Source organism: Triticum urartu, chromosome 1 (assembly GCF_003073215.2).
Source record: "Triticum urartu cultivar G1812 chromosome 1, Tu2.1, whole genome shotgun sequence".
In the NCBI taxonomy this organism is placed as follows: domain Eukaryota; kingdom Viridiplantae; phylum Streptophyta; class Magnoliopsida; order Poales; family Poaceae; genus Triticum; species Triticum urartu.
The window spans coordinates 565,306,500-565,378,079 of record NC_053022.1 but is presented as its reverse complement, the minus strand read 5'-3'; the positions used below and the strand labels follow the sequence as shown (position 1 = coordinate 565,378,079).

At 47.5% G+C, this 71,580-nt stretch overlaps 3 protein-coding genes, 1 long non-coding RNA gene and 1 pseudogene across 4 annotated transcripts; 3 read left to right on the top strand and 2 right to left on the bottom strand.

The window, feature by feature from the left end:
* The first annotated feature begins 4,727 nt into the window (after window positions 1-4,727).
* LOC125533181 lies at window positions 4,728-5,884 on the top strand (annotated as a pseudogene).
* A 10,284-nt stretch (window positions 5,885-16,168) lies between these two features.
* On the top strand, window positions 16,169-16,908 carry LOC125539715 (YTH domain-containing protein 1-like). Its single transcript, XM_048703228.1, has 2 exons — window positions 16,169-16,448; window positions 16,538-16,908. The coding sequence occupies exons 1-2, from the start codon at window positions 16,245-16,247 to the stop codon at window positions 16,730-16,732; spliced, it is 399 nt and encodes a 132-aa protein (XP_048559185.1). The 5' UTR covers window positions 16,169-16,244; the 3' UTR covers window positions 16,733-16,908.
* Window positions 16,909-20,174: 3,266 nt separating this feature from the next.
* Window positions 20,175-31,287, top strand: LOC125530952. Its single transcript, XR_007293023.1, has 3 exons — window positions 20,175-20,314; window positions 28,019-28,235; window positions 28,340-31,287. It is a non-coding gene; the product is annotated as an uncharacterized LOC125530952 (long non-coding RNA).
* Window positions 20,325-38,997, bottom strand: LOC125530940. Its single transcript, XM_048695359.1, has 3 exons — window positions 38,496-38,997; window positions 22,765-24,535; window positions 20,325-22,613 (listed from the first exon to the last, which is right to left on the bottom strand). Exons 1-3 carry the CDS (start codon window positions 38,798-38,800, stop codon window positions 22,005-22,007), a joined length of 2,685 nt encoding a protein of 894 aa, XP_048551316.1. The 5' UTR covers window positions 38,801-38,997; the 3' UTR covers window positions 20,325-22,004.
* Window positions 38,998-45,465: 6,468 nt separating this feature from the next.
* Window positions 45,466-67,027, bottom strand: LOC125539707. The gene is made up of 3 exons (XM_048703218.1): window positions 66,753-67,027; window positions 46,469-48,173; window positions 45,466-46,330 (listed from the first exon to the last, which is right to left on the bottom strand). Exons 1-3 carry the CDS (start codon window positions 66,845-66,847, stop codon window positions 45,719-45,721), a joined length of 2,412 nt encoding a protein of 803 aa, XP_048559175.1. The 5' UTR covers window positions 66,848-67,027; the 3' UTR covers window positions 45,466-45,718.
* Between the last annotated feature and the right edge of the window lie 4,553 nt (window positions 67,028-71,580).

Here is a 71,580-nt window from a genome sequence, read left to right as displayed (position 1 = left end):
TAGAAATTAATTGTAATAAGATCTTAAATTATACTAGGAGGGAGGCAGTAATTACATAGAATAGTGACCTAAAACCTCTTGCATTTTGTTTACAGAGGTAGCTTGCAGCATTTTATTGTGCATACCCTGGCTTTTGACTCATAGTAACTGGATAACGGATCATATTAGAGGCCAAAAGTAGACCTTCTATTCCTGCAAAATAAAATAAATATTAGAATCTTGTAAACATGGGAAGTAGAGGATTCGGGCCATAAAGAAACGTTTTCTCCCCACCCATGAGCGACTCCCGCAAAGGTAGGGTTTCACCGCCTCCTGCCGGTGCCGTCATCGATCTATCTCGTCTCCTATGGCCTTATGGCCATGGAGGCATGATGGATCCCGACACTTGTCGGTGGGAGGGTTTGTGCTTCGCTTTTAGGCATTTTTTTAGTCTGTTTAGTGTTTGTGTTTTGTTTGGGAACACAAGACGGCGGCGGCAACTCCTTGAAGATGAAATAAGGTTCTCCCCGTCTAGCCCATCCTGGCTATGTGTCTCGGATCGTCGGAGTGCATGTGGAGGTGTGTCTCTGGCAGATCTCGTGGGATTCGGTGTTTGTCTTCGGTGGATCCGTCTGGATTCGGTCTTTGGTTGTCTGTGTTCATGTGCCTATGGATTTGATCCTTTTGATCTACGCTTCTCTTCATCACGACGGGTGTTGTTCTGGTCCTCTTGGGCCTTAGCACGACGACTTCCCGACTATCTAATACAACAAGGTTTGCCTGGCTCCTGTGGTGAACCATTGTGGCGCGAATTTAAGTTCTGAAATATGCAGTATCATTTAGAGGATCTATTCTGCCATGCCATGCGCGGTACCGCCAATTCATTTTAGAGGATCCCTCAAACGAAATTTGCGGTACAGATTTTTAGCAGATCTGCTAGAGTTTCTCTGATGTTGGCCATGGTGCTGACGGGCCCCTACTCTGAAAGTGGTATGGCCTCCCGTGCGCTACTAGCAACAGTGCTAGGGTATGGGCGTGGTGGCCTCGGGCCCAGTCGTGGCATTTTTCTCATTGTCACAATCGCAATGTTGTCTTTGAGGAAACAAGGGGACATATGTAACTTTGTGAGGAGATGTAATGAATCAGGAATATGCTGCATTGCTAATATCCGGCCATGTGAAGCTTTCCTTGTGCTATTCAAATATGTAATACTAATTAGTTGAGGCCACTCTATTATGGTTCCAAGTTGTTGCCTTCTAAGGGAGTTTGTTTGGTTGAATTTAGCTTATACCGATAATTTCAAGGTTCCTGGGTCTCAATTTATGGTTGAAGTCTGAAATGGTAATAAAAGAAAATCTATTATAGTCATCAAAAGTACAACCTCCGTAATTATTTTGGAGTGCATTTCAAAAAAATATGGATGCTCGAAAGGCAACAACCAAGCTCAGAGTCTATATTTGTTGTATCCATAATCAAGGGACCCACTCGATAATAACTCATTCTTTTTTCCCCAACCTCCCTGTCATCCCAAGTGAGGTGGGAGCAGTGGCGGAGCTACCACAAAAAAACTGGGCGGGCCAGATAATATAAATTGTGCTACCATATTAAAAATCAATACATCATTGCAAGTTGGACTTCATCTAAAACATTTTTCACTTTAACCCTGGGCGGTCCATGACCCTTTTGGCCTTGTTGTGGCTCTGCTAGTGGGTGGGAGGGCATCTGAAGTTTTCTTCACGCAACACGGAACTAGAAGTAACTGTCATATGAAGTGCGCTCCAAAAGGTAACCCAGAGATACCATAATGAAAACTGTGAGGGCATGGGGCCAAATATTGAGGACGCTCCATAAATTATGGTGATCGCTGACAAGATGGCGATCAGGCTTTTTTTAGGCCAAGACATAATAGCAATTATTATGGCGATCAGGTAGATATGGTAACTTTGCTAGAGTTGCTCTAACACCATCATAGTACGATCGCAGTACCGGAAACAAAGTCATATATTCATTGTTGAAGAAGCACATGCCAAAGTAAGCACTTTGGTAAGGAGCATGGCGATTTGGATCGAGGGCTCCTCGGTGGCTGGTATTTCTGAAAATATAATAAGACCATAGTTGAAAATAAGATACCTTTTTTACCAGCAAAATGAAGAGAAAAAAAATACATTTTCAGTTTTTTTTAGTCTAAGAAAATGTTTTGGAGACCTCCGACAAATATGTCCAGAACAACAACGAAACTTTGTAGCCCATCGGGCCATCGGCCCATCTGTGAAAGCATGATCAGTTCTAAAATACCTAGGTCGAGTTCCTTAAAAAAACAGAGTTATTTGCCCAAAACCACCACATTATGAGCTAGGGCAACAAATTAGTACCACATTTGAGGCAGGGCACAAAAAACCACCAACAATGGGGCTAATCTATAACGCGGAGCACTGACGCTGCGTTTTAGCCCAGAAAACAGCGAATCCGACAGGTGGGTCCCGCCTGTCGGGCTGACGTGGCAAATACCAAGCACATAAAAAAATTTGACTAGTTGAGGTGGCAGATGAGCTGCGGGCCCCGCCTGTCATTGACTACATGGTCATCTTCATCCCATCTCTATTTCTATGGAGCATTCTGTCGAGCAGCTTGTGCGTGGCGAGCCATCTCTGCCGATGCAAGTTGAGAGCTCCATGGGCAAGGCGAAGGGGAAGCAGCGGCAGGACGAGTACTACCACCTCGCCAAGGAGCAGGGCTACCGAAGCCGCGCGGCCTTCAAGCTGCAGCAGCTCGACGACCGCTTCCGGTTCCTCCCGCCGGCACGCGCCGTGCTCGACCTCTGCACGCTGCCGGGGGGCTAGATGCAGGTGGCCGTCGCCCGTGCCCCCGTCGGCGCCTTCGTCGTCAGCGTCAACCTCGTGCTCATTCGCCCCGTCCGCGGCGCGCGCCGTGCTCGACCTCTGCGCAGCGCCGGGGGGCTGGATGCAGGTGGCCGTCACCCGTGCCCCCGCCGGCGCCTTCGTCATCGGCGTCGACCTCGTGCCCATCCGCCCCGTCCGCGGCGTGCGCCGTGCTCGACCTCTGCGCGGCGCCGGGGGCTGGATGCAGGTGGCCGTCGCCCGTGCCCCCGTCGGCGCCTTCATCGTCGGCGTCGACCTCGTGCCCATCCGCCCCGTCCGCGGCGCGCACTCCCTCACGGAAGACATCACCACCACCAAGTGCCGCTCCGCCGTGCGGAGGCTCATGGACTCCAAGGGGGTCACCGCCTTCGACGTCGTGCTTCACAAAGGCTCGCCCAACGTCGGCGGTGCGTGGGCGACGGCCACCTGCATCCAGCCCCCCGGCGCGAGAAGAGAGGAGAGAGAGGAGAAAGAGACTAGTCAACCTGCCCACGTGGAATTTTTTTTTGCCACATCATCCCGACAGGCAGGCCCCACCTGTCGGTTTCGCTGTTTTCTGGGCTAAAACGCAGCGTCAGTGCTCCGTGTTACAGATTAGCCCCATTGTTGGTGGTTTTTTGTGCCCTGACTCAAATATGGTACTGATCTGTTACCGTAGCCCATAATGCGGTGGTTTTGGGTAAATAACTCAAAAAAACACCTAGGTCGACGACGGCACAACAACATCGACCAGCCGCAGCCGCCGCCTGCTCCGCCATCAATCCTACCCCGGCGTCGGCGCGGGCATCTCCAACTGCGCTGCCAGTTCGATCGATGTACGACGACCGCAGCACAAGCGCAGGTATGTCTACTCTGCCAGTTCAATCGACGACGACCGCGTCCTCTCTACGTCTCGGCATAACTCAAATGTGCAGGCCTGGCCTTATCCATCAGAATTCGTGGTTAGATATTGCATACAGGACATTTTTCACTTGCTGCCTCAATGGTTACTTGGTTAGCATAGTACCCATACATCGATCACCAGTAAATCACAAAGACAGGCACGGAAAGCTAAGCGCTTTGATTTTGGCCTCAATTTCCTATGATCTTTAAACATTAGATTTGCCTGCTATACCCCATGTAATATGCACACCATCACGTGGCTGCTCTTTATCTTGTTTAAGCACTTTTGTTTTATCTTCTTTGTCCAGGCAAGATGTGGACTTTTTTTTTGCTATTTACCTTCTATGACCGTGTTAATGTTATACTGATGTGTGTCATGTACTCATATCACTCGGTACCATTTTGATTTCTTTATGTTGTACTAGAAGTTTGCGATATCGTAATATAACTCATGAATACCAGGGAAAGTGACCTAATTTCTTGTTTCCTAATCCATAGTCCACAGACGGTTTTTTCAACTGTTCCGATAAATACTTCCATTCCGTTTCCACTTCGTATTCGTCCGTGTTCGTAACCGGCACTATTTTGGTACTTGTGTCAGTACCGGAATTTCCTATTCTCTTTCCTCGATTCAAAAACAAAAAACTTTATAGCCCATTCTCACAAATTCTGCTCCATTTTCAACCCTAGCTAGTAGCCACCCTCGGTTGTTCATGCATGGGAAATCACATTGTTTTTCAACGCACACAGTTCAACTATATACAAGCGGAGGTAGATTGATAGGACATCATGAGCATTTTTTCTTTAGTACAACTGCATGTTTTGAACCAGTATATAAACTGCATCTCAGTTTTTGCTAGCAGTCCCTTTGTTCTAAATAAAATGGATCAATTGATTGAGTTCCAACCAACAGAACTTATTACCTACCATGTCTAAAAAAATATGTTGATCTTGTAAATTTTTCCTTCCAGGAATCGACCATAAAATATGGAGTCGAAGAAGGCGATCACTGTTGATTGTCTAACTGACGATCTAGTGGTGGAAATCCTCTCTCGGGTGCCTCCCAAGTCCTTTTGCCGCTTCAAATGTGTGTGCAAGGCTTGGCTTGCCTTCTCCTCTGATCCTCACTACCGTCAGAAGCTGCCAAAAATTTCCACTGGTCTTTTGTACCAAGCTCAATATAGTTCTGATATCCATCTTGTTGGCATGTCCCCAAATGATGAGGAAACTGATGGAGCTCTTACGTTCATGCCTCAGTACAAGCAATTAGAACTTGTGGACTGTTGCAATGGCCTGGTACTTTGCCGGTACAAGAGCAGCTATACTTCTGCAGATACTTGCCGCTTCACTGTTTGCAACCCAGCAACACGAGAATGGAGGACGCTTCCTATTCTAAATACTCCACATGGCTCAAATGTCTCCCGCTATACAGCTTTTTTGGCCTTCGATCCATCATGGTCGGGACAGTTCTATGTCTTCAACTTTCAGGAGAAGTTAAAAACACCTTGCCACTTGTTATCTGCAAACTTGAGGTGTTCTCGTCTGACCTATGTGAGTGGCTTGTGGATGATGCATGGAGTGGGAACCATAGGATAATGGTCAATAAACCACACAACTTTATAGGTGGGGTGTTCCATGTGCATAGCAACACTAGTGAGATTCTTGTGGTTAGAGGCTTGGAGGCAATGAGTTCTGGCATGATGCCATATCATTATACTATCAAGCTGCCGGGTGACTGTTGGAATGGTTGCTTTAGCCAATCAATGGGGCTTTTGCAGTGCGCATTTCCAGAGGAGGGCGGCCTTACAATTGCAGCTTTCACTCTTGATGATTATCGTCCTTGCAAGTGGTCTCTAAAGCATCGTTTTTGTATGGGAGATGCGTTTGGAAGGAACAACTTCCTTCGCAACCGAGATTATCAGTCCTGGTTGTGTTTTTATCGGATTGTTGCTCTTGACTTGGAAAGAGGGGTCCTCTTTCTCGTTGATGAGGAGTCAAATCAGATTTTCTCATACAACACTAGCACAAGGCATCTTAGTGAGATTAAAGATGGTCGCCTCAGTTGGACCCGGGACTGCTTTTATTACGTGGCATGCTACTCAAAGCTCCCAGTGCTGAGTCGTTTATGTGATGTAATTGAGTAGTAGCATGTCTTATGCGCATCTTCTTTTTTCCTATCATTACCGAAAAAGGCTTTCGTCCCACTTTATATATAAAGTACAGCGGATGCATTCCTCTGTTTCTCCTCTGTCAGATGTACGCCCGAAAATTGGCTAATGATATTTAATTGTGACACCTATCTCCAATTTTGGGGCATGTTTGAGTTTGTTTTCCACAGTGCAGAATTAGGACCATCACACTGAAATATAATTGGAAGGATGGCCCATTAGTCCATCACCAGTATATATAGCTGTCCAAGGCTCCAAGCTCCAAACCATTCCGTGAAACCACACTCAGTTTTGATTCTGTTTGCAAATGGGATTAACTTCCTGACGAACTCTCATCAAGCAAACCAGTTGCGGTTGCTATGGGTAATTACATCTCATGTTCTTGTCAGTGTATTTTAAGAGAGGGAGAGAGAGAGAGAGGGTTTTACCGGGGTGTTAACATTAACAACAAAAAATTTCTCCAAGTGGAACAGTGCGTAAGGTGGAATTTTCCTGCAGCAGCAAAGTCAGCAAGTGCATTGCAATTCCAAGAGTAAGATATGATACTCCATACACCAGCTGTTCAATCGACGACCAAAATTATCAATTGGTAATAGATATGAATTCTGGATATTGTAGAAAAAATATATTTGGATACTGAAGTATGCCGTCTATTGTGTGGACACTGAAGATACATTCGAGTATAAGCATTAGTGGTCGAGCTATAAGATCTTAAGTGAAAAAACCGCTCGGTAATTGGGAGCCTGAACTCTTACGTGGTGTATTGGGAACAAAACTTACTTGATTTTCGTTGATGACATTGGTTTTCTGCATTCCTTCATCACCAACACCAAAATTCAGATTACGATCCTAAAATGCATCAGACACTGAAAAAGTCAGCAATCAAATAAGTATAACTCAAGAATCTACGGGTCATCTAACTGGGTAGCATTTTGCATAGATTAGTACGATATATCTTGCAGGGCGAGCTCGGGAATTGGGAGTGATTAGATCACGATTTGAAACAGGCTAGTTCTTGGACTAAAAAATATTAATGAAGCATCACAATCGGGAGGAAACCCATTACAAAGATGAGCAGTTCGGCCATGGCTTGCTTCTGGACAAGCATTTTGGCCATCACCTGGAGACCATACCGCTAAGGAGAGATGGTGTGGCTGTGACGCAGAGAATACATACTCGATGTCATCGGTGTCGCTTCAGAGATGAACTACATGACTGCGCCACAAGGAGACACTACCAGAAATTATCTAGTTGCCGACGGCCTCATCTATGCCGACGGCGCCCGTCGGCATAAATGGACATATGCCGACGGCCAAGGGCAGGCCGTAGGCGTAGAATAGCCGTCGGCATATGTGTATCTATGCCGACGGGGCCGTCGGCATATTACGGCCGTCGGTACAGCTCGCGGTATGCCTACGGGGACCGTCGGCATAGAAGAGGCCGTCAGCATAGAAAGGGCCCACCTACCCGATTAGCGGCGACCGTTTGACGGCGTCAAAACTACGCCGACGGAGGATAACGGCGGCCGTCGGCATAACTATGCCGACGGCTTGGCCGTCGGCATAGAATTGCTAACATCACCGATTCGCGCCGTCGACACGTCATCGATCCGAGGGAGTGAGGGCCTGTGGTGTGGCAGAGTTATAGCCGTCGGCATAGTCCTAGCCCATGCTATCTGCCATGTCATCAATCCGCGTGCAATGCCATGTCATCGATCTGTGGGATCATAGCTCCGTGTGCGCAGCTATGCCGACGGCCTACCTTTATTTTTTTATTTTTAGTTTATATATTTATTATTTTGTATTTTTCACAACATAAATGTGCCTTATCTAAACAAAAAACATGCCCCGATGGTATATCGATTGCCCCCCTCACGGACGTCACTGCCGCCGTGTCACGGAGGGGGGAAACGGTCGACATGGAGGGAATCTGGTTAGAGGGGGGATTCGGGGTGGCCTTCGGGGTGTAGCTATGCTACCGAAACATCGCATGGGTCCCGATGCATGTGTGAAAGTGTTCTGGCATGCGTAGACGCCCGTCTTGGGGCTCCATGGTGTGGCCCCCTCCACGGAAGGCAGAGCCGCCGTCACTTGGAGGGGGGAAGGTGCGGGTGCGGTGGAACCGGAGGGAATCTAGTGTTGGGTTGGGTCCAAACCGTGTTCGGGGATGTTGATATGGGCTGACCTATCGCAACCAGGTGGAAGAGTCCACCGGTCAAAGCCCGCCCGGTGAAAGTCAAAGGGCTAGATCTACTCGTCGACTAGGATTCGGGGTGGCCTTCGGGGTGTAGCTATGCCACCGACACATCGCACGGGTCCTGATGCATGTGTGAAAGTGTTCTGGCATGCGTAGACGCCCGTCTTGGGGCTCCATGGTGTGGCCCCCTCCACGGAAGGCAGAGCCGCCGTCACTTGGAGGGGGGATGGTGCGGGTGCGGTGGAACCGGAGGGAATCTAGTGTTGGGTTGGGTCCAAACTGTTGGGGAACGTTGCAGAAAACAAAAATTTTCCTACGGTTTCACCAAGATCCATCTATGAGTTCATCTAGCAACGAGTGATCGGATGCATCTACATACCTTTGTAGATCGCGAGCGGAAGCGTTCAAAGAACGGGGATGAGGTAGTCGTACACGACGTGATCCAAATCACCGGAGATCCTAGCACCGAACGGACGGCACCTCCGCGTTCAACACACGTACGGTCAGCGTGACGTCTCCTCCTTCTTGATCCAGCAAGGGGAGAGGAGAGGTTGAGGAAGATGGCTCCAGCAGCAGCACGACGGCGTGGTGGTGGTGGAGCTGCAGTACTCCGGCAGGGCTTCGCTAAGCTCTATGGAGGAGGAGGAGGTGTTGGAGAGGGAGAGGGAGGCACCAAAGGCGTAGTTTGAGAGGCCCTCCTTCCCTCACTATATATAGGGAGACAAGGGGGGGCGCCGGCCCTAGGAGATCCAATCTCCTAGGGGGGCGGCAGCCAAGGGAGGAATCCCTCCCCCCCAAGGCACCTAGGGGGTGCCTTCCCCTTGTGGGACTCTTCCCTTTTGAAACCCTATGCGCATGGGCCTCTTGGGGCTGGTGCCCTTGGCCCATGTAGGCCAAGGCGCACCCCCTACAGCCCATGTGGCCCCCCGGGGCAGGTGGCCCCACCCGGTGGACCCCCGGGACTCTTCCGGTGGTCCCGGTACAATACCGGTGACCCCGAAACTTGTCCCGATGCCCGAAATAGCACTTCCTATATATAATTCTTTACCTCCGGACCATTCCGGAACTCCTCGTGACGTCCGGGATCTCATCCGGGACTCCGAACAACATTCGGGTTACTGCATATACATATCCCTACAACCCTAGCGTCACCGAACCTTAAGTGTGTAGACCCTACGGGTTCGGGAGACATGTAGACATGACCAAGACGACTCTCCGGTCAATAACCAACAGCGGGATCTGGATACCCATGTTGGGTCCCACACGCTCCTCGATGATCTCATCGGATGAACCACGATGTCGAGGATTCAAGCAACCCCGTATGCAATTCCCTTTGTCAATCGATATGTTACTTGCCCGAGATTCGATCGTCGGTATCCCAATACCTCGTTCAATCTCGTTACCGGCAAGTCACTTTACTCGTACCGTAATGCATGATCCTGTGACCAGACACTTGGTCACTTTGAGCTCATAATGATGATGCATTACCGAGTGGGCCCAGTGATACCTCTCCGTCATACGGAGTGACAAATCCCAGTCTTGATCCGTGTCAACCCAACAGACACTTTCGGAGATACCCGTAGCATACCTTTATAGTCACCCAGTTACGTTGTGACGTTTGGTACACCCAAAGTACTCCTACGGTATCCGGGAGTTACACGATCTCATGGTCTACGGAAAGGATACTTGACATTGGAAAAAACTCTAGCAAACGAACTACACGATCTTGTGCTATGTTTAGGATTGGGTCTTGTCCATCACGTCATTCTCCTAATGATGTGATCTCGTTATCAATGACATCCAATGTCCATAGTCAGGAAACCATGACTATCTGTTGATCAACGAGCTAGTCAACTAGAGGCTTACTAGGGACATGTTGGTGTCTATTATTCACACATGTATTACGATTTCCGGATAACACAATTATAGCATGAATAAAGACAATTATCATGAACAAGGAAATATAATAATAATGCTTTTATTATTGCCTCTAGGGCATATTTCCAACACAAACCGTGTTCGGGGATGTTGCTATGGGCTGACCTATCGCAACCAGGTGGAAGAGTCCACCGGTCAAAGCCCGTCCGGCGAAAGTCAAAGGGCTAGATCTACTAGTCATCTGGGATTCGGGATGGCCTTCGGGGTGTAGCTATGCCACCGAAACATCGCATGGGTCGCGATGCATGTGTGAAAGTGTTCTGGCATGTGTAGACGCCCGTCTTGGGGCTCCGTGGTGTGGCCCCCCTCCACGGAAGGCAGAGCAGCCGTCACTTCGCGCGTCTACGGCTGTGGCCGGCGGCCTCTGGGGGCTAGCATGCCGCCAAATCTTGCGCCGACGGCCTCTCACAAGTCTGGAAGTGTTGTGGCGGTTGCAAACGCCCGGCACGCGTGTCCGGGGTGTGCCCCCTCACGGACAGCGCTGCCGCCGGCACCTGGAGGGGGGAAACGGACGTGTGGGGTCTACACGGAGGGGATCTTGCTATGGGTCTGGCCCGGATGTTGCTCCAAAGTGTTCCTATGGGCTGACCTAACACAACCGGGTGGGGAGGTCCACTGGTCAAAGCCCGTCCGTGCAAAGTCAAAGGGCTAGATCCCGTGGTCAAACGCTACAGGGTTAGGCGGGACGGGGGCACTGGGGGTAGCAATGCCACCGGAGCATCGCACCGGGCCCTCATACATGCGGGGTGGTGTGGTGGCATGTCCGAAGAGGCGGGACGCGTCTCCGGGGCGTGGCCCCCCTCACGGACGGCGATGACACGGTAGTAGACGTTCTGCGGTAACGATGCGGCGTCAATATTATTAAATACTCGGAGCGTGATAAAATCATGATTTTTTTTTGCACGACGTGGGCACATGTGCTATAGGAACGATGGTATTTTTTCATAATTTTTGGTGATGGAGAAGTATCCAAAAAATTCCCTCTACGCGGATTGCCCTTCGCGCGTCTATGGCTGTGGCCGGCGGCCTCCGGGGGCTAGCATGCCGCCAAATCTTGCGCCGGCTGCCTCTCACAAGTCTGGAAGTGTTGTGGCGGTTGCAAACGCCCGGCACGCGTGTCCGGGGTGTGCCCCCCTCACGGACGGCGCTGCCGCCGGCACCTGGAGGGGGGAAACGGACGCGTGGGGTCTACACGGAGGGGATCTTGCTGTGGGTCTGGCCCGGATGTTGCTCCAAAGTGTTCCTATGGGCTGACCTAACACAACCGGGTGGGGAGGTCCACTGGTCAAAGCCCGTCCGTGCAAAGTCAAAGGGCTAGATCCCGTGGTCAAACGCTACAGGGTTAGGCGAGACGGGGGCACTGGGGGGGGGGGTAGCAATGCCACCGGAGCGTCACACCGGGCCCTCATACATGCGGGGTGGTGTGGTGGCATGTCCGAAGAGGTGGGACGCGTCTCCGGGGCGTGCCCCCCCCCCTCACGGGCGTCGCTGCCGCCATGTCTCGGGGGGGGGAACGGCCACCACAGCTTACACACGACAAACTGAGAAGGTGGAGAAGTATGTGAACATAGATTGGTGGCGAGGTGGAACTATTTTTTACAGTGTGCTGAGAGCCAGACATTAATAATTACATTTTGTTAGGACATTTTTTAAATAACTTGAATTTAATGTAAACAAAAAACAAAAAAGCAGGTATGCCGACGGCATAACGGTCGGCATAGGTGGAAAGAACCTATGCCGACGACTATACCGTCGGCATACCTCACAGCTTATCCAACCGGGCACCCCACGCCCCGACCACTCATTCGACCTAACCCCCTCATCCACCCTCCTCGCTCGATCCAGCCCCACCGCCGCTCGATCCCCGCCCTCCGCCACTCGATCCCCCCGCCACCGGCCATCCCTGCCCCGCACCGCCGACGCCCCATCTGCACCGCTGCCGCCCCCGTCCTGACCACGTCGCACCGACCCCTCCCCACGCTCCTCGCCCCCCATCCCTGCCCCGCATCACGCGTCCTCCCTCTGCACTGCCGCCGGCTGTTCTCTCCCCGCACCGCCGCCAACCGTCCCCGGCCGCCCCGCAACGCCGCTGGTCGTTCCCGGTCGCCCCGCACCGCGCGGCCCCGTCCCTCCTGCTCGTGGTGAGCTGGCTGCGGCCACGACTCCGGCGGTCCGACGCCCCCTTCCCGACCCTCCTCTGCTGCTGGTGAGCACCGGGGAGCCCCCAGCCGCCCACGCTCCGCCACCCGTTGCCGGCCCCTCCGACACCACCTCCGCCACCACGTCCCCTGCCCCCTCGGTGAGCTCCCCCGTCATCCTGCCGCTCCCCCCGCTGCTGCCGTTGCTCCCCTGCCGCTGCTGTGCTGCTAGATGAATGGATGGATAGATAGTTAGATAAATAGATTTTTTGTATGTTTTTTCTTCTTCTTGCTACTGTTTTTAGGTGGATGGATGTATGGATAAATTTTTCTTAGATGGATTCATGGATGTTGTTAGAATCATAGATGGTGGATGGATGGAATGTCGGTGAATTTTTTTAGAAACTTTGTTTGTCATATATTTAATGTTAGGTCATGTTGACGAATGTATGTTGGTAAAGTTAATGATAGATGAATGGATGGATGGATGTTGGACAAAATTTGACACTTGACTGAGATGTGATGATCTTGTTATTTTTTTGATACTCATAATGATCTTGATAAAATAATTGAAGACAAAATTTTGAGACTTACTAAGATGTGATGATCTTGCTAAAAAAATGATACTCATGATGATCTTGCTAAAAAAATAGAAGACAAAAGTTTGACACTTTACTGAGATGTGATGATCTAAGTTGTTCTTTCGGTGGAATTTGCAGGCGTTGTGGTGTCGCATTTCATCAGAGTGACCGTTGTCTGACGCGTTGGTCCCCCTGAGCATCCCTCTGCTGTTCGACTACTTCCTCTACAGCCGAGGGTGAGCTACAAGTCCATCTCCTCCATTTTTTCATATCACTAGATTTCATTCTCAAGTCAACTGACGTAACCTAGGCGTCTCCCGTCCGAAAGGGTTGCATGGATAAATATGCATTCAATTGCATATTTATCACCGCAGCTCTTTCGGATTGTCCAGCATTTTCCCCGGACAGCCCGAGGATGTGTAGATTGGGTATGTTCTCCATGTTCTACCCCGTTCTGAGACAGGATTTCGGCGGCGCCTCCCCATTGTTCTCCGGAGCACATTCTCTCGGCTATTTGCCGAGACGTGTATCTGGAGAACAGCGGGGAGGTGCTGCCGAGATTTTGTCTCGGAACGGGGTAGAATGGAGAACGTACTCAATCTACACATCCTCGGGTGGGATTAGGACCCATCTTTACCTATTAGAGATGTAGCTGGATTAAACGCGGTAGAAACTAAAAATTTGATGTGATTAATTTAAGTGAATCCTTAATTATGTTGTGTGGGTTGCAAAAAAGTAGAGGATGGTAGATAATCAGTGGATGTACAATGGTTTTATCCGTCGGAATCGAGTAACATCAGAGTGGGTCGCGAAAACCGATGTGTATTTGAAGGAGATATTCCGTCGTCCAATGAGAATTATCCCACCATGCCCCTGTGCAAGATGTGCCAGACGTCACCGTAGAAATCAGACGGACATGAGTGAGCACCTTCGCACGCACGGATATATGCCAAACTTTGACATGCCACCGATAAACATAGCCGAGCAGGACCGTGGTAGAGAGGAGGTGATGCGACAACGTATCGCTGGATATGAGGACGACGGGGTCAGGGACATGCTAGATGATGTCGTTGTTGCAGAAACGGCAAATGCGACACCTTCAGAGAATGAACCGGAGGAGCCGAAGGCAACCGCAAAGGCCTTCTTGGAGGTCTTGGCCTCGTCGAAGAAACCTCTTTATGCGGGTGCGAAAATATCTCAGCTAGATGCCATCTCGCAACTGATTGCAGTGAAGGCTGAGTACGGCTGTAGCCAGAAATGCTTCGAAGCATTCCTGGGAGTATGGGCTAACAGCCTCCCTGAGGGTCATGAACTGCCGAAAAGCATGTACGATACAAAGAAAATCATGAAGGCACTCTCTATGGATTATGAGAAAATAGATGTTTGCCCGAAGAATTGCCTTTTGTTTAGGCACGAGTATGCGGATGACAAGTACTGTAGGAAGTGCGGTTCGTCTCGGTACATTGAGGTGGTCGGTGAGGATGGTGAGAAAAAGCAGCTAACCATCCCCGTTAAGGTTCTTCGGTATCTTGATTTTATAAAAAGACTGCAGCGCCTTTTCATCACGAAGGAGTCTGCCAAAATGATGAAGTGGCACAAGGAAGGTATAAGGTACAATCCAAAAAAATCATACATCCATCAGGAGGGGAAGCATGGAAGTCATTCGATGAAGAATACCCCGAGGAACAAGCCGAGGCTGGGAATGTCAGAATAGCCATATCAGGTGATGGGTTGAATCCATATGGTATGTCGTCCAATCCATACAGCTGCTGGCCTGTGTTTGTAATTCCGCTCAATCTTCCTCCCGGTGCCCTAATGCAACGGAAGACCATGTTCTTGCCGCTCATCATTCCGGGGCCTGACTACCCGGGGAAGCAATTGGGTGTGTTTATGCAGCCGCTTGTGGATGCTTTGCACCATTCTTGGTACTTTCCGAGGTTGACATACGACCGGGATCTGCAGAGAAATTTCTTGATGAAAGTTTGGTTGCACTATTGCATGCATGACTTTCCCGGCTATGCTCTATTTTGCGGATGGTGTACAAGTGGTAAGATGCCATGCCCAGTGTGCATGCAGGCTCTGCGAATGATTTGGCTGAGTAAGGGTGGCAAGTATGTAGCCTTTGACCTGCATCGACAGTTCCTCCCTCCAGACCATCCAGACAGGGAAGACAAGAAGAACTTCACGAAAGGCCGGGTTGTTCATGAAGTAACCGAGATTCCAACATTTTCGGGGGCAGATGTTCTTGCTCAGCTAAAAGCTCTCAAGCCTAAAGTCAAAGGCAAAGGCAAAGTCAAAGGCTTCGAGGGATATGGTGAGACGCACAACTGGACGCACATTACCCCCTTCTCGCAGCTTCCCTATTTCAAGGACCTCAAACTTCCTTACAATATTGATGTGATGCACACCGAAAAGAATGTGGCAGAGTCCCTTTTCCACACGATCCTCAACATTCCTGATAAGACGAAGGATAACGTAAAAGCTAGAGCCGATCAACAGAGAATTTGTGATAGACCATGCCTGAACATACTACCACGACTATCTTGGTGTGAAGATGACCAAGGAAGAAGCGCGGAGGATGGGCATTACCTTGGAGAGGCCCGAGTTCTTGGCGGTAAGTATAAAAGATTTTTCATTATGCTTTCATATATTATGCTTTCATTACCTTGTGGTACATTATGCTTTATGCTTTATGCTTCCATAACACCAATTCGGACACACCTACATGCCACCAATTTGGACACACCTACATGCCATTATGCTTTTATTATGTAGGTGTGTCCAAATTGGTGTTATGGAAAAGACGAGTCCTGGGCGGCATTGGTGGATCTTTGGTGTGATGAGGCTGGAGCCTGGGCGGCTATGAGAACCAAAAATAAGGCTAACCGAGGGACGGAGGGAGTACATGCTCAGGGAAACCGAAACCACTATCTCCACAAGGCAGTTAATGTATGACTAACCCCATTAAACATTCTTCTTCTTCTATTTACCATCACTTTCCTATGTATGACTAACCTCTGTTTGGTGGTGCAGGAGGAGAAACTGAAGCGGCCGCTCTCACACATGCAGGCGTGGGAGATCGCCCATACGCGGAAGGACCCCAAGCCTGGCGAGCCCAAGTACTATGGCAAGAAGACCGCAGGGAGGAAGAAGGCCTACTCCAAAGTGTATCTGGAGTTACATCCTGACACACCTGACCCCATTGCGGCGCCTCTGGACGACATGGCGGTGGTGAGGATGGGGCCCAAGGAGCACGGTCGGGAGGCGGTTCTCGATGCTGTGATCACTCCTAGTATCTCCTACACACAGCTTCGTCGGATCGACCCGAGCCTGAGCCAGCGCACGAGCCAGCCAGTGACTAGTACACAGTCCCTCTTTTAGGAGCAACAATCTGTAAGTATTTTCCCTCTTATCTTCATTTCTCACTTCATTTTCCGCATTTAGTAGTTTTATGAGTTCCATCATGTCATACCGTAGGCCTACATGGAGTACACACGCCAGGAGACCATGGCGTGGCATCAGAGGCTTTATGAACACCAAGTGCAGAGGGATAGCCAGATGCAGCAGGCTTTTCAGGATATGGCGGCAGGCAGGTGTCCTCAGTTCCCTCCAGCACAATGCCCTCCAGCACAACCAGTGCTGATGAGCTTTGAGGAGTTTGTGGCACAGAACGCTGGCCCCTCGCCGGTTAGTTCATCCCCAATCTATTCACCCAAAGCATGTCATGCCTTTCAACACAGTCATATATCCCGTGCATATGTCTTTTCAACATCCAGGGAACAGGTGGATCTACCGTTGGCGGTGGTCTTCGCAGCACTCCGGAGACACGGAGCCCGACCACTCCGATCCACGGAGGCGGAGGCGGAGGAGGAGGCGGTCTTGGCGGTAGCGCTGCCGCTAGCAGTGACGACCTGGGCTTCGGCGGTCTTGGCGGTGACGACCTCCGTGGTGCTCGACGTCCTGGCGCTTAAGCCTTTGGGTCACATTGTGGCGGTCTTGGTGGTGATGATACTTATATGCTTGTGATGTTTCTTATTGTTGTTTGTGAGATTCTTATGCTTGGTGGTGATGATACTTATATGTTTATGCTTTGCGATGCTTCTTATGATGTGTGATGATGAATTTGTTGTGTGATGCTGCTGGGCCAGCTGTTATGTGATGCATATATTTGTTGTGTACTGTATATATTCAAATGAATTAAGCTGAAACAAAACAAAAAAAAGAAGAAAAAACAGACAAAAACTATGCCGACGGCTAGGCCGTCGGCATAGAGCTGCCGTGAGCTCCCAGTGGCTGCCACATGGCAGGTCTATGCCGACGGCTTAGCCGTCGGCATAGTTTCACACTAAGCTGACGGCTAAGCAGTCGGCATAGGCCTGCTCCAGGAGCTCCCAGTGGCTGCCACGTGGCAGGTCTATGCCGACGGTCTAGCCATCAGCATAGTTTCAACCTAAGCCGACAGCTAGGCCGTCGGCATAGACCCGCCCTAGGGGTGACGCCTGCTCGCCACGTGGCACGTCTATGCCGACGGCCTAGCTGTCGGCTTAGGTTGAAACTATGCCGACGGCTAGACCGTCGGCATAGACCTGCCACGTGGCGAGCAAGCATTGGTCAGCACTTGACGGCGGCCGCCGTTAGGCGATAACGTTGCCGACGGCCGGGGCCGTCAGCATAGATGTACGGACACCGTCGGGATAGGGCCTATGCCGACGGCCTTTCTATGCCGACGGCATTCCTGGCTACGCCGACGGATATGTTGCCGACGGCCCTATGCCGACGAGGGCCGTCGGCATAGGCCTGTCCCGACGGCCATTCAGGGCTATGCCGATGGCCAAGGCCGTCGGCATAGGGTGCGGTTCCGGTAGTGAGAGGCGGCCAGCACAAGGGGCAACCGCCGTCGGCCATCGACGTGGCCTTGACCATGATGATTCGCACCACCTTCTCCGCTGATAGCCATCACCGCTTGCCTGCCTCCACCACTCTGCTCCTCTGAGCGAGGCGGCGTGAGAAAGGAGAGAGGGATCCTTCCTGAGGCGGCGTCGAAAACCTAACGGGTTTGGAACCCGAATCAACCACGATGCTTTGTACTCGTCCTTCGGAGCAGCGGCCCGGTCCACCGAGCTGCGACGTACCCGGTGCGCTTAGCACATGTCGTAAATCTGAACCGTCAGCGGTTATATCGGACGGCTGATGACATGAAATCGCTGTGGGAGGCCGTAGCTAGCTCAGTTTTACTGTTTTGTAATGGAGCTTGGAGCACTGATAATAAGTCTGTTTGATTTTCAAGGAGTTTATGAACAATAGTAGATAACACGTTTTAAATCAGAATGGACTGAACGAAGAAAGATCTTTCCACACAAGAGTGAAAGGGATCCTTTAGAAATAGTTCTTAACTCCAATCAAGCTTTCTCTGCTGTCTAGGATCGTTAGTGCTATAGTGGAGTCACTTTTCTCAAATAAGAATGGTGGTCACATTCCCTTTCTGGTGGTAGTCATTGAGGATCTAAAAAAGAGGGATCGCAAAAACGTGTCAATAATGACAACGCTGGGCGAAAAGGCTAAAGAAGAAAAACCTGTAGATTTCAATGCCACTTCCTTTGCTAAGATAGCTAGATTTGGTTGTTCATTCCATAAGGTATAGCTGCACACTGAGTAGAAGTTACTAGCAGGATAGGCAGGAAGCTCTGAAGGATGTACAATGCTTGGAGGGACAGAAGTTTCAAGAGAAATGGTCTCTTTCTTTGCCGACCCGAGCAACCACAAAATGAATGAGAGAGAGGAGAGTGGGTGAGGAGCAGCCGTAGAAAATGGATAAGCCCGTAGGTGGGATGAGGTTGTTCGCGCGACTGCTCGCCTGGTCTCATCACTAAAGATATCTTTCCGAAGATACGCGTTCGGTCCACTGAAAACTATCAAAGTGTTGCCATCCACTCAGACGGACGCACAAAATGCCGATTGAAGTTATCTTCAGGGCTACTATATATAGGATGAGATCGACGCTGCTCTACGGATTAGCTTGGCCCTTCTGCTAGGCTCCAAAGCATAAATTTCATGAACTTGGACTTGTAGTCAGTCTGTGCCGGCATTCCTCGGGGATAATTTGTGGCATTTTTCCGAAGAGTCAGACCACGCGGTAGCATTGCTGCTCAGGTTTTCATGGCACGTCCACACTCAGACCACTAGTCGGTCTCCTCAGGGAGATGTACGAATGACACCAAGTTTACCTTCACGGCCAACTTGCCTCGATTATTCGGGAAGCACCTAGTCCAGAATCCGTTGTAGTTTTGCTCAGATCATGGGTGACTAAAACTAGATGACAGAGCCTGAATACCTCTACGGTACTCAGGACAAGTCGAGTCTTTAGTGAATTCGTTCCATAAAATTTTAACCGATTCGGGGGCTAATGTTGGGGCCATCCACTATGGGTAGGGTCACGAGGCACGCATCTTGAGTCCTACCTAGGGCCCTGCATCAACAAACATTGATGCCTCTAGGCCATAAGTACATTCAAATGGTCATCAAGCCTTATTCCATTTAGACGTCAATCATCCACTCGGATGACGTCCATCCACTCGGACATTGCCTATTCACTCGGTCGCCTACGATCCACTCGGCTGCTCCGCCAACACTCGAACTAGCGAGGCGAACAACCAACGTGGAAGCTAGAACACCTAAGGGCACACACTCTCAGGCGTTACTAGCAATCAATGCTTTATTTAGTCGTAGTAACGCCTATATTAAACTTAGCCCATCAATCTCCATGTAACATAGCTAGACAAAGGGTTGACGCACTCTATATAAGCCACCCCGTAGCACTAGAATAAGGGTTCGCATTCCTATGTAATCCCAGACACAAGAGAAAAACATAGTTGTAAAGCTTGAGACGTAGGGTTGTTACCTCTTCGGAGAGGGACCCGAACTCGTAAAACCCATATGTCACACATGCGCCGTAGTTAGGATCAGCCCTTGTTTGTACCCCTACTTCTCACTGTCAGGATCGTTCCCACGACGGTGCGTGTTGTGTGTTTACACGTGTGCTGTTTTTGTGGTTCTACTTGTTCCCTTGTAATCCAGTGGCGTTACTTTGTTTTATGCTTTTTTCCTTCCTCCGAGGGTTTGCAGAGGACACTCCCCTAGTCCCCGAGCCTCGTCGCAGGCGATCCTACCCCTCTTCCCCTCCTCTCCATCTTCGCCGACCCAAGTAGCCGCAAAGCGAGAGAGAGAGAGAGGAGTGTGTGAGGAGCAAGCAGCCGTAGAAAATGGTAAGACGTGGCAAGCTCCCTGCTTCATGATCGGCGCGCTCCGATCCAACGGCTCTAGAGGAGTTAGCTGGGAATTGCTTAATAGCCGACGTTCACTACTTAACGTTTCCCTATGTTTGTTTTTTTTGTTTCTTGCTCCTTCCTCCGAAGGGTTTGCCAAAAAATCACGAGTCCTGCACGTGGGCGAGGGTGGTTTCCGGTCCCGACCCCGCGGCGGCAGTGCGCGTTCTTCCGGGGAGTGTTGCCGTGGATCTCGTCCTGGCCGGCTGCTGCCGCTCTTCTTCGGTTGCGGTTGGTCTCTCTTTCCCTCCCTTCCTGCTGTGTCTCGTTTTGATTTGGGGGCATTGCCGGTCGGCGGCCGATTGGATTGGTGTTCATGTGACGGGAGGTAGAGAAAGGGGAACCGGGAGGAGGATTTTGGGCTCTCGGACGCGCTTGGTCGGTCGTTTCGTGATCCGTTCCTCTCTCGGATTGGATTCAGCAGGTTGTATTGAGAGTAGAGGAGATTCAGTTACAATCTGGCCAAAAGACAGCAGCCTATCTCTCTCGCCACGGAGCCTGACAACCCACCACGCCAACATCCAGCCTAACACACACACACACACACACACACACACACACACACACACACACACACACACAATGCCTTATCTGAAGCCAAGTCCATGACAGATACGCAGTAAACTAACGTTAATCCTCGAACCTGCCTAATTCACGCGGCAGCTTCACCTATAAGCTGGCGAGAAATTCGGAGCCACGACAGCTTCACCTACAATCCCGAAAAAAAAAAGACAGCTTCACCTACAAAGCATACACACAGAATTTGTTGCCCAGTCAGACCATTCGACTCAACTGAGAAATGCAAAACCCACTCATCTCTGCTTGAGGAAACCAATCCTTAGACTAATGGCGATGCAAATCAGATTAAGCAAATCGGCTGCTGTTGTCATGTTGAGCAGGACTCGTGTTGTTACCCGTGGAAGTACATCAGGAAATCAGATTAACCAATAACATTTTCTGCGGTATCAGGAAATCAGTGTGAGTACATGCATGCTCGGTCACTTTGAGTTTGACTTAATAGATGGACAACAACCGCTCTATCCCTCACCTGCAACTACTTGCACCATTTTTCTGTTTGGGAAGCGTGCCTTGTCTGACTGAAAAACTGTCTATCAGTTAAAAATTCAGACATAGAAGAAACAGAGGAGCATGTTTAGTAGAAGACATCTCCCCCCGTGCTGTGCTCCACGGGGCACGTTAATCACTAGTCACCCTCCGGTAACCTGCTGCAGGCGTGTCCGTCAATTGCTCCAGTTTCTACTGACAATGGTGGAGGAAGGAACGGTGAAGAATCTAACTTTAACCAGGTGAAGAATCTAACTTTAACTTCAACCATCGCTCTGCCCTTGCTTTTCTAACTGGCAAGCCTAAATATAAACTAATTACTAATTAGCTGACTTCATTTTATTGTGCATGCCCTAGCTTTTGATACACACTAGTTGGATAACGGATCTTATTTGTGGCCAATAACAGAACCTTATATATTCCAGCAAAAATAAAATAGATAATAGTATCCTGTAACACATGGAAGTAGGGGATTAGTGTCATTAAAGATATGTTCTCCATTCATCCTCCTCGAATTTTGAGTCTAATTTTGACTAAACAAATACGAGCTATATGCCATAGAAAGTATACAATTGAATTTGGTATGATTTTGTTGGTGCATCCGAAATACAGCAGGCCAGGGCTCCACAAATAGTAACTCTAGATTCCAAGTTTTCCAACAAATATTGCATTACAGTGAAAACGTGAGAAATAAAGCAGACCAGTGCTATAGCCTATAGAAACAATAGCTCTGGACTCCCAATTGTTCCAACAATACAATGTTGCTTTATAATGAAAATGCGAGAAATAAAGCAGGCCAGGGCTCCAGATACATGATTGTTTGTTCCTGGTACACAGGACAGAACAAGGGTAGTAATTAGCCAATTACAGTTACATTATCGTTACCAACCAAATTTCTGACTTTTTCCACAAGATCGGAGAGGAGAGGCCTGGCTGTCCTCTTCACTCCGCAATCAGTCCCTGCAAAGAGCATGCAGCTTTCAAGGTTAGACAGGATCTTTGAAGCCTTTTCCAACGACTTCAGGAATTCATTGAGCAGAGCGGTGTGCTGGCCGGGCTGCAGCATTAATACCGCAATCTGGCCGCAAAGCTTCACGATTCTTAGACAATCAGCTCTGTCCTCACAGTTCTCTTTTACTATAGCCCTGAGCTTTCCCACAAATGCACCTTCCTCGAGAGAAATCTTTCGAACCACATCATCGAAGTCATCGACGCTGATCAGTTTGTCACACTCACACATCACAAAAGTAAGTGATAACAATGCTTCTCGGTATTCTATTTCAGCTTTTAGCTCCTCACTTGACTTATCAGGTGACTTCTTGATTTGGCCGCTACGTTCTATTGTCAGTTGTTTTTCTTCATCATTTCCCCTTCTTGCACATATTTTTTCCCATGCAGACATTTTTCTCTCTTCTCTCTGTTCTTTAGGGAGGTCTCGTGTACTGGCTAGTACTTCCGTGAGGACCTGCAACATAATGTAACTTTGTAAAATACAAAAACTTGCCCATATGATACTGCTTAAGGGGTAATATCGGTATAAGCAATACTATTGTCGTGCCTACTGGAATGATAGTGCTGTGCTAGAGATAAGTAGATTAGCAGATCTGTAAGCTAACCTTTGGCAGCAAGTCTTTCTTCACATTATCCTTGTCCAATGCACGGTGAGTGCACAAGTTCTCCAAGATCTGCAATGCTACTGTCCTGTACGTGATGTCATTCTTAGAATCAAGTATTTCATTGGGACAATCAGCAATGCTGTTCTGTTGATTTTTTATGAACTTAGAGATAGTTTCCATCTTTGAAAGCAATGTCAGTGCTTTCCCAGCAGCAAGTCTAAGCCTTCCTTTGTCCCCTTTATCATCCGTAAGGAATATCTGCAACTGCTTTCTGATTAGATTTTCTTTTGTTTCGGTGCTGAGGTTGGCTGACGAATCAGTGACCAGTTCTGTCAGGATTTCTATGGCTCTCATCTGCAGTTCTGTGTCATCATTTTTCCCCTGATAAAGAATTCTCTCCAGGTTGCTCAGTGCATGGTCGTTGGAACAGATTTTGTGGACCAGATCACTTTTGCCAACCCAGTCTGGTGCACGGATGAGCCTGTGTACCACTTTGAGTGACCCATTCACTACATTGGCCCATGGATTTGCATTGATATCTTGGATTAGTGTCTCGGAGTACAGTGGTGCCATGATCTTAGGTAGAAGACCAGGGGTGTTGCATATGTCGTCGCAGTTGTGTTGATCGAAGACAAGCCTCTCGAGAATTGTCAGGCCTTGTAGAATCAGATCATTCCAGCCATCTTCTTTCTTGCCATGATGGGTTGAGCTATCCACTTCATCTTGCGGAATGTTACCACCTTGATTTCTGACAATTTTTGCTTTGTTGTCCTCGGTGCCTTTGAGAACAGAAATTGGTTTTTTCTTAGGGGAACCAGCAACTGTTCTTCGTCTATATTCGTCTATGCCTTTGGCAAGAGAAATAAAACTTTCCCTAGCACCGTCAGCATCTTTTTTTGACTCACTAACAGTAACATGATTGGTTCCTTGTTGGTTGTTCCAATACGGCAGGGTGGTATCAAACAGGGAGGATATGCAGTGTATGGCCCCTGGGAACTGGGACAAATGAATGTCACCGGCAAGGTATGCGACGATACTGGCGACGACCTCCCTGAGCTCTCTGTTGCTGCATCTCCATCCTAGCGTATCAAACAGCTTCTGAATCTTTGGTCTTGAGGGGAGTAGCAGGGACCTTACATCTGCGTCCAGCTTAATGAAGTTGTCGAGAATCCTTGCTCCTGAGAGGTAGTCTTTCTGCGATTCCGAGTCAATCAAATCAACAGCATAGTTGATCAAATTCCTACCATCTAGGGATGTAGGGTCTCGCCAGCATTTTGCTTGGGTATCATATAGGTAATCTAAAATTGTTATGCTGCCCCACTTTTCTGGTAACTGAGATTCTTCCCGGAACAAAACCACAACCCACATCACTGACATATCCATCAGCCACCATATGAAGAAGAGCACACCTTGGCCAATAACCAAACAGTAGAATATGTTCAGTGCTGGCACCAGGTTTGCTTTGTTGTCATCACATGCGGTGTTGCAATAATCGTGCTGCCATAGGCGCCACAGTGAGAGCACAGTGCATGCAACAGGCCCAAGTTCATAAACGATCGATGCCATTAGAACCACGACCAGGGCTGGCAAGGATAGTATTTGGACAATGACAACTTGTACCGACAGAATGACTTGTTCCGGTAGATACCCTTTTTGTGCATACCAATTTTGTGTAAACTGTTTCCTGGGATCTGTTAAAAATTTCCTCACAAGCTTTCCCGTTAGGTTTAAAAATGTAGGGAATAGGTTGTCCCCTGAGTCGTTGAAGATCCTGTGTGTCAAATTGCAAATGTGTCGTTAGTGCCCGGGCATTAATATAGATTGAGTCAGTTAGTATTTATTTGTTTTGGCCGAAATCGACAAGCAGAGAAGGATTTCTACCATAAGAAGAAGAAAGTTATCCAGATAATTGAGAAGAAAAAAAAGCGGTTTAAACCCCCATATGAGACAGGAGACATGGTACATAGAACAAGATCAATAGCACCATCTGCCCACAGCCAACGTAGGACAAACTTCTTCCCCAACAAAAGGTAGAACAAACTCAACACGCGCCACTGGAAGACCCCACATCATTGTGATGACCTATGGCATCCGTGATATGGTGACTCTGACTTCACAACAACAATAATGCTGCCACGACAAAAGTCTGTGTACTGACTATGTGTGCACCTTTTTAGCCGATTAGGTAAGCTTGTTAGCTATATTTTTGGATTAGGCTTAGTCCACGCCTTCACGTACTGGTTCCCGGGATGGTACAAACGCCAAGGTTCATCGTGGACGTCTTCCTTGGGCTGTTAGAAGCTCTTTCAGTTGCTAACAGAATAAAAGGAAATGAGTGAGAAAAGCTGCAATGTATTGCACGCAAGGCAAACTCTTGTCTCATCGAGTTCTTCGTGTGAGTGAGTGTATTGTGCGGACAATTGGCATCACACAGCATGGTTGCGGTCCGGTGGATATGGAGGGAGCAAGGCGGCGCCCGAGAACCAAGGATGCTCTAGCTAGAACACGACATGGCAACAGCGGACGTGTTCGCCCTCACGCTTGTCCACGAGGCATGGGTGGACTCGCACTATCCGCTGGAGCAAGGTTGCCATGCCTATGGTGCAGAGGCGTGAGATCTCTCTGCCTACCATGCTCCCGACGCTGACACAGAGCAACTGTGAAGACTGGTTGTTGCCGATGAGAGCCATCCTGCAGACGCGTGGGCTGTGGGACGCCATGGACATCGGGGGTTACTAACTACCATGATGATCGAGCAGCTCTCGAGGCCGTGCTCCAGGCGGTGCCCTCGGAGATGCCCGTCGTCCTCTGCAGCAAGCAGACGACGAAGGAGACCTGGGACACACGGTCAAGATGATACGCATGGGCTCGGCCGCCTTTGTGAGGCAAAGGCCCATGCCCTTTGTCGGGACTTCAAGGATATCTGCTTCAAGCCCGGTGAAAGCGTCAATGATTTTGCCATGCGTCTCAGTGGGCTCGTCAACAACCTCACCATCCATGTCCATCCGGTCTCTGACAATGGTGTCGTGCGCAAGTTTTTGCGTGTTTGCCCCACATGTACGCTTAGGTGGCGCTCTTGGTCGAGACCCTCGTCGACCTCGACACACTCATGATTGAGGAGCTTACCGACGGGCTCAAGGTGGAGCAGGAACGGGTCGACTAGGACGACAAGGGAGATGCCGGTATGCGACTACTGCTCACTGAGGAATAATGCCATGCGCGTAGAAGCGTGACACCAACAATGGCGCATGTAGGTGTGGCCCATCTAACGCAAAGGCTGTGGAGGAATAGGCAAAGGCCCTACCGGTACTAACACCGTTGAGGGCAAGAGCGGCGGCGACAACTATCCACATTGTGACAAGTGCCACTACTGCGACATCATAGACCACTGGGCCATAAGAAAAACAGCGAGGAGGCTCAAGCTCTCCTTACCCAAGGCCAAGCCGGAGACGATGAAGAAACATGCCTTGTAATGATTGAGGTCCCCTTGGCGATCACAAACAATGCAGGTAAAAATGCTGCCATGGCAGCTAAAATCGCTGGCAGACAGCCACTCTAGAGGCACGTGGAAATGCTGCCATGGCAACAAAACCGGCGATCGCTAATGCTACCGACGAGCGTGTCTTCCTCAATGAAGAGCATGCTTGCATTGTTCTCTGGTGCTCCCTGGAGGATGTCGACGCCACCTGGTATATCGAGATTCTCGACACCGGTGCATCCAACGGCATGACCGGTGATGAGGCGGCGTTCACTAAGCTGGACAAGGAAAACTCCGGCCTCGCGAAGTTTGGGGACAGCTCACTTGTGGGGATCAAGGGTCATGACACCATCTTGTTCGCTTCCCTAGATACATGCTTAGGAGTTCTATAAACTTGCTACCCTGTAGATAGCGTTCTGAGGTGTGAGCTTCCGGTTTCATGTCCGTCACCGCTTTTCTCGCGCCATCCACCCCTATGGCCAGTGGCGAATCTAGGGGGCAGGCTTTAACGGGCTTGAGCCTGCCCTCCAAAGTTGCAATTTTTCTCTATACATGTACGCACCGCCATGGATTTGGATGGAGAACTGGAGAAGGTCTGTTCGTTGTCCGCCGTAGCTGCGCTAGCATAGGAAACACAGGGCAGGGATGAACCGGTATGGGGCCTTGGCCCTTGGGCCTTAGTGGCTTAGCGGGCCTATTGTAATGCCCAGATAGACTGCTGCATTACCCCAGCACTAGTGACTGAACGAAAAAATCCCTCTGTACGCTTTCTCTCGCATCGGCAGTTGCAGCAGCAATCCCGTCTTCTCACGTCTACGTCCGTGCCGCCGCATGTCCGTGTCCGCGCACGTACGTGTTGAGCCAGCCGACGCCGGTTGCCGATGTATGCTGAAGAGAAAGTCGACTAGATCATAGCACAAGCGGCAAGAACTAGAAACCCCCCTTTTGGCCTTTTCTTTTTAGAATTTGCGTTGTGTTGATTGGCTCAATGATATGATGGTCTACTATGTGAGCGTGAGCTATTTGCAAAATTTGGATACAAGTTGCTTATGCTACGGTTTCATGCTTTAAAAAAATCACGGATGTCATCTACCTTGACAACCTCGTGTTATTAGATTAACTACAATTTAGTGGTATACTACAATCTTATCGAAAGCTACAACCATTATCACATTTTGTGCTAAAGATTTAGATTTATCCATTCACATAGTCTACGCCTTGCTTGGAATTTTGGGATGACAATGGTAGATGCAAGCGCGGTTGTGCGGAAGACATGAGCCGATGTTAATACTTTCTCGCATTTGTGTTTCATGGAACTTTTTCGTGAACTGTTTGTTTCGTTGAGTAGACTTGCATTGTGCCTTACAAAATTTAGACCTTAGCTCAATTCTTGGCTCGGCCACGGGTTGTTAGGGAAAAAGTGAAAAGGAAGAAGAGGGCTTAGTTTGAGCCTACCCTCCATTTTTCTCCTAGATTCGCCACTGCCTATGGCCCTATCCAGCCAGGGATTACAGCCTCCCTTATAGCTTGGGTTTGCGCTCCGTTTTCATCTAAACCGAGGAGTGGAGCCTATTTTTACTTTAACAGTATGCGCACAACCTGGTCAAACATCAGGGGCTGCTTATTAGTCCGAGCTTTGATATGGCCCCCCAGTCCACTATTGTTTGGCCATGGTGTTTGCTTATCATACCCTAAAATGTATCATGTTGGTATCCGACTCGTAGTTTGACACTTTTATCTGATTAAGAGCTCGACGCTGATTTCCTAGGTTGCTAGGATAATGCTGGTCTTATCGCCAGCATATCCTCTGTTGCAGGTGCTCTACCATCCCCCATGGAGTTATCAATGCAAAGTTGTGGAACCGAGGAACACAGTCCTCAGCGCCGTGCAGGGGGAAATGGAGCACGTACCCCTATGTGGGGGTCTCCTCGGCAACTACCGAGGTGGTGTCCAATTTGTCTTTCAGGTGCTCTCACGTATGCCAAAGTCATCGGTAAGTGCATCTGGACCGGGTTTCCGCCGTTTCATCATGTCGAGGCTGCTTGATCCAGCCCGTGCTTTTAACGCCTCCCTGACAACTTGTACTTTGCCGCAAAGGCCGCGGTCTGCTTCACTGTTCGGAGTGAGCGTTCCGTGTTGTCATTCACCATTATGACGCCATAGGGCCCGAGCAGCTTCAGATTTAGATAAGCGTAATGCGAGACGACATGGAAATGGGCGAAGGCCATTCTCCCTAGGAGTGCATGATGGCCGCTCAAAAAAAGAACGATATCAAAGATTAAATCTTTGTTCCAGAAGTTCTCGGGTGTGCCAAAGACTATGTCTAGGCTTACCATACCCGAGCACTGTGCTTCCACTCCCGGTATGATACCCTTGAATGTTGTATTACTGGGTTGGATCCGTGATGAGTCTATATATATGCATTTTCTTGATGGTGTTTGCATATATAAGGTTGAGACAGTTGGCACCATCCATGAGAACTCTGGTCAAGTGGAAGCCATCGACTATGGGGTTAAGGACCGGAGCTGTTGTGCCTTCATGACGGGTACTAGTTGGATGGTCACGTCAGTCAAATTTAATCAGGAGTTACAACCACGTACTGTATTTTGGCTCGGCGGTCTCTATCGCATGAACATCAGGGAGCACGTGTTTCCTCTCCTTTTGGTGACATGAGTGGTGTAGATCATGTTCACGTATTTTACCTTGAGAAGGAACTTCGTTTGGTCGGTATTGCTCGACAGGGTGGTCTGTATCGTTATTTTGCAGCTATTTTTAGCCTTGATTTTCGGCTGCCACCTTACCGGCCTACTTGATCACCTAACAGTTCTAATTAGTGTGGGTGGTGGGTTTCTCGGGGTTTCCGTGTATGGTGCCTGGTTGATCCAAAATATTATCCAGCTGCGAAGGACAGCCTTTCCACCTTGGAGGGGCTTCTTTTTATTACCTCCCAGTTGGTTGCCGAAACCGACATTGACTTCGCCATCCTCGGCGTCACTACTGTTACCTCTATTTGGGCGCTTGTTGTTCTTGCTGTGCCGAGGTTTCCCATTTCCGTCGCACATCTCAGATGTGCCAGGGTTACCATTGTGAATGCTCTTCTAAGCTAACCAGCTATGCTCACTAGTGCAAAATCGAGTCATGAGATGCGTGAGGCTTGCCATTGTTCTTTGCTTCTTGTGCCCATAGCTCTCTCGCCAACCATTCATCGCTGATGTTGTGCCTAAATGTCGTGATTGCCCCTTCATCTGGGCAGTCTATTATATGGTTCTTTGTCGGGAATCTATTCTAGAATTTTCGAACTGATTATCATGGCTTTTGCACAACATGAGCCAAGTCATGGACACACGGAGCTCGAATGTAGGTGCCTTGAAAGTTGGCCCAGAGTTCATCCCCGTGGTCCTCTCAGACGCCAATCGAGTTCTCTGGAAGGCTGTTAAGACAATGCCCAGCCGAGCCTTTGAGCTTTAGAGGAAGATATTTAATGGCGTGGAGGTCATCTCCGCTTGCCATGTGTACTGCCATGAGGAAGTTCTCGGTCCATATGGTGGGATCCGTTATTCCTTCGTATTGCTCCATGTTTATTGGTTTAAATCCTTCGGGGAACTATTGTTGCATAACGTCGTTTTTAAAGCATTGAGGATTCGCAGCACCTCGGACCCTAGCACTGGTGTGGCGCACATTAGATATTGTCACGTTGCGATCACGTGTATAGTCGTGTATGTCACCATTCTTTGCTAACCAAGCCAGGTATCGCATGTCCAGCAGGTGGTCGTTCTCTCGACTTGTAAATTGACTGAGGTTGGACTTTGAACCTTAAGGGCCTTTTGTCCTTTGGGTCATACTTTTGGGTAACTCGCGGTGGTTTTATTTGCCTGGGAGACGCGTTTGGCTGCACCTGTTGGCTGATCTCTGTCTTGGGGAGGACGATCGAGGGTTTCAACCCAGTCGTATGTTGAAAGCATGCTATCCTCGGCCTTCACATCCAACTCATTCAATAAGTTTTTGTGAGATGAGTTGGAGCTTTTTGTCGAACGCCTGCTCGGCCCTGAGGAGCTCGACCCATCTGTCGTTTATATCATCCTCTTCGGTCTTGAGCCGCTGGGACATTTTCTTGATGCTCATGTCTGTGTTGGCCAATTGTCCGCGCATTGTTTCGAGTTGAGGTGCCTCTAGGGGCTCCTCAAAAACATCGTACTTGTTGGGGCCGAGGCTCCTTTCTTCCTCTGCCTCTAGATCATAGTCGTCATCATCTTTGCTCTTTTCATCACCTTTGTTATTGTTGTCTCAGGTGACATTGTCGTCATTCTGGTTATCTGCACCGTCCCTTGATGCATCATCGCTTCCAGTGCAGTCACTGTTTGCGTCGCTGTTGCCAGTGCCCCTGTTATGGCGGCCTACGTGTCGGTGTTTTAGGGGTCCTCCCTCTTCTCCTCCGTTTTTTAGGGTGTCCACCATGTAGACATGATAGGTGGAGGTTCTTACCCACTTCCCGTTATAGGTGACGGCTGGTGGCAAGGTAGTATAGGAATTATCACCGACATCTTCATCCATGTCGGTTGCCTCCTCGGAGGCATTGGCTAAGATGTTGGTTAAGTCCTCGACGACAGCGACTAAGTGGGTAGTGGGCGGGCTGAAAATTCCAGCTTTATCCCGATCTTCCCAGATCCTATCGTACAAAGAGTTTTGATCATCCGAGATCTCAAGGCTCTGAATTCTATCTAACATATCGCTCAGAAGGGCCTTATCGCTTTCACCCAAAACTTGGTTGTAGGCTAGGCTCAGTTGGAGCTGATGTGCGATCTGACATGGCCTTGGGGTCTATAATGGCAAGGCTGAATGCCTGATCTGTCACCGTAGTACTCGGCTGTAAGCTCAAGGCCAGATTCGATGCAGGATCTACGCCATGGTCCTCATATGTGTTTGATTCCTTGATCTGGATGAAAGTGTCAGTGTGGTCTCTGCCTAGTTTGACACCTAGCCCAAAAACGCAAATATGCCCTTGAGGCAATAATAAAGTTGTTATTTCTATTTCCTTATATCATGATAAATGTTTATTATTCATGCTAGAATTGTATTAACCGGAAATTTAGTACATGTGTGAATACATAGACAAAACTGAGTGTCCCTAGTATGCCTCTACTTGACTAGCTCGTTAATCAAAGATGGTTAAGTTTCCTAACCATAGACATGTGTTGTCATTTGATGAACGGGGTCACATCATTAGAGAATGATGTGATGGACAAGACCCATCCGTTAGCTTAGCATAATGATCGTTTAATTTTATTGCTATTGCTTTCTTCATGACTTATACATGTTCCTCTGACTATGAGATTATGCAACTCCCGAATACCGGAGGAACACTTTGTGTGCTACCAAACGAGATTGAACTAATGAGTTAGTTATGGGATGTAGCATTACGGAACGAATAAAGAGACTTATCGGTAACGAGATTGAACTAGGTATTGAGATACCAACGATCAAATCTCGGGCAAGTAACATACCGATGACAAAGGGAATAACGTATATCGTTATGCGGTATGACCGTTAAAGATCTTCGTAGAATATGTAGGAACCAATATCAGCATCTAGGTTCGGCTATTGGTTATTGATCGGAGACGTGTCTCGGTCATGTCTACATAGTTCTCGAACCCGTAGGGTCCGCACGCTTAACGTTCGATGACGATTTGTATTATGAGTTATGTGATTTGATGACCGAAATTTGTTCGGAGTCCCGGATGAGATCACGGACATGACGAGGAGTCTCTAAATGGTCGAGAGGTAAAGATTCATATATTGGAAGGTTGCATTTGGACATCGGAATGGTTCGGGCATTTTTCGGAGTACCGGAAGGTTACCGGAACCCCCGGGAGAAGTATTGGGCCTATTGGGCCTTATTGGAGGAGAGGAGAAAGGCCACGTGAGAGGGGCGCCCCCCCCCCTGTCCAAACCAAATTGGACTAGGGGAAGGGGCCGGCCCCCCTCTTTCCTTCTCCTCTCTCTCCCTTCCCCTTTTCCGTCTCCGGTGGAAGGAAGCAGGGGGGCGAATCCTACTTGGACTAGGAGTCCAAGTAGGACTCCCCCCTATGGCTTGCCCCCCTTGGCCAGCCACCTCCTCCACCCCTTTATATACGAAGGCGGAGGGCACCCCAAAGACAGAACAGTTGTTTCTTAGCCGTGTGCGGTGCCCCCCTCCACAGTTTACCATATCGGTCATATTGTCGTAGTGCTTAGGCGAAGTCCTGCGCAGATCACATCACCAACACCGTCGCCACGCCGTCGTGCTGACGGAACTCTCCCTCGTCCTCAACTGGATCAAGAGCTCTAGGGACGTCATCGTGTTGAACGTGTGCTGAACACGGAGGTACCGTACGTTCGGTGCTTGGATCGGTTGGATTCTGAAGACGTTCGACTACATCAACCGCGTTACTAAACTCTTCCGCTTTCGGTCTATGAGGGTACGTAGACACACTCTCCCGTCTCGTTGCTATGCATCTCCTAAATAGATCTTACGTGATCGTAGGAAAATTTTGAAATACTACGTTCCCTAATAATTCCAGGTCCCAAATACGATGATATTTCTTGGAGTGAGCTCAGCGCAGCCGGACGCCATGGAGTACTGGAGCAACATCGACATGCTTGCTACCTTGTCCACACGAGGCCGTATTTGTTCTTCTTCGCCGGCCAAGTGTCATGATTCATGCAGGAGCCCATGACCGAGCACAAGCACATCATGTGCTACGTTGCAGGAACTCTGCATCGCGGGGGGGGGGGGGGGGGGGGGGGGAGTGTATTACTCTCCAAGTCGCCATGGAGGACCCTTGATCAAGACGCGAAGTTGACAATAGAAGAAGCACCATGACGAAATGTTCTTCCTTGCCAGCAACCTGGTACGCCGCCAGCCGCAGAATCAAAGGGTGGTGGCCCTCTCGTCATGCAAATCGGAGTACATATCTGCAACAACGACCGCATGCCAAGGCATTTGGCTTGCATGCCCACTCGAAGAAATCATAGATGAAGAGCCAAGGCCGGCGATGCTCAATGTCGACAACAAAATCAGCCATATCCCCACGTAAGAATTCTATTTTCCACAACTGAAGCAAACACATTGAGGTTCAATATCATTTTATTCGGGAGGCGTGGTGGCCGGGAAGATCTAGATCGGAAGAACAACTCGCCGACGTCCTCACCGAAGCACTTGGGCGTGTCAAGCTTTAGGAGCAACGAGTAAATATCGGGATGATCGGGAATTGCTGGAACACAAAAAGTTTGGGGACTGAATGTTGAAGTAAACCTGTGTTGGTCCATTTCGTTGCCATGGCAGAGCTTTTTCACTGCCACGACAACTCTTTGTAGGACAATAATGTTGCCACGACAGAAGTCTGAGTACAGACTGTGTGTGCACCTTTTCAGCTAATTAGGTGAGTTTCTGGCTAGATATTTGCATTAGGCTTAGTCCATGCCCGCACGTACTGGTTCGTGGGATGGCGTGAATGCCAAGGTTCGGCGTGGGCGTTGAGAAAGGGAGAAAAATTACAACGTATTGCACGGAGCACAAACTCTTCACTGTGAGCTAATGTATTGTGCTGACAAGCCCGTGAAGATCACATTAAGATCACGCCAACTGAGCCACCTCCAGAATGGGCATTACCGCAGCAATAAAGTCGTCGTCGTTGACTCATGTGTCATCTTAGGGGTGCAAATGGGGACCCTTTGGGATAGCCACTAATCCTATTTAGTTTAATCAAATGAATAAAATTCTAGGTGTGTAATTTTGAAAAATTAGTTCCTTTGATCGAGAAAGGGAGTTAGAGGTTAGAGTGAGGACTATTAATTTGCATCCTTTGTCGCCTACCACTTGACCCTCAGTCGCGTGGGGAACCTGTAGCCAAGGGACCGCAGACAGAGGCTCTAGAGCAATGCCACCAACGAGAATTATAGTGTGACGATGCCGCCGCTCAATTCAGGAAAACCTCGGATCTAGTGTTTCTCCCGAACCCGGGGAAGAAACAAATATGCAGTGTTGTAGCGAAACCTCCAACGAGATAAACGGAGCCCACATGTGTTTTATTGCTGCCTTTGTCAAAGCCGAAACCAGCATACTGGGCTGCAAATCCTCTGCCTACCCACCCGATAAACCAGCCCTTACCGCCGCTTTTGACCTCGCCACTGCAACAACAACCCACCGGTAGGTAGGCTGAGGTAGTGGCGAGGTCAAAAGTGGCGGTTGGATGAGGCTCATGACAGGAGCTCATGAGTGGCCAGAAGCTAACCAAATGATGATCGCCGGATAGGAACCCTCGATCACTACACGTCATCTAGATCTAACCATGGGATACAAAGATCGGTTGTGCCATGACATCTTGGAGGCAGCACCCACCCACCGGTCGGCCTTCCCGGCTGTCTGAGGAGGATCACTGCTGCCAAGCCCAGGTCGTCGCGCCACGTGTACCTGTAGCCACTGAGATATCACTATCTGTCTATGTCGATCCCCTTAACCTTAGGGTGTGGGGCCCACCACCTCTGCAGCCTAAGCCAGGGACAACAACAAGGGTTTGACAAGGGGCCATTGATCACAGCATCTTCTCTTATATGTCCATAAAAACTTCCGCTCACACGAAATTCGTGAAACCGATGATTTTCCAGAGTAGACGGGATTTAGTAATCTCAACCGGTGCAATTTGAAAAATGTATGATCAACTGTAGTTATCTTAATAAAAAAGCGCATAGTTTTTTTTGTATAAGAGCCATGGGGTCCTCATGGTTTTTGCTGGTCCTGGGTAGGGGCGGATTTAGTGAGGGTGCCATGGCACCCACCTCCAAAAATGCAATAAAGTATTTAGGCACTACTCCCTTCGTAAACTAATATAAGAGTGTTTAGAATACTAAAGTAGTTTTTTAGCAGAATTTACCTACTAATGGTTGGTTTAATCGTATGTGCACTGAAGGCTAAGCTTGGCACCCCTGATCGCGGTTAAGATCTGCCACTGGCAAAACACTTCTTGTTTCTTTATCAGAAGGAGAAAGAGGTTTGGTACAAGTTAGGATTGTATGAGGTCATGAATAGAGCTTCTGATGTCGTGCAGGAGAGGTAGTTTTTGAATTTTCACTCCTTATGCGAGAGCAAGAATTATCTGTATTGGGTCTCTGGAACGCACGTGAATTGATCGCTATAACAACTTGATATTTATGATGGAATAGATGTGAACTAGTTCATGAAGGAAAGTTTTACGATGCATATCAAATTTCAATGGGGGCTCGTGCTATATATAACTGCAAACTATGTTAATGCCCACTCCTTTAAGGCAACTAGTAAAATAGGGGGATGGGGCAGACCTCCTATGGGTTTTGTTAAGTTGAATATTGATGCTTCTTTTGATCATTATCTACTTAGGGGCATGACGGGAGCTATCCTCAGATATGAGAGAGGAAAATTCATTGTTGGCGAAAATTGGAGGATTGATTGGTGTGCTAATGTATTAGCAGCAGAAGCCTTGGCTCTAAGGTTTGGCCTATTCCTTGCATAGAAGGCAAGTTGGAATCGGCGGGAGATGAAGAATGGAGGACAATCGGCGGGAGATGTGGTGGCAGTGTTCGATGATTGCTACTTTATGGCATGTGATTTTCCCATTATTAGATTTGAACATAGTAATCGGAAAGCAGATAAGGTTGTCCATGAACTTGTAAGCTAGCGAAATTTTCCGTCACAAGGAATTGGTTTGAGGAGCCTATAGAGGATATTGTATCTTTTCTTATTGACGATGTAACCGTTATTTTTAATTAATGATTTTGATGTTTATTTCAAGGGAAAAAAGATATGCCACTTGGCCTAGGTCCAAAATCCCATGGCTACACCTTATTTTTGTGAAAATGACAACATAAGATTCCGGGTTTGGCTAAAATTCTTGGAAATTCACAGAAGTCATAAAATTATCCAATTGGTGAAAAAGTCTCATAAAATGAAATCTTGCTCCTTTGTTCGTAAATTACATAAACACTATGGGATATTCACTAAAACTTGCACTAGTATGTCACTAAAATTGCAGATCTTAAAAGTACAGGCATTGCAACTCTAGGTGATTGAGATCCACGAAATTTGAAGCAACTAGAAATTAGTAGTAAATTCGTATTCTACAAGAATCAGGATAGACGTTGAAATGTGGACACAGCAAAGAAGGCTTCCTAGTCCGGCGAAAAAGGAGGGGAAAGTGGCTTCTAAGAAGTAAGAACGGACCTGGCTAGATCACTTTGTACAGGATCAGATCTCTTTCCTCCTCCATAAGAAAAGCTCTTCTCCTCCCGTCAGCGCCTCCGCCGGTCCGTCTCATCTCGGATGGCCTCTAGGCCATGGAAGTGTGGAGGATCTCGGTCCCCCGTCGGCGGGAGGGACCCCATTCTCATTCTTGTTAGAGTCAGCATCTTGGTTGGGGCTGTGTGGCGGCGGCGGCAATGTCCCTTAATAGGAATAATGTCTCCCCGTCCCGATGGTGCGTCTAGCATCGTCCAAGGGCATGTGGATGTTTGTCTCCGTCGGATCTTGCAGGATTCGATCGATGCTGGTCTTCGATAGATATATTTGTATCCGGTCTTCGTTCGTCATCGTTTAGGTGTTTACAGATTTGATCCTTCTGATCCACGACTTTCTTCATCGGCGATGGTTGCTACTCTGGTGCGCTGGTCATATGGGGTCTTAGCACGACGACTTTCCGACTGTCTACTACAACAAGGTTTTTCCTACTCCGGTGAGGGAGAGACGATGACGGCGGTATGCCTTCGGCTCGCTCCAGTGTTTGTAGTCGTCGCTAGATGGTCTACGGACATGGTTGTAACTTATGTTACCTCTGTTGTTCTTTCTATTGTCATGATTAAAGATGAATAGATTGGAAGTTTCTCGGGGAAAAAAGAACGGACCTGGCTGCCTGTATCACGCTAGTGCATGCGAGGCTCCAAAAATCCTTGTGCCCAACTAACTGACCTTGGCTGCGTCTTTTTTTAGTTTTAATGTTGCGTGCTTAATTAATGTCTAAGTGGACTTCGACCGGCATTTTAATATGTATTTTTTATTTTAAATGTTTATGGCTATTTAGTTTTTTCTTAACACCGAGCGGACCAAATGAGTTGGTCACGTTGAACATACCGACATTTCATGGCTAAAACCGGACACGCAAAAACTGTGTCCGTTTGTGCCGGCAGGTTCGAGTTGGCCTAACCGTGGAATACCAAGATCAGTCGTGCCATGACATCATGGAGGCAGCAACCTACCCACCAGTCCGCCTTCCATGTTGTCTGGGGAAGGTTACTGCTGCCAAGCCCGGGTCTTTGCCATTTCTACCTCTTGCCACTGAGATGTCTGCCGATCCTTGCACCTCTAGAATGAATATGAGTCCCTTAACCTTAGGGAGTGGGGACCATCATCTGTGCAGCTGAGGTCAGCGGCAACGATAGAGATTTGATCACACCATCTTCTCTTCTATGTCCATCAAAACTTAGGTTCGCATGAAATTCATAAAACTAATGGTTTTCCGAAGGAGATGGGATTTAGCAATCTCAACCGGTGCAATTTGAAAAAATGTACGATCAAATTATCATAGTTATTTGTATTACAGCCTCATGGGTTTTGCTGGTCCTGGGCAGGGGGCGGATCTAGTGAGGGTGCCACGAAGGGTCGCAGACATGCGGAAACCGTTTGTTTGCAACACTACACTGCGCCCCTCCAAAAATGCAATGAAGTATTTACATACATACCTTTTTAGCATATATTTTTCTACTAATGGTTAGTCTAATCCTATGCATACTGAAGCATGGTACCCCCGATCACAGTTAAGATCTGCCACTATAGCCCTGGGTCCAAAATCCCATGGTTACACCTTTTTTGCCAAAAAAAATAATAATATATGATTTTGGGCTTGGCTAAAATTCTTCAAATTTCACAGAAGTCATGAAATTCTCCGGCAGGTGAAAGAGTCTCATAAAATGAAATCTTGCTCCTTTGTTCGTAATTACGTAAACACTATGTGATATTGACAAAACGTAGGGTTAAAAAAATCTATGGACTAAAACTTGCACTGGTATGTCTCTAAAATCCTAGATCTTAAAAAGTACATACATTGCAACTCTAGGTGATTGAGATCTACGAAATTTGAAGCAACTACAAATCACTAAATTCAAAAAAGCATCAGAACAGATGTGAAGATTGAGGAAAGAGGCTTCCGAGTCCCGCGAAAAAAGGAAAAAAGATAGGCTTCTAAGAACTGACCTGGCTGCCTGTACCATGCTAATGCCTGTGAGGCACCAGAAATCCTTGTTGCCCAAGGAGGTGACGAAGCCACCCAGGAGGACTACCGTCGACCATGTGAGCGCCAGGTAGCCTAACCCTGTCACCCCCATCAAAATGTACGTTTGAAGGAGCACGTAACTATTGAGCGACACCTCCTCCAGCCGCGCTTGCTCTCCCGGTGGCCCGGATCTGGTGGCCTTCTTCACAATTAGCCATGTAGATTTGGCACGGCTGAACATCGTCACCAAAAACGTATCGGTTAGTATAGCTGCCATTTCAGCCATTTCAGCGGCGAGCGATCTGGCAGCAGCCTATGTGTTGGAGACCCAACACAGATCACACCCCCTGCTGAGGTTCAGAGTGTCTATAGGGAACACAAATCTGGATACAAGGGGAGCCGGGGTGAGGAAGAAAGAGGAGAACAGACTGCAGAGGAAGAAAGAGGAACACAAATCTGAATGCCAGGAACACTGGGTATAGACTGCAGAGGAAGAAAGAGGAGTGCATATTCTTTCCTCACGATCTGCTCCATCGACGCCTTCTGCCTTTAGCCTCTTTTGTCTTTACCCTCAACGAGCCCAGCTGGGACCAATCAACTTTGGGTTTGCCCCAAACTCACGGTTAGTGCGCCTGTGTCGCACCGGGCTGTACTCGGTCGTCGAACCCTCTTCTTGCTCGGCAGTAACTGAATGTCTCCAGCAGAGATATGATTGTGTGCATCCTGTGGTGCAGAGGTCGGGTAATCATCTTTTCGAGAAAAAAAACTCATGCTCGAGGTTTGTTTTGTAATACAATTAGCATCAACGACCCCCAAAGTTTGGTCAAGTAATAGGCATAGTTTATGCGGTGTTAACGTCTACGCCATTTTTCTCATAGTCGTAGTTGTAATAGTTTACCTTCAAGTTTCACTTCGACCCGCCACACGTCATCCCCAATGTGGCGACTCAGGCAGCTCCAAGTCCCTCGCCGTCAGCTCGGTTCTCTGAAGTTAACCGTCTCCAACGACAAAACAAGACCACGAGATCGTACGCCTTGCACACCCGCCTTGGCTGGCTCAGGTTTTTCCGCCGGGCATCCAAGCTGGGCAGATCACGTCGTCTTCCCGCCATGCGGTCGAGCTGACGCCTGGTATGCCTTTTGGGAAATCAATGAAGACCCATAACCTGACCCCGCAAGTCGATCAGAGGCTCGGGGCTACACCCCTCGCGTGCGCTATTGTGAAGGGGGACGTGCTATGCAACAAAAAATTATGATACACGAGAACACCCAGAATCACTATGAAGATGACGATAACGATCAAACTCACCAACGAGCAGAGTACTGGAAGCAGTGAAGAAGTTGGTGAAGTGCAACGATTCCCGCATCTAGGTTATACCTCCGATGTCAAATAGGTGCCATCCAGACAAGTTGTCGATATCTCGTTTCTGAAGAAATTTGTAATGTTTTACCTAGGTAAGTTTCCGACGAATCCAAAGAAGTCCATGTTTCTTTTCAGCGATCGGTAGGACAGTAATGTGTTTAGCTCCATGTATAATTGGCTAATGCGTGTGCCTGGAGAGAAGCTTGGTGCTTTTCCTAGCACATCCTGAGTTTGATGTGGCTCAAGCTTCAATTGGAGCTCCTCCTGTAGAGATAGTCGCTGTTAGAATTAAGAGGAGATGGATACTAAGGCAGCACAAGTAATGTGTATTTATTGTCTTTGCAGGGATGAGACCTCAGCTAGGATCAGTCCTTCTACTTGTTCACTTAGCTGAACCTTTGCTAGCTCTGAAATCAATTTGTTCAGGGTGGTCTCCTCCATTGGATGTCAACCATGGAGCACTGAGAAGAAGATGTGTGTGACCGTTGCAAGTTGTAGGTGCTAAGAAAAAGGTGAACAACTGAGAAGATGTTTGCTTGTCATTGCAAGTTGCTGTATTTGGTGTATTTTGTAGATATTGTGTATTCTGTAGCGATGGAACCGGTGAAGCTATCTTTATATGTGATGATGTATTAAGGTATAATGTAAGTTCCTGATGATACAATGATATCTATAAACGTGAAGGTTTATGAACGGAGATGAATCAATCTTTTACATGTGACTCTTTTTTTGCGGGAAATTTACATGTGACTCTTTTTTTGCGGGAAATTTACATCTGACTTTGGCCATAGTGTAGTGCATAATTCAATCTGTTTTGAACATGTGACTTTGGTCACAATGCAGTCTGTTTGACAAAAGCAAGTTAAAGTGACAGCATGGTCCATGTACCGGTTTTAAGCATAAAGTGAGACGAATTGAAAGCATGGCCCAGGGAACAAAGAGGCAAAATACAATTTGTCCTGACACATGATTTTTTACATTTTATTTTATTTCATCAACCATTTGTCATGACACTTTTGCGCTCAAACGCCATTTATTTATTCAAGTTAAACAAAAAACCTCTCTAGCGCAACTGATGCCTGCGCGTGGCTGGAGGACGCGAGTTCAATCCCCCAATCTCTAGTTTTTTTGAAGAAAGATAAAAAAGGACATTCGCTCGGAGGCTCACTTACAGCAAACTCTTTGAGAGAGCTGACTGGCATCGGATTTGCGCAAAGATCCGTGCAGCCAGATCAGACGGCGGTAAAGGCGTTCGCCAGAATCAGCCTCTTAGCGAACGTCCGTCAAATAACATTTCAGTTGGTTTTTAATATTTTTTTGTTCCTCCTTCCTCCGAGGGTCGTTTGCCAAAAGTTGTCAAGGTCTGCACGCGAGCGAGGGTGGTAGTTTCGGGTCCCGTCCCCGCCGCGGCTGTGCGCGTTCTTCCGGGGAGTGTCGCCATTGTTCTCGTCCTGGCTGCTGCCGCTCTTCTTCTTCGGTTGCGGTCGGTCCCTCTTTCTCCCTCCCTTTCTGCTCTGTCTCGGTTTGATTTTGGGGGCGTTGCCGGCGGCCGATTGGATTGGATTGGTTTGTTGTTCGTGTGACGGGGAGCTAGGTATGGGAAGGGAATCCGATAGGAGGATTTGCAGCCCTCGCTCGTCTCATGATCCGTTCCTCTCTAGCCCCCCTGTCTCATCTCATCCCATGTTTCTCTCTGATGCGCCGCCTCCGCCGACGGACGGTGGTCTAGCCAGCACAAGTGCCGGGGGAAGCTGTGGCAGGGGGCATGGTTAATACTCGAACCTGCCTGATGGCCTCTGCAAGTATAAGCCGACGAAGATTCGAGTCACGGAAGCATAGTAGAAAACGTACACTAAGACACAGAATTTGTTTCTCAGTCAATCAACCATTCGACAGAACAGAGACATGCAAAAGAATTTAAGAAACACAGGAGTAAAGCAAGACTGAAGCAGAATAAGAGTAAAAACGGCATGCTCTTAATCATAAAAATGTCATCCTCTTGACAAATAAAAAATGTCATGTTACTAATACTAAAAATTTCATGCTCTTAATAATAAAGTTGTGATCCTCTTAATGATAAAAATGTCATGTTACTAATTATTAAAATTTCATGCTCTTATAGAAAGTTGCCCGGGGGCATTGAAAAAGAAATGGAAATTGACATCCTACATATAACAAAAAATGCACATGGCAAGTTTAGAAAAATAATCACCTCTAAAAAACACCTATGTTGCAAAACTCTCTTCCGCAACAACACCTATGTTGCGAAAAAATTAAGACGAAAAAGCAAAGAAATGAAGACAACAAAAATTTAAAAAATATTTTTGCAACATTATCTGTGTTGCAATTTGGTTTCCGCAAGAACACCCATGTTGCAAAAATAGTGATGAAAAAAATATGCAATATCAACTATGTCGAAAAAGATCTCTGCAACATAACCTTTGTTGCAAAGTATTTCTACAATGCTGTCCTTGTTGCCAGGGGCGTAGACAGGCCCCAGGCCACCCTGGCCTTGGCCCTGGGCGTGAGGGCAAAACCTAGGCTTGTTTACTGCTACAGTTGTGTACTGTAGCACACTGTAGCCACAGTGCCCTGAAGCTGGCCCGGGGCGTGCCAATATGCTAGCTACGCTACTGCTTGTTGCAATAATGAGAACGGTGTTGGATGATGGATAGTTGTACAAATGACAGTGTGGCCCATAAATAAAAGCCGTTTGAGCGCAAAAGTGTCCCCATTCCAAAAACCTCTCTAGGCCAACTGATCAGAATCAGCCTCCTAGCGAACGCTCGCCAAATAACATTTCGGTTGTTTTATGTTTTTTGTTTCTCCTTCCTCCGAGGGTTTGCCAAAAGTTCTCGAGTTCTGCAAGCGGGCTAGGGTGTGGTTCCCGGTCCCGTTCCCACGGCGACCGTGCACGTTCTTCCGGTGAGTGTTCGCCATTGTTCTTGTCCTGGCTGCTGCGTCTCTTCTTCGGTTGCGTGGTTGGTCCCTCTTTCTCCCTCCCTTCCTGCTCTGCCTCGGTTTGATTTGGGGCGTTGCCGGCGGCCGATTGGATTGGGTTTGGTGTTCGTGTGACGGGGAGGTAGGGGATGGGAATCCGAGAGGAGGATTCTCAGCGCTCGGACGATATTTTCTGCTCTGTCTCACCTCATCTTTCTCTCTGATGATGCGCCGCCTCCGCCGACGGTGGTCCGGCCCAAGGGCCGGGAAGCTGTGGCAGGGTCCGTGGTTAATCCTCGAACCTGCCTGACGGCCTCTGCAACTATAAGCCCGAAGATCCGAGCCACGGCAGCTTCACCTAGAAAACATACACACGGAGTTTGTTTCTCCGGCAAGTGACTTGGTCTCTTACCCCCTCCGGCAAGTTTTCCGTCAAGTCGCTGTATCGGAAACTTTGCCAGGGCCAGTCCTCCCTAGTGTCGAAAGGTCTATGGAATGCGCGACTCCCGCTTAAAATTAAGGTGTTTTTTTGGCAACTGTTTCGTAACAGATTGCCCACCTCGGCCAATGTTGCCAAACGCAATGGCCCGTCATCCGGCCTTTGTGCGATTTGCAACGTCTCGGAAGACGCGAATCACGTGTTTTTTCGTTGCCCGTTAGCTCGTTTCGCTTGGAGTGCGGTTCGCACCGCAGCCAACACCACATGGAACCCGTTCTCGACCGCCGATCTCGTGACCATTGTCGACTCGGTTCAAGGAGGCAACAAACGCGTTCTTTGGAGCTGTGTGGGCGCGCTGGCCTGGGCCCTCTGGCTCACTAGGAACAAACTTGCGATCGAGGGTATCTTCCCAACCCACCCTGCTAATATCATCTACAAATGTAACCTTTTCCTGCAGCCGTGGAGTCCGTTGGTGAGGCGCAAGGATGCTGATAAACTTAAACATGCACAAGACCGTCTTCGCCAAGTCTACGTGATGGCTAGGGAGCCAACCGCCACTTCTTCGACATGAGGTGGCCCTTTTGGATGGCGCACGAGCGAGCCTACGTGCTCTAAGCTTAGGCTTCGAAATGCTGCTTTTGGCCTGCCCGTTAACTCTCCAGACTATGCGCTCTCTTTGGCCGGAGCCTCCATGCTCGTGTTTGTAATCTCAGACTCTGTCAGTCACGCTGCCTAGTTGTGGGCTTTATTAATTTAAAGCCGGACGCGCCCAGCGTCTTCGTTCTAAAAAAAAATTGTCTCTCAGTCAATCAACCATTCGACAGAACAGAGGCATGCCAAACTGACTCACCTCTGCTAGAGGAGACCATATTGTGATCTTGAGGGGGGAGGGGGGGGAAAGCCTCGAATCATCGACCACGCCACGGCGGCACAACAGCCTGCTTAGGCTAATGTTCACACATATGACCTGTCCAATGGAAGCGATACTGTTATGGACCTGGATGCAGCAGCAACAAGAACAGGGCAGAAGCAGAGAATTGGGGACAGGCAACAGCAGCAGCTCCAGCTAGCATTCAGAGTAGAGGAGAGACTGGTTTGGGATTCAGTTACACTTTGGCCAAAAGACAGCCGCCTAGCTCTCTCGCCACTCAACTACTTAACCTGACAACCCACCACGCCAACTGCTGTTACAACAACAGGCAGCTAACACGCCCCAACACGTACACACACGCGCGCACGCATGCACACGATGCCTGTCAGGTGGTCCTAGCTGAATGTCTTGTTAGCTTAGGCCTCTGTTTTTGCGCCTCAAGGTGTAAGCACCATATCTCAAGCCAGGTCCATGACAGATATGCCCGTATCTGCCCCGCAAACCCGTAGATATACCGCTTCGGGGGACGGTTTGCAGGCCACCGTAAAATGTTTTACGGGCCGGGCGGGTATACGGGCTCTGTTCTGCCCAGAAAATTGGGCCGAGCCCGTATGCTCGCCGGAATTTGGCGGGTTGGCGCGATTTGAGGGGACTGCTAGAGTTGCTCTAACGCACGCCAACACACACATACACAATGCCTGTCAGGTGGACCATTGTGGCCTCTGCTTTTGCCTGAAGGTTTAAGCACCATATCTGAAGCCATGTCCATGACAGATACGCAGTAAACTAACGTTAATCCTCGAGCCTGCCTGATTCACACGGCACCTTCACCTATAACTATAAGCCGACGAGGAATTCGAGCCAGGACAGCTTCACCTACAAAGCATACACACGGAATCTGTTGCCCAGTCAAACCATCCATTCGACTCAACAGAGAAATGCAAAACCGACTCACCTCTGCTAGAGCCTAGAGGAAACCAATCGTTCTTACACTAAGGGCGATGCAAATCAGATCAAGCAAATCGGCTGCTGTTTTCATGGTCGAGCAGCTGGACTCATGTTGTTGCCCAGAATATATATTAACCAATAACATCTTCTGCAGCAGCACGAGATCAGTGAAATTACACACATGCTCGGTCGCTTTGAGTGGACTCGATAGATGGGCAACAGCCGCTCTATCCCTCACCTGCAACTACTTCCGCCATTTTCTTTTCGGGAAGCGTACCTTGTCTGACTGAAAAACTGTCTGCCAGTTGAAAATTCAGACATAGAAGAAACACAGGAGCATGTTTGACATAACTTTCCAAAGATATAATTTTCCTGAAGTATTTGAAATAAAGCAGGTCAGGGCTCCATAGACATAGTAAGTCTAGATTCAAAGTTTTCCAACAAATATTGCATTACAGTGAAAACGTGAGAAATAAACAGATAAGTGCTATAGAAACAATAGCTCTGGACTCCCAAGTGTTTCAACAATACTATGTTGCTTTATAATGAAAATATGAGAAAATAAAGCAGGCTAGGGCTGCAGAAACATGATTGTTTGTTCCTGGGACACATGACAGAATATGGGTAGCAATTATAGTTACATTCTAGTAACCAAGCAACTTTCTCGCTTTTTCCACAAGATCGGAGAGGAGAGGCCTGGCTGTCTTCTTCACTCCGCAATCAGTCCCTGCAAATAGCATGCAGCTTTCAAGGTCAGACATGATCTCTGAAGTCTCACGCAGCGACTCCACGCATAACTTTAGGCGCGCCGTGACCTGTCCGCGCTCCAGCATTAATACCACAATCTGGCCGCAAAACTTCACGATCCTTAGACAATCAGCTCTGGCGTCACGGTTCTCTTGTACTATGGCCTGTAACTTGGCCACAAATTTAACTTCTCCGATGTTACTATTTCGAACCACATCATCGAAGTCATCTGCAGTGATCAGTTTGTCACACATCACAAAAGTAAGCGATAACAATGCTTCTCGGAATTCCATTTTAGCTTTTAGCTCCTCATTTGCCTGATCAGGTGAGTTGATTTGGCCATTTGCTTCAGGCAACAGTTGGTTTTCTTCATCATGTCCTGGTCCAGAAGTTGCCTGATTTTCTTCATCATGTCCTGGTCCGGAAGTTGCCTGGTTTTCTTCCCGTGCAGAATTATTTCTTTGTTCTTTAGGGAGGTCTTGTGTACTGGACAATACTTCCCTGAGGACCTGCAACAATAATGTAACTTTATAACCAAAGAAAAAATACTGCCCAGATGATTCTACCAAAACTCTATCCGTGCCTGCTAAATTTTTGAGTGTTATGCTACTTTAGATATAAGTGGATCAACGGATCTGTAAGCTAACCTTTGGCTGCAAGGCTTCCTTCACATGATCCTTGTCCAATGTACAATGAGTGCACAAATTCTCCAAGAGCAACACTGCTACTGTCCTGTACGTGATGTTGTTCGTAGCATCAAGTATTCCATTGAGATGCTCAACAATATTATTCTTTTCCTTCATTATAAACTTAGAGATAGATTTTCTCCTGGAAAGTAATGCCAGTGCTTTCCCAGCCGTAACTCTAAGCTTTTCTTCTTCCCTTTCATCACTGGTAAGGAATATCTGCAACTGCTTCTTGATTAGATTTTCTTTTGTTTCGGTGCTGAGGTTGGCTGACGAATCAGTGACCAGTTCTGTCAGTATTTCTATGGCTCTCATCTGCAGTTCTGTGCCATCATTTTTTCCCTGATAAAGAATTCTCTCCAGGTTGCTCAGTGCATGCTCGTTCGAACAGATTTTGTGGACCAGATCACTTCTGCCAATCCACTCTGGAGAACGGATGAGCCTGTGTACCACTTTGAGTGACCCATTCACTACATCGGCCCATTGATTTGCATTGGTATCTTGGATTAGTGTCTCAGAGTACAGTGGTGCCATGATCTTAGGGAGGAGACCAGGGGTGCGGCATATGTCGCTGCAGTTCTGTTGATCAAAGGCGAGCCTCTGAAGAATTGCCAGGCCTTGCAGAATCAGCTCATTACAGCCATCTCGTTTGCCGCCATGGGTTGTGCTATCCACTACATCTTGCTGAATGTCAGCACCTTGGTTGGGAACATTGTTTGTTCTGCGTTTCTCTATGCCTTTGATACGAGAAATCAATCTTCCCTTAGCACCGCCAGTATTCTTTTCTGACTTACTAAACAGTAAATGATGATTGGGTTCTTGTGTGTTGTTCCAGTATGGAAGGGCGGTATCAAGCAGGGAGGATATGCACTGTGTTGCCCCAGGGAACTGGGACAAATGGATGTCACCGGCAAGGTATGCGACGATCCTGGCGGCGACCGCCCTTAGTTCTCTGTTACTGCTTCTCCACCCTGGTGTATCGATCAGCTTCTGAATCTTTGTTCTAGAAGGGAGTAAGAGAGACCTTACATCTGCCTCCAGCTTAATAAAGTTGTCCAACATCCTTGCTCCTGAGAGATATTCTTTCTGCAATTCTGAGTCAACCAAATCAACAGCATAGTGGATCAAATTCCTACCATCGATGGATGTAGGGTCCTGCCAGCATTTTGCTCGGGTATCATAGAGGTAATCTACAATTGTCACGCTGCCCCACTTTTCTGGTAACATGCAATCTTCACGGAGCGAAACCACAACCCAGATCGCCGCAAAATCGATACACCACCATAAGAAGAAGAGTACACCTTGGCAAATGACCAAACAGTAGAATATGATCAGTGCTGGCACCAGGTTCGCTTTGCCGTCTTTTGTGGTGTCGCCATAATCATGCTGCCGTAGGCGCCACAATGAGAGCACGATACAGGCGACAGGCCCAACCACATAAAGGATCCCTGCAATTAGAACCACGACCAGGGCCGGGATGGATAATATTTGCACGATGATGAGGACAGCTTGTACCCAGAGAACAGTTAAGGCACCATGCCCTGTGCGATGTTGATACAATTTTTGTAGAACACCTTCTACAGGGTTTGCAAGAACCTTCCTCGCAAGATTTCTCATTAGCTTCCGAAATATAGGAAACAGGTTGTCCCCTGAGTCGTTGAAGATCCTGTGTATGACATTCCAAATGCGTGGTCAGTGCCCGATCGGTAATACTCCCACATAGTACAAGGTTTGTACTAAATCGAGGACACTTATTTTCGGACGGAGGGAGTATAAATTATAGTGAGTTGATGTTTATTTGATTTTGCCCAAACCGACAATCACGGAAGGAGTTCTACCATCATAACATAAGAAGATAGTTGCACAGTCAAATTGAAAATCGGTTAAAAACCATTGCGACACGGTACCTAGAATAAGACCAAGAGCACCATCTGCCAGCGACCAAGGCAGCACCGGCAAGCACAAATTCAACGCACAACACCAGAGGGCCCCAAATCTACACTGCAGACAACGTCATCTGGTGACTCGGACTTCAGAATGACGAATCCAAGTGTAAAGCGCACGAAAAACAACACTGAAATCACACTAGCCAAGCCACCTCGAACAGGCAATGCTATAGCAAGAGTTAAAAGCACTGGGAATCCTACAACTTGCTCACAATGTAATGTTTTGGTCCTAGAACTTGCAAATTGACCCTACCTAGTCCCAGAACTTGCATCAAATGTGCAAATTTGGTCCTAAGCAATCACAGAGCGACAAGTGGACGCCTGGGTCCCGAGCCGATCAGCGTGCGGCATTTTGTAAAGAGGCCCCTGCCTTTCGTTGTAATCAACCCGCAGGACACGAAAGCATCCCCTCCAACACACACGCACACCCTGGACACACCCTGTCCGTCACGGGCACACACACTCACTCACCGTCACCTCCGGAGCGAGCTCCAAGGCAGAAGAGGCGGCTGAGCAGAGCAGAGCAGCAATCCATGGCGTGCCACTGGAGCGCAGCGCTGCTGTGGCTGTGGGCGGCTCTGCTGCTGCGCCTCGCGGCCGTGGGCAAGCCGCCCGCGGTGGTGGCCGGGCCGGTGTCCCGGGCGGAGGAGGCGAGGCTGTTCCACATATACTACGGGCAGGGCTTCAAGGTCATCAAGAACGCCTGGGACGGCAAGAGCTATCTCCTCATGCAGGTACTATACCAAATTCATATTCATAAATACACGCGCACGCATTGGTTAATCTGCAGATTGATTGATCGGCAATGGCGCGGCGTGATGATGCTTTCTGCGTGTGATGCTTTAGCTATCTGAGCCTTTGTTGCCGTGTGTGCAGCTACTTGGGGTGCTGGAGAACTTGAAAGGGATAACATCACCTCAGGTGGCTTCTCAGTGCGTGCTCCAGGCATATGCAACTGGAAATGTTCAGCTTGTCAACAGGACAGACACAGGTAAACTCACGCAGTTCCGCGCGCATTTCGTGAGCACGGATTAAGATAAAGGTTGCAACTTCACAGCCTACGTACCCTTCAAAGAGGACACTCCGTTGCAGGTAAGATCACTGCCTAGAATACACTGTCTCAGCAGTTATATGAACTGACAGATCTAATATTGGTGGCTCTGTGCAGAGGGCCAAGTGGATTAAATACCTGGGAACGTTCACGAACTCCGAAGACAGGGCCAATGCAGTATATGATGCAGTTAAGACCAATAAAATGTGACTGAATTTGCTTTGTTATGATTGAGATAGAAGACTCTGTGTATGCATTCAGTAATATTGCTACCATAACAAGTAACTCAAAATTTTAAGACAAGTTGTTTCTCCTAATGCAGATTAAGACAAACTAGTTGTGCTTAAGCAAAGCAGCTGCTGCCCTAAGCATCTGATTCAAACCTATAGTAGCATGGGTTGAATTCACAGAGGTATGCAACTTTACACCCAAGGGATCATGAATTTCTGGTGCATTTATCTAAGCAAAATTTTGAATGTACAGTTTTTACTGATCATCAGTGTACTGTAACTACTACTGCTGTAGGGAGTATGGACATTTGTCAGAGAAAGCTACAAGTTACAGATAGCATCACTTCGTGTTATTGCAGCAGTTTCAAAATTTAAGAAAGAACCTATTGTCACACCTTGTACAGCTAAAAATGTCCGCCCGATCACCATTTCAGATGATGCTAACAAGAGCTCGTTTCTTACCACTTGACTGCTTATATGAACTTTAACATTGTTCTAAAATGAACTGGGCCTCTTTTAGAGTATTTAACAAAAAATTACCACAATTCGTGAAAACGTGCCTATAAACTACCACTTTATAAAATTATGCCGAAAACTACCATTTTCTTACTAATCCTTGACTAAAAACTACCAAGTCTGAAAATAGCACGATTTGGCTCTTTTAGACGCGATTATGACAGAGTTGGCCCACGAGGGGCAAGGGCGGCGGCCGCGCGGGCGAAAACGGGACGGGTCGCAGGCGGCCGCGGCAAGGAGCTGCCCAGGGAGCGGCGGAGCGGGAGCTGGGCGCAGACAAGGCGAGAGGGAGGGTGCGCGCGGCGCAGGTGTGGGAGGACATGGGCGTGCACGCTGGCGGGAGCGCGCGGCGGTGGGCGTGGCGCGTGCGCGCGCAGAGCAGGCCGCAGGGCGTGGAAGAGGAGACCGGGCGCGGCTGAACATAGCAGGGCGCGAGCGGGCGAGGTCGGCCGGCGGGCGGCAAGGCCCACGACAACCAGCCACAGCTCGGAGTCGTTCACCGCTCACGGCTGCAGCGCGCCCACGGGCGGCCATGGCTGGCCAGAGCCACGGCTTGGCCGCTGCCACGGCCGGGGGCCGGCCATAGCCACAGCCAGGACTGGATTGCTTTTTTGAAAAATTTCTAGGGACCTGATTGCTTTTTTAGCCCGCTTATATGTGGGCCCAACTAGTCAGAAACGCGTTTAAACGAGTCAAATCGGGCTCTTTTCGGACTTCGTAGTTTTTAGTCAGGGATTAATGAGAATATGGTAGTTTCCGGCACAAATTTATAAAATGATAGTTTGTAGGCACGGTTTTCACGAATTGTGATAGTTTTTTGTTAAATACTCTCTTTTTTACTATGTACATGTAAGAAGAAAATTCCGCAAACCACCGTATGGTCTATTATTTCACAATTCTTGGACCGACTATTTATTTACCATTTACTAGTAGCATCTAACTCAAACTTGGTTCATATAAATTTCAGACGGTGGATGTGGTCATAGATCAGACATATGCCTCGGATCCTGCAGAGTACAAGCTATCCACATTTTTGGACAATATTGATGTGGGCCGTGACTCTTGTTTCAGTTTCATAACTAACCAAAGCATATGGAGATTTGATAAAAGAATAGGAAATTCCAAGGCACTTGGTAATGACAGTTATATTTATTGTTTCTGTGCTTAAGAAAACATAGTGACCTGGTTTTTCTTTTTTTCCATCCCATTTAATCAGGGTGATGAGTTGATAACAATGCCCAAACCTCAGTGTGTCATATGGTTTTACATATGTAGTCTCTAACAAACTTCCTGTTTTTAAAAAGATTGGTCAGATGGAGCTATCTCGCAGCCCCAGTTGGTTCTTGCTGATCAGATAGAAGTTTTCTTCCGAATGGGGAACTACACAACAGTTTACTTCAGGAACCTTGCAAAGATATGCGCTATATTTTCTCCAGGCTATCTTTTTCCTTATATTGAATTAAACCAGTAGCCCCCCAAAAAAAGATGTTGATCGGCAGCATTATAACTATTCAAGAAGAAGGGGTCACAGAAATTGGCCCTGAAATGTGCACTAGGAGCATATCCACGGCCATGGAGCCTACGATCCTGCCCTGCCAATGACCACCTTAGATGAACATTAAGACGATTGAAGCTTCAGTGCTCGCAAACAGCGCAAGCTTATTAGTGGGAGTGTTGAAATTATTCTAATTTCTAGGTTACTGACAATGTGACTTGAACGCCAATGTTTTGTTAAGTGTGTTACATCAGTTGTCAATTGATTTTTTTCCAAGAGCAGCAGTTGTATCTTTATCTGTCGATCGTTTTGATAAAGTGATCACATATCAATACAAACTTGTTTCAACAATATTACTTGAGAATGGCAAAACTATTCTTGGTACAAATATTTGCAGTCTTGTTTCCTTGAATGATAATTTGTTTATAAGACTGAGATGAACTGCTTGTAAACTCAGTGGTCTAGTCACTAGTCACATTATTAATTTGGCTTACAAGCGGACAAAAGAAATAAAGGGCCACATGAAACAATTGGAGCATGATTAGCGGTATCACCTTCAGGCACACAATCCGATGTCAAATGTGCAGCATTCTTATACCGCAGTTGTTTACAACGAAAGGCAGGGTTTTTTTTTGCAAAAACGCGCGCTGACCGGCTCGGGCCCGATGAGTCCACTTTGTTGGAAATATGCCATAGAGGCAATAATAAAAGCATTATTATTATATTTCTTTGTTCATGATAATTGTCTTTATTCATGCTATAACTGTATTATCCGGAAATCGTAATACACATGTGAATACATAGACCATAATATGTCCCTAGTAAGCCTCTAGTTGACTAGCTCGTTGATCAACGGATAGTCATGGTTTCCTGGCTATGGACATTGGATGTCATTGATAACGGGATCACATCATTAGGAGAATGATGTGATGGACAAGACCCAATCCTAAGCATGGCACAAAGATCGTGTAGTTCGTTTGCTAGAGCTTTTCCAATGTCAAGTATCTTTTCCTTTGACCATGAGATCGTGTAACTCCCGGATACCGTAGGAGTGCTTTGGGTGTATCAAACGTCACAACGTAACTGGGTGACTATAAAGGTGCATTATAGGTATCTCCGAAAGTGTCTGTTGGGTTGACACGGACCGAGACTGGGATTTGTCACTCCATATAACGGAGAGGTATCACTGGGCCCACTCGGTAATGCATCATCATTATGAGCTCAAGGTGACCAAGTGGTTGGTCACGGGATCATGCATTACGGTACGAGTAAAGTGACTTGCCGGTAACGAGATTGAACAAGGTATTGGGATACCGACGATCGAGTCTCGGGCAAGTAACATACCGATTGACAAAGGGAATTGTATACGGGGTTGATTAATCCTCGACATCGTGGTTCATCCGATGAGATCATCGTGGAGCATGTGGGAGCCATCATGGGTATCCAGATCCCGCTGTTGGTTATTGACCGGAGAGTCGTCTCGGTCATGTCTGCTTGTCTCCCGAACCCGTAGGGTCTACACACTTAAGGTTCGGTGACGCTAGGGTTATGAAGATATGTATATGCAGTAATCCGAATATTGTTCGGAGTCCCGGATGAGATCCCGGACGTCACGAGGAGTTCCGGAATGGTCCGGAGGTAAAGAATTATATATAGGAAGTGCTGTTTTGGCCATCAGGACAAGTTTCGGGGTTATCGGTATTGTACCGGGACCACCGGAGGGGTCCCATGGGCCCACCGGGTGGGGCCACCTGTCCCGGGGGGCCACATGGGCTGTAGGGGTGCGCCTTGGCCTACATGGGCCAAGGGCACCAGCCCTACTAGGCCTATGCGCCTAGGGTTTCCACCACGGAGGAGTCCAAGTGGTGGAAGGCACCCCGAGGTGCCTTGGGGGGGGGGGAAACCCTCCCCTGGCTGCCGCACCTAGGAGATTGGATCTCCTAGGCTGCGCACCACCCCCCTTGGCCCTCCTATATATAGTGGGGGAGAGGAGGGATTTCATACCTCAGCCTTTGGTGCTTCCTCTCTCCCCGTTACGTCTCTCTCGTAGTATAGGCGAAGCCCTGCTACTGTGACGCCCTGCATCCACCACCACGCCGTCGTGCTGCTGGATCTTCATCAACCTCTCTTCCCCCCTTGCTGGATCAAGAAAGGAGGAGACGTAATCCGTTCCGTACGTGTGTTGAACGCGGAGGCACCGTCCGTTCGGTGCTTGATCATCGGTGATTTGAATCACGTCGTGTTCGACTACATCATCCCCGTTCTTTGAACGCTTCCGCTCGCGATCTACAAGGTACGTAGATGCATCTAATCACTCGTTGCTAGATGAACTCATAGATAGATCTTGGTGAAACCGTAGGAAAATTTTTGTTTTCTGTAACGTTCCCCAACAGTGGTATCAGAGCTAGGTCTATGCGTAGTTCTCTTGCACGAGTAGAACACAAAGTAGTTGTGGGCGTTGATTTTGTTCAATATGCTTGCCGTTACTAGTCTTATCTTGATTCGGCGGCATCGTGGGATGAAGCGGCCCGGACCGACCTTACACGTACTCTTACGTGAGACAGGTTCCACCGACTGACATGCACTAGTTGCATAAGGTGGCTAGCGGGTGTCTGTCTCTCCTACTTTAGTCGGATCGGATTCGATGAAAAGGGTCCTTATGAAGGATAAATAGCAATTGGCATATCACGTTGTGGTCTTTGCGTAGGTAAGAAACGTTCTTGCTAGAAACCCATAGCAGCCACGTAAAACATGCAAACAACAATTAGAGAACGTCTAACTTGTTTTTGCAGGGTATGCTATGTGATGTGATATGGCCAAAGTTGTGATGAATGATCTATATGTGATGTATGAGATGTTCATGCTATTGTAATAGGAATCACAACTTACATGTTGATGAGTATGACGGTGACAGGATGATCATGGAGCCCCAAGATGGAGATCAAAGGAGCTATGTGATATTGGCCATATCATGTCACTATTATTATTTGATTGCATGTGATGTTTATCATGTTTTGCATCTTGTTTGCTTAGAACGACGGTAGTAAATAAGATGATCCCTCATAATAATTTCAAGAAAGTGTTCCCCCTAACTGTGCACCGTTGCTACAGTTCGTCGTTTCGAAGCACCACGTGATGATCGGGTGTGATAGATCCTTACGTTCACATACAACGGGTGTAAGACAGATTTACACACGCAATACACTTAGGTTGACTTGACGAGCCTAGCATGTGCATAGACATGGCCTCGGAACACAGAAGACCGAAAGGTCGAGCATGAGTCGTATAGAAGATACGATCAACATGAAGATGTTCACCGACATTGACTAGTCCGTGTCACGTGATGATCGGACACGGCCTAGCCAACTCGGATCATGTTATACTTAGATGACTAGAAGAGGGATGTCTATCTAAGTGGTAGTTCATTAATAATTTGATTAGATGAACTTAATTATCATGAACTTAGTCTAAAATCTTTACAATATGTCTTGTAGATCAAATGGCCAACGTTGTATTCAATTTCAACGCGTTCCTAGAGAAAACCAAGCTGAAAGACGATGGCAGCAACTATACGGACTGGGTCCGGAACCTGAGGATCATCCTCATAGCTGCCAAGAAAGATTATGTCCTACAAGCACCGCTAGGTGATCCACCCGTCCCACAGAACCAAGACGCTATGAACGCTTGGCAGACACGTACTGATGACTACTCCCTCGTTCAGTGCGGCATGCTTTACAGCCTAGAGCCGGGGCTCCAAAAGCGTTTTGAGAGACATGGAGCATATGAGATGTTCGAAGAGCTGAAAATGGTTTTTCAAGCTCATGCCCGGATCGAGAGATATGAAGTCTCCAATAAGTTCTTCAGCTGTAAGATGGAGGAAAATAGTTCTGTCAGTGAGCACATACTCACTATGTCTGGGTTACATAACCGCTTGACTCAGCTGGGAGTTAATCTCCCGGATGATGCGGTCATTGACAGAATCCTCCAGTCGCTTCCACCAAGCTACAAGAGCTTTGTGATGAACTTCAATATGTAGGGGATGGAAAAGACCATTCCTGAAGTATTTGCAATGCTGAAATCTGCAGAGGTAGAAGTCAAGAAGGAACATCAAGTGTTGATGGTCAATAAAACCACTAAGTTCAAGAAGGGCAAGGGTAAAAAGAACTTTGAGAAGGATGGCAAGGAAGTTGCCGCGCCCGGCAAGCAAGCTGCTGGGAAGAAGAAGTCAAAGTATGGACCCAAGCCTGAGACGGAGTGCTTTTATTGCAAAGGGAAGGGTCACTGGAAGCGGAACTGCCCCAAATACTTAGCGGACAAGAAGGCCGGCAAAACAAAAGGTATATGTGATATACATGTAATTGATGTGTACCTTACCAGTACTCGAAGTAACTCCTGGGTATTTGATACCGGTGCCGTTGCTCATATTTGTAACTCACGGCAGGAGCTGCAGAATAAACAGAGACTGGCAAAGGACGAGGTGACGATGCGCGTCGGGAATGGTTCCAAGGTCGATGTGATCGCCGTCGGCACGCTACCTCTACATTTACCTACGGGATTAGTAATAAACCTCAATAATTGTTATTTCGTGCCAAGTTTGAGTATGAACATTGTATCGGGATCTCGTTTAATACGAGATGGCTACTCATTTAAATCTGAGAATAATGGTTGTTCTATTTATATGAGAGATATGTTTTATGGTCATGCTCCGATGGTCAATGGTTTATTCTTAATGAATCTCGAACGTAATATTACACATATTCATAGTGTGAATACCAAAAGATGTAAAGTTGATAACGATAGTCCCACATACTTGTGGCACTGCCGCCTTGGTCACATAGGTATCAAACGCATGAAGAAGCTCCATGCAGATGGACTTTTAGAGTCTCTTGATTATGAATCATTTGACACGTGCGAACCATGCCTCATGGGTAAAATGACCAAGACTCCGTTCTCAGGAACAATGGAGCGAGTAACCAACTTATTGGAAATCATACATACTGATGTATGTGGTCCAATGAATATTAAGGCTTGCAGCAGGTATCATTATTTCCTGACCTTCACAGATGATTTGAGCAGATATGGGGATATCTACTTGATGAAACATAAGTCTGAAACATTTGAACAGTTCAAAGAATTTCAGAGTGAAGTGGAAAATCATCGTGACTAGAAAATAAAAGTTTCTACGATATGATCGCAGAGGTAAAATATTTGAGTTACGAGTTTGGCCTTCAATTAAAACAATGTGAAATAGTTTCACTACTCACGCCACCTGGAACACCATAGTGTAATGGTGTGTCCGAACGTCATAACCGTACTTTATTGGATATAGTGCAATCTATGATGTCTCTTACCGATTTACCGCTATCTTTTTGGGGCTATGCTTTAGAGACTGCCGCATTCACTTTAAATAGGGCTCCGTCGAAATCCGTTGAGACGACACCGTTTGAATTATGGTTTGGGAAGAAACCTAAGCTGTCGTTTCTAAAAGTTTGGGGATGCGATGCTTATGTCAGGAAACTTCAACCTGAAAAGCTCGAACCCAAATCGGAAAAATGCGTCTTCATAGGATACCCTAAAGAAACCATTGGGTATATCTTCTACCTCAGATCCGAAGGCAAGATCTTTGTTGCCAAGAATGGATCCTTTCTGGAGAAAGAGTTTCTCTCGAAAGAAGTAAGTGGGAGGAAGGTAGAACTTGATGAAGTATTACCTCTTGAACCGGAAAATGGCGCAACTCAAGAAAATGTTCCTAAGGCGCCTGCACTGACTAGAGAGGAAGTTATTGATGATGATCAAGATACTTCTGATCAAGCTCCTACTGAAATTCAAAGGTCCACAAGGACACGTTCCGCACCAGAGTGGTACGGCAACCCTGTCTTGGAAATCATGTTGTTAGACAACAGTGAACCTTCGAACTATGAAGAAGCGATGGCAGGCCCGGATTCCGACAAATGGCTAGAAGCCATGAAATCCGAGATAGGATCCATGTATGAAAACAAAGTATGGACTTTGACTGACTTGCCCGTTGAACGGCGAGCCATAGAAAATAAATGGATCTTCAAGAAGAAGACAGACGCGGATGGTAATGTGACCATCTATAAAGCTCAGCTTGTCGCTAAGGGTTATCGACAAGTTCAAGGAATTGACTACGATGAGACTTTCTCACCAGTAGCGAAGCTAAAGTCCGTCCGAATCATGTTAGCGATTGCCGCATTCTACGATTATGAGATATGGCAAATGGACGTCAAAACGGCATTCCTTAATGGTTTCCTTAAGGAAGAGTTGTATATGATGCAGCCGGAAGGTTTTGTCGATCCTAAGAATGCTGACAAGGTGTGCAAGCTCCAACGCTCGATTTATGGGCTGGTGCAAGCATCTCGGAGTTGGAACATTCGCTTTGATGAGATGATCAAAGCGTTTGGGTTTATGCAGACTTATGGAGAAGCCTGCGTTTACAAGAAAGTGAGTGGGAGCTCTGTAGCATTTCTCATATTATATGTAGATGACATACTTTTGATGGGAAATGATATAGAACTCTTGGACAGCATCAAGGCCTACTTGAATAAGAGTTTTTCAATGAAGGACCTTGGAGAAGCTGCTTATATATTAGGCATCAAGATCTATAGGGATAGATCAAGACGCCTCATAGGTCTTTCACAAAGCACATACCTTGATAAGATTTTGAAGAAGTTCAAAATGGATCAGTCCAAGAAAGGGTTCTTGCCTGTTTTACAAGGTGTGAGATTGAGCTCAGCTCAATGCCCGACCACGGCAGAAGAGATAGAAGAGATGAGTATCATCCCCTATGCCTCAGCCATAGGTTCTATTATGTATGCCATGCTGTGTACCAGACCTGATGTAAACCTTGCCGTAAGTTTGGTAGGAAGGTACCAAAGTAATCCCGGCAAGGAACACTGGACAGCGGTCAAGAATATCCTGAAGTACCTGAAAAGGACTAAGGAAATGTTTCTCGTTTATGGAGGTGACGAAGAGCTGGTCGTAAAGGGTTACGTCGACGCTAGCTTCGACACAGATCTGGATGACTCTAAGTCACAAACCGGATACATGTATATGTTGAATGGTGGAGCAGTGAGCTGGTGCAGCTACAAACAGAGCGTCGTGGCGGGATCTACATGTGAAGCGGAGTACATGGCAGCCTCGGAGGCAGCACATGAAGCAATATGGGTGAAGGAGTTCATCACTGACCTAGGAGTCATACCCAATGCGTCGGGGCCAATCAAACTCTTTTGTGACAACACTGGAGCTATTGCACTTGCCAAAGAGCCCAGGTTCCACAAGAAGACAAGGCACATAAAGCGACGCTTCAACTCCATTCGTGAAAATGTTCAAAATGGAGACATAGAGATTTGTAAAGTACACACGAACCTAAATATAGCAGATCCGTTGACTAAACCTCTCCCTAGGGCAAAACATGATCAACACCAGAATTCCATGGGTGTTCGATTCATCACAATGTAACTAGATTATTGACTCTAGTGCAAGTGGGAGACTGTTGGAAATATGCCCTAGAGGCAATAATAAAAGCATTATTATTATATTTCTTTGTTCATGATAATTGTCTTTATTCATGCTATAACTGTATTATCCGGAAATCGTAATACACGTGTGAATACATAGACCATAATATGTCCCTAGTAAGCCTCTAGTTGACTAGCTCGTTGATCAACGGATAGTCATGGTTTCCTGGCTATGGACATTGGATGTCATTGATAACGGGATCACATCATTAGGAGAATGATGTGATGGACAAGACCCAATCCTAAGCATGGCACAAAGATCATTTAGTTCGTTTGCTAGAGCTTTTCCAATGTCAAGTATCTTTTCCTTTGACCATGAGATCGTGTAACTCCCGGATACCGTAGGAGTGCTTTGGGTGTATCAAACGTCACAACATAACTGAGTGACTATAAAGGTGCATTACAGGTATCTCCGAAAGTGTCTGTTGGGTTGACACGGATCGAGACTGGGATTTGTCACTCCATATAACGGAGAGGTATCACTGGGCCCACTCGGTAATGCATCATCATTATGAGCTCAAGGTGACCAAGTGGTTGGTCACGGGATCATGCATTATGGTACGAGTAAAGTGACTTGCTGGTAACGAGATTGAACAAGGTATTGGGATACCGACGATCGAGTCTCGGGCAAGTAACATACCGATTGACAAAGGGAATTGTATACGGGGTTGATTAATCCTCGACATCGTGGTTCATCCGATGAGATCATCGTGGAGCATGTGGGAGCCATCATGGGTATCCAGATCCCGCTGTTGGTTATTGACCGGAGAGTCGTCTCGGTCATGTCTGCTTGTCTCCCGAACCCGTAGGGTCTACACACTTAAGGTTCGGTGACGCTAGGGTTATGAAGATATGTATATGCAGTAATCCGAATATTGTTCGGAGTCCCGGATGAGATCCCGGACGTCACGAAGAGTTCCGGAATGGTCCGGAGGTAAAGAACTATATATAGGAAGTGCTGTTTCGGCCATCGGGACAAGTTTCGGGGTTATCGGTATTATACCGGGACCATCGGAGGGGTCCCGTGGGCCCACCGAGTGGGGCCACCTGTCCCGGAGGGCCACATGGGCTGTAGGGGTGCGCCTTGGCCTACATGGGCCAAGGGCACCAGCCCTACTAGGCCCATGCGCCTAGGGTTTCCACCACGGAGGAGTCCAAGTGGTGGAAGGCACCCCGAGGTGCCTTGGGGGGGAGGGAAACCCTCCCCTGGCCGCCGCACCTAGGAGATTGGATCTCCTAGGCTGCGCACCACCCCCCCTTGGCCCTCCTATATATAGTGGGGGAGAGGAGGGATTTCATACCTCAGCCTTTGGTGCTTCCTCTCTCCCCGTTACGTCTCTCTCGTAGTATAGGCGAAGCCCTGCTACTGTGACGCCCTGCATCCACCACCACGCCGTCGTGCTGCTGGATCTTCATCAACCTCTCTTCCCCCCTTGCTGGATCAAGAAAGGAGGAGACGTCATCCGTTCCGTACGTGTGTTGAACGCGGAGGCACCGTCCGTTCGGTGCTTGATCATCGGTGATTTGAATCACGTCGTGTTCGACTACATCATCCCCGTTCTTTGAACGCTTCCGCTCGCGATCTACAAGGTACGTAGATGCATCTAATCACTCGTTGCTAGATGAACTCATAGATAGATCTTGGTGAAACCGTAGGAAAATTTTTGTTTTCTGCAACGTTCCCCAACACACTTGTCGCTCTGTGATTGGTCCAGGACCAAAATTGCACATTTAATGTAAGTTGTGAGACTGAGTAGAGTCATTTTACAAGTTCTAAGACCAAATCATCACATTCTCAGCAAGTTCTAGGGCCCAGTGCTTTTAACTCCTACAACAAATATGGCAGCTTCAAAACTGAAAAAGCCGTCACTGTTTTTTCCCCGAATAAGCGGGATGCATATCTCATCAAAAGAGTTGTTTGCTCAGCCCCAAAAACTCAAAAGAGAAGCTGTCAGTCGTTGCCACATGGGTCCCTTACCACTGGTCCCACGGCTGGATCAGGAACGCTACAGCAAGTGGAGAGAGAGAAACATGTTGTAGAGTAATAGCCTGCTGCAGCATATGCTTCAAAAAAATTTATGAGTGTAAGATGGGTCATATATTAATAAAGTGATTGGACTACAATGAATTGAGGGTGGCTCTCCTCCCATCTCTCCCCTCCTCCCCCTCCTCATCCTCCCCATCGGCTCTCCCCTCCGCCATGGGTGGCGCTGCTCTCAGCCTTCCTCCCTCGCGGGCTGGCTGGTCTAGGACTTGGTGGATCCAACCCTTCACCCCGTTGCGGCGCCTGTTTCGCCCCCGCGGGGCATCCGCTTCTGGGCTCGGGTGGATGATGCGTCGGACTCTGACTCTAACCCCCCGCCGTGCCGCTGGCCTCCATCGTTGGGGGTTCGTCCTATGCGTCCTATCATCGTCGATTTGCTCCGGGCGGTCGTGGTGGGGCCTGAAGGGCCTCTCTGCCGTCCGGGGTGCCGGATCTGGCTGGGCGGCGGCGGTGTCTCGTCAATCTCGTCGTCCTGATAAGTTTGGGCGTCACTCCCTTGAGGCTGGTATCCTCGGTCCCGGTTCGTCCCCCCTCCCTCCCACTCCTTTGTCTGATCCGGCCTCACCTCTGTCGTCCCGTCGACCCTGGAATTGGTGATCCACAGCGCCGGGCAGCGGCGGCGGCGGTGGGTGCAGCCCTGCCTCACCCCCAGCCCTAGGTGTGGTGGCTATTGGGGATGGGCCATGCCTGGGCTGTGTGCTCTGGTGTGTGGGCCGGGGTCTGGGCCGCGGCTGGTGGGGAGCCTGTTTGGCCCAGTCGTGTCCAATGTGTCTTCCCCTCCTCTTATGGGCCTGGGTGGACCTGCCTGCCCCCGTCCACCTCCCGCCGCATGGGCTTGGCCTGCTCTGGGTACTTAAGAGGCATCCAGACCCCTGGCTAGGGTTTCCTGCCTCCCGTCATGATCTCCTCAGATCTAGGATCCCTCCTCGCACTTTCTCCCTCATTCCCCCGCCTCCTCTGCTCTCTCATTTGTTCGCGGGCGTCGTGGCCAAGGATCGGATGCGCGGCTCGTCTAGTGACCGCAACTCCAGTCGCAAGAGGCCTCTGAGGTCGCCGGGGGCGAGTGATTCCTATCCGATGGCCTACAAGGCTTCTCTGCGGGCCAAGCTGTAGGATGCGCAGGCGGCACGTGAGCGCGATAGTGTGGGCTCGTCCCGTCCGTCTGATGGCTGGGGCGCGTCTTCTGGCTTGGTGGGGGCCGGAGCGGCGGTGGATCCTTGGGAGGCAGCGGCCTCGGCTGCGGGGATGGACAAAACTAACTCGCATTTTATGTTGTGAGGGGATGGACAGAACGTAGGCATTTCCTTTTTTTGAGGTACGTAGGCATTTCCTAAGTGACGCTTCAAGCGCTGCATTTTACAAACAGGCGCACACCCCCTACGAATTGGGCCGGCCCATTTAGATTTCCCTTTACGTTAAACTGCAAAAATTAGCCGGCCCATTTAGATTTCCCTTTACGTTAAACTGCAAAAATTATAAGCGTGAAGCGATTCGAACCTGTGATCTCTTAGTTCTCGTTTAGCTGCACTAAGCACGAGAGACAGCACACATAATAGTGTCTAAAAACAATTCTTGTGATTACTAACTCGGTTTTATTCTTTTTTTATTTCTTTCTATTTTTTCTACTTCCTTGTTATTTTTGTTTTTCCTTTTCTATTTTTTAAAATACATCAACTTTTTTCAAATTTTATGATTTTGTTTCTCAAAATTGATATACTTTTTTCTAGATTTGTGAACTTTTTTGAAAAATCGATTAAAGTTTCAAAAAAATGTGAAGTTTTATTAAAATTTTGAATTATTTTAAAAAGTCGATGAAATGTTTTTATATATTTTTGAATTCTCTCCAAAGGTGATGATTTTTTTAAATTTGTGAAATTTTTCAAATTCGATGAACTTTTTTCAAAGTCGATGAATTTTTTTCAAAAAACTATTCTTAAACTTTTCTTGAAGTTTGTGAACTTTTTGTAAAATCCATGAACATTTTGAATTCACCAACTTTTTCTTTTTTACAAATTCTTTTCAGATTTTAATTTTTATGGGCCGCCCATTTTTGTAGCCGATGAGCGCTTGAACTCCTAACCGACGCATAATGCACTGACCAGGAGCCCTAAACTTATGCATTTAAATGTGTTTTAAAAAAGTCACAATTTCTTAACTGAGCACCGAAATTAACAAAGTGTTTTCACTCATAGGTTCCTCACAATAAGCTCTTCAAGACTACATCCTGCATGGGTATGTTTCGACGAATTTTTTTATATAACTTTTGGGCTTAGGTCAGCCCATTAGTCCCGGTTCAGTCTAGAACCGGGACCAATGGGGGTATTGGACCCGGTACGTGAGCCCAGGGGGCCGGCCGGGCCACGTGGGCCATTGGTCCCGGTTCGTCTGGACCTTTTGGTCTCGGTTGGTGGGACGAACCGGGACCAATGGGCCTGGCTCCTGGCCCACCACCATTGGTCCCGGTTCTTTGCATGAACCGGGACCAAAGACTCCCCTTTAGTCCCAGTTCATGCCACGAACCGGGACTAAAGGGTTTGCCCAGAGTTTAGTCCCACCTCGCCAACCGAATGGGTGCCCACACCTGTTTATAAGCCCGTCCCTCTCTGCGTTGTTGAGCTCCTCTCAAAGTGAAAATAGATGCACCTATAGAGGAAATTGGACCTAAATTCATAAATAGAAATTAATTATGAATTTATGTTTAATTTTCTCTATAAGTGCATCTATGTTCACTAACAGAGAAGTTTTTATTTTTTGTGACCTAAAAGAAAAAAGAAATCATTAAAAAACTATAAGTATTTAGTTCTAAGTAAAATCAAAAAATAAATAGCAAAAAAGAAAAAAAATGCCTATAATATTTGTTATGACTAACTAAAATTACCAAATTGAGTAAAGTTATTCATAAACTAGTGATTCACACAAATTTTAAAAAATTCAAATTTAAACTATTCAAATTTTAAAACTAATGGCACTAACAGAAAGTTTATAATATTTGTGACCTAAAATAAAAAAGAAATCACTACACAACAAAAAAACAAAAAAGTGCCACCTACTATTAAATAGCAGGAAAAAGATTGACTCAAAAATCAATTTTAACTATTCTACAAAGTGTTTTCACACAACTTAGAACTAGTGATTCAGCACAAATTTTAAAAATTCAAATTTAAACTATTCAAATTTTAAAGCTAATGGCACTAACAGAAAGTTTATAATTTTTGTCACCTAAAAGAAAAAAGAAATCACTAAAAAACTATAAGTAATTAGTTCTAAGTAGAAACAAAAAATAAATAGAAAAAAAAATGCCAGGACAAGCTTCAATCCAAAAGCAAGCTATACATATTTAGTACATAGTGGTTGGTTGGTCCAGTCAACTATAAAAAGCTTTAGTCCACAAACAAACCAAGACAAACCATCGTAACATAACAAATACAATAACCAGGTCATGGTATTGATCAAGCAAGATGCAATGCAAGATAATAAACCTACTTACTTAGTGCAACCTACCGCACCCCAACTTCATTCCCAGACTCCATACTTGCCCAGACTATAACAATGGGGTTTTGTCTATAACAGAACGTGCCCGTGGGCTACAATTTATGTTAGCTTTTTTCATTTTCGTGAACCAATCTGTGGTTGGATGGTTAGAGGGACAATGGCATTCCCAACCCACCAGGGTTTAAGTCCTGCTGCTCTCTTTGTTTCTAGATTTATTTTAAGATTTTCGGCGATGCACTTTCAATGGGAGGAGACGTTCCCGCGAACGAGAAGGCGCCTACGGTGACTTCATAAATCTCAAAATAATATGTCTGCTCAGTCTCTCGAAGATACTCATAGGGGTAGGGTGTGCGTGTGTGCGTTCATAGGGGTAAGTGTATGAGCGTGTTAAAAAAGTTTTTTCATTTTTGATTTTTTAAATATAAATAATATACATAAAATAAAATAAATTGTATTAAAAATGTTCACCTATTAATTTAGAAAATCCATCAAATTAATTATGAATTGTTTGTATAATTTTTAAAAGTGTTTGCATTTAAATTAATTTAAGAAGATATTTTTTTAGAAAATGATCATATAAGCTCGATTTTTTTAACAAATATTGATGTTGTGTATAAAAGTGATCATGATTTAACTTCTTATGGTGTTTTCAAACTGTTCCTGCATTTTAATAAAGTTTGTGTGTTTAATAAAAAATGTATTTGAAACAAATATGAATATATGTATGGAAAAAATATGAGCCTAGGGTGCCAGCAGACTACGGATTCTCAAATAAATACATATTTGCAATTACAAATATAATTATAATTTACATATTCTTTACAAATTTGGAAAAATAAAAAGAGAAAACTAACATGTTTAAAATGTGCCGACCGAACTACTGTCTGGTTTAGTCCAGCGAGCGATATGTCATGGACATAGATGCTAAAAATTCATTCTAGCTAAGCAGAGCCAGTGGTTGTATTGGTAGTTCTTCCCGCCGGTATATCTCCAGTCGCTGGGTTTGAAACCCTCGGCCGTGTCATTTTTTCCGAATAAAAAGTTGGAGTTCATGTCACTTAGCCAAAAGATATAAATGTTCAGTATCCTAATAGGACATGAACTGTGTTAGGGCATGACCAATGCATAGCCTCAGGATGATGCCTCACATGCCATGTAGAATCGGATAACAGAAAAAGTAGGTTCGGATGAAGAAGCGGGATCCTTTCCAGGAGGCAGATGCTTAGAGACAAAAAATGTGGTCCGGTGCGTAAAGTTGATGGAGAGGAGGGATGCATGTGTAGTGAAAGTCACTTTCTATTCTTTGATGAGGTTCACTAGTAGTAGCTTGCATTGGGGAGAAAAAAATCAACACATATATTTCAAATTACTTTTTGTCATAAGGCATCTATATCCACATGCCACCATTGTACATGCCCTTATGTGGATTTGTTGGCTAGCTAGGCACGTGGGTTATCCGATGTCACCAGTAAGAATTCTGGGTGGCCTGTGTTTTTAATTGTTAGCTTAGAGATGGAACCCACCCGATGCCACACATCCAGCTAGTGTACACCTACATGGGCCTTTCCATAGAAAACCCAAAATAAAAATCAAAGGGGATTTTTGCAAAAGGAGCATGCCACACGCCCTGACTCCACCATGGGGTCAGTGATAGCGGGGCTGATGCCATGCTAGCATGACACGTCCGTGTCGCCGGTGTATAGAAACATGATTAGCACTGTACTTGCACGTTTAAGTTAAATTTTTGCATCAGTTCAATGTATATCATAAGTTCTAGCATTAAAATGACCGTTTGCGTCAACTTCTAGAACCACCCGTATAATTGACTCTTAGCAAAATGATATATCTAAAAGCATATGGACAGACGTGAAGATTGCAAAACCAAATACAAGGAAAAAGATTAGTAAGAATAAAGAGGCTTTAAAGTACTGACCTTGCTGCCTGTACCATGCTAATGCTCGTGAGGCACCAAAAATCCTTTTCTCCAGCCCGGTGACGAAGCCACCGAGGAGGACTACCGTCGACCATGTGAGCGCCAGGTAGCCTAACCCCGTCACCCCCATCAAAACGTACACCTGAAGGAGCGCGTAACTGTTGAGCGACACCTCCTCCGGCCGCACTCGCGCCCGCGCTCGCGTTTGCGCAAGTACTGTTTGCTGGCCCGGTGGTCCAGATTTGTCCACCCACCACTCGACTGCTCTTGCGGCTACACCCACCACTAACACCGCCAGACTAACGAGCACATCCGCCATATTTGGGCGCGAAGTCTTGCTCTGGAATTAGCAGCGAGTGATCTTGCAGCTAGCTATCTTCTTAAAGGTGAGGAATGAATGGTTAGGGAAGATGTATGAATGTAGCTCTTCTCAGCTCCTGCTCCGGGTTTGTTTATAATAATACAATTAGCGTCGCAGCCCACCAAGTTTGGTCAGTAATCGCCATAGTTTATGCAGTGTCGTCATCGCGCTCAAAGTGGACAGCGTGGTAGCCGCGGTGGAAAGGTCCTTTCATCGGTACTATTTTTTTTTTTACTTTTAGCTTTTTAGCTGTTTGAGCCCCCCACCAGCATCCCCTGTTCTTTTTTACAACCACCTACCCTGTTGCTTTTGATAGATTTGCCTAGTGTAGGCCCGTCAAATCAAAATATATGTGGAGTCTGCGGTATCTTTTTTTTTTTTGAGAATCAGTTCAATTTTATTGCTCATCCCATGCTAGGGAGTAGGGATGTCATCTGAAACAACTTGCAAAATACATTCAGGAGGCTCATCGAACCAAAACATGTTTAATTCCGACGAAACTCTCTCTAGCTAAGCGCATCTCCAGCCGCGACCCCAGGCCATTTTTTAACACCGGCGACCAAAAAACGGCACAGGAGCTCCCCCAGGAGCCTGTTTTTCGCCGGTTTGGACCGAAACTGGCGCCGGCGGACCCGACTGAAACCGGCACGCTGGGGGGCGCCGGGGAAACCGATTTTGGCGCAATAGGAATGGGCCGACCGAGTCAGCGACACGCCGCTTCGTCGTCTTCATCGCCTCAGTTCCCGCGGGAATCAATGCCAAGGCTGCCGCGCTGTCGTGCCGGTCAGTCTCCATTGATGCCTCACGGGCGGCGCAGTGAAGACGCCGCGACGCGCATCCCGCCCGCTCCCGCAACGCGTCACCCGACATGCAGGTTCTCACCGCCTCGCCTCGGCTATAAAAGCTGACCTCCCCGCCGGTGAACGCCACAGTCGCCACAACTCGCCTTCTCTCTCACCTCATCTCACCACAGAAACAACTCTCTCCCCTCATTCTCCGCCGATGAACAATGGCTGAGTGATACCCCGGCGACTCCGCGGCGGCGAACGACTTCGGCCGCCGCCATCTCCACGAGGACGAGGCACGCCTCCTCTACGAGGCCGACTATCCGACACCGCCAGACATGCGGGTGCCGGGCTCATGGAAGTTGAGCGCCGGCGGCGTCCCGGTGCCACCGGGGCTGAACGGCGGGCCGAGATCGCCGGCATCCGTTCATCGCTGTCGGAGGCGCAGCGGAATGAGTCGAGGTACGCCGCCGACAGCCACACGCTGTGGACGATGTACTTCGACCGCCACCACGAAGACCAGATCGCCTCCACCAACGGCAACATCCCCCGCGGCCGACTCAATGCCGACGGGCGGCGCGAATGGTGGGCGTGCACGGCCGCACCCTCAAGGTCGTCCTCGACCACATCGAGACCAGCAACACGGCGCGCCCGTCCTTCTCTCGCTGCCGTGGCAGCTCCTGGACGCCGGGGCGAATGGAGGCGGTGACCTCCTCGTTGTCGGGCTCGATTCGCTCTCCTCCAAGTCGCCAGCGCTTCGCCCCGTCAAGCCGGAGCCGCTGGAGACGCCGCACCCGCAGCGGCGCCCCTTGTCATCAACGGGGGCGGTCGCCCCTCCCCGCGTTCCCTCCGCCTAGTTCGGCCAAAGACCGAGCTGGGGTTGGTCCCCGTCAAGAAGGAGCACGCGGAGATGGCCGCCGCCGACGAGACCACCCTCAAGTGGGCGAAGGCGGACTACGTCCGTGAGCAGGTGGCGCGCCAGTGCCGGGCCTACGAGGAGATCAAGGCTCGTCGCCGCGGATGCGACGAGGGCGGCGTCGTCATCCTCGACAACGACGACGAGGAGGCGCCCGGGCCGTCCAACCCCCAGCGCTCGGCGACCCTGGTCAGGGGAGCAGCAGGGACGGGGGCAGCTCTGGCGGGACGCAGGGCAGCGGCGATGATGGCGACGACGACGACGACCGAGGTGACTACATCCAGTTCTACAGGTTCCTCGGCATGTAGAAGGCGGGCGGCGGCCGCGGCGTAGTAGGGCTAGGCGTAGTTTGTTTGTTTTTTGTACAAATTTGAATGAAAAAATCGCCGAGTTTGCGCCAAGTTGGGGGCGATCTAGGGGCGACGACTGAGAATGCAATCGCCCCCACGCTGAAAGTAAGCGCCGATTCGGCCCCAGACGGCGCTTTTTCAGCGTCCTCGGGGGCGGAACGGCCGGAGATGCTCTAAGATATGGGCGCCCGCCTGACCTAATTGTCGTACTGTAGTTGTTTAACTTTAAGCTTTTCAGCACATACCTGTTTGGATCAATCTCTGGTTTTATTCACTCCATAATTAATTTCAGCTTACCTACATATGTACTATTACATAAATCACCCATTTCTTTTCTCGAACACATTACATACGTAAGCATTTATATATACATGCATACACTCACTCCTGTGAATGCACATATACATCTCCCGTTTCTGACCACATCGAAGTGCAGTGACTAAAGATGCTCTTTTAACCTCTCCAGCTTTTTTCAAAATATATGGCCTTCTACACCTCAATCAGACTTTAGTCATTGTGTTTCGGTTTTATCTTTAATCAGTAACAAAGGAGAAAAGATTATTGGCTCCGCATTCGCTTGTATGGCTTGCTTCTGAGGGACAAAAAGAGATATTTAATGACCTTGCGAGAAAAAGGCAATGTAGACATTTTCACAACACTCGATTCGTATCCTCAATCCTAAACGTCTCTTTGTTTCATAGACGAGGAATATAATATACTCCCTCTGTAAACTAATATAAGAGTGTTTAGATCACTACTTTAGTATTCTAAACGCTCTTATATTAGTTTACGAAGGGAGTAAATAGGAAAGTCATAGAAAATAAGATGACGCATATTTAAATTCATATAGTAAAGACATGTCATTTGGTTTATAAGATATGGATTTTCCACAAGGTGTGAGCTAATTTTTCAGTTATTGAAATCTTAAGGATAGGAAACAATTCTACATAGAAATAAGAATTCATTCTTATAAACTAAATGACTCAAAAGGATATATTTTTCCTATTGAAACCATATCCTATAGAATTCCTACAAAATTTATGTAAACCCAAGATGCCTGCATGGATTTTTTTTTAAACGCGCAAGTAGTATAATGTTGCTCAAGTCATCATAGTTTTAATACAATTGTTATAATCATTGCGGTTGTTTTATATTTGATGCCCATACCTGTGGTTTGATGTCAGGTTTTGGTCCACTCCATCTAGTGTAACTTTTTGTTTATGAGATTCCCATGTAGTATAACTTTAACCTCTCTCAAGATCCGCATGTACATGTCCTCATCTCTTAACACATCTGAGTTTTTTTAATAATTCTTTGCTAAAAGCAACTGCCAAGTGGATGTGGCCTTCATAGTTTACGGTCAGTGTCCCCCACATTCCTTGCATGACAACCACACTCCTCAAACGTCCAGTTACATACATGTGATTGATGAATATGAAGAGAGAAAATATAAAAACAATAAAGAATGAGAAAGGTGGTCCGCGATGATGGGCCACATCTTACGTGGCGGACTACCTGAACAAAGTGAGAGTTGCGGTTGGGTGGCTTTTTTCTTCTTTCTTCTATCCGAGCAATGACCGTGATGTCCGCTCGAACGTTTAAGGAGGATATGAAGAATCCAGTTGTAGATGCTCTAAGTGTGTGTGGTCTTCCAAATGTACATTCAAAATTACTCTTGTATTTTCTATCAAAAATATTACTTTTGTACTCCCTTCGTTTCAAACTTTCAATGAACAATACGCGGACGCATCCTAAAAACTAATTTTGATCATAAATTAATAAATAATATATATATATATATATATTTGTGACTTAAAAATCACACCATTGGAAACTTCTTTTCAATACGAATTCAACTGTATAATTTTATCACATATAATTAATATTTAGCTGGAATTTTGGAATATGTGCGTGCTTTATTCATGAAATGAATGGAGTACGATAGTAAGAGGATTCGTGGCGCACATACAGGCCCGTATCTGGGCAGGTGCATCCGGAGCAATGGCACAGGGCCCAAAAAAATTAGGGGCCCCAAAATTTCTCTAAGTACTAGTATTTCCATAATTACCAAGGGGTTAACTGATTCTAAAAAATGGTTAATTGAAGTCTAATGAGCCATTAATCAGTATGGTTGAAAGATGTAAGATTGTTACTAATCAAAAAAAACTAAGATTCCATATTAATATGGAAAGATAGTATACTACCTTTTCTATTTGGCAAATGGTAATTCTTGGAACACGTATGCAAAAAAAAACATTTTTAGACTTTTCTACCCATGGGACCTAATTTTAAGTTTGCACAGGGCCCCATGTTTTGGAGGTACGGCCCTGCGCACATAGGTGGGGATACGTAGATTGTCGGCCACCGATCTGCGCTAAGGTTCATAAACTCGTTTGTGTATAGGTTATTTGCTCTC

Coding starts and splice junctions, on each gene's coding strand:
- LOC125539715 (XM_048703228.1), top strand. CDS start 16,245: ATGGAGTACACACGCCAGGAGACCATGGCGTGGCATCAGAGGCTTTAT. Junction 16,449..16,537: donor AGAACGCTGGCCCCTCGCCG/GTTAGTTCATCC, acceptor TTCAACATCCAG/GGAACAGGTGGATCTACCGT.
- LOC125530940 (XM_048695359.1), bottom strand. CDS start 38,800: ATGGCTGAAATGGCAGCTATACTAACCGATACGTTTTTGGTGACGATG. Junction 24,536..38,495: donor AGCATGGTACAGGCAGCCAG/GTCAGTTCTTAG, acceptor TTTGACACACAG/GATCTTCAACGACTCAGGGG. Junction 22,614..22,764: donor AGAAAGACTTGCTGCCAAAG/GTTAGCTTACAG, acceptor ATTATGTTGCAG/GTCCTCACGGAAGTACTAGC.
- LOC125539707 (XM_048703218.1), bottom strand. CDS start 66,847: ATGGTCGACGGTAGTCCTCCTCGGTGGCTTCGTCACCGGGCTGGAGAA. Junction 48,174..66,752: donor AGCATGGTACAGGCAGCAAG/GTCAGTACTTTA, acceptor TGTCATACACAG/GATCTTCAACGACTCAGGGG. Junction 46,331..46,468: donor AGGAAGCCTTGCAGCCAAAG/GTTAGCTTACAG, acceptor TTATTGTTGCAG/GTCCTCAGGGAAGTATTGTC.